The following is a 72089-nucleotide window of genomic DNA, read 5'->3' on the forward strand; positions in this document are numbered from 1 at the left end:
GGTCATATTTAGAGCTAAAATGACATTTCCGCTCCCAACTTTGAACTAAAGAACCTAAGGACTCATTTGATTCTTATTACATGACTAATATGCATAGTTTTAACTTTTTAAAACTCATTCGAATCTATTTATGCAAATTTAAGGCTCATTAGGTCGTTATAGGTCATGTTTAGAGCTAAAATGACATTTCCGCTCCCAACTTTGAACTAAAGAACCTAAGGATTCATTTGATTCTTATTACATGACTAATATGCATAGTTTTAACTTTCTAAAACTCATTCGAATCTATTTATGCACATTTAAGGCTCATTAGGTCGTTATAGGTCATGTTTAGAGCTAAAATGACATTTCCGCTCCCAACTTTGAACTAAAGAACCTAAGGATTCATTTGATTCTTATTACATGACTAATATGCATAGTTTTAACTTTCTAAAACTCATTCTAATCTACGTATGCACATTTAAGGCTCATTGGGTCGTTATAGGTCATGTTTAGAGCTAAAATGACATTTCCGCTCTCAACTTTGAACTAAAGAACCTAAGGACTCATTTGATTCTTATTACATGACTAATATTCATATTGTTAACTTTCTAAAACTCATTCTAATCTACGTATGCACATTTAAGGCTCATTGGGTCGTTATAGGTCATGTTCAGAGCTAAAATGACATTTCCGCTCCCAACTTTGAACTAAAGAACCTAAGGATTCATTTGATTCTAATTACATGACTAATATGCATAGTTTTAACTTTCTAAAACTCATTCGAATCTATTTATGCACATTTAAGGCTCATTGGGTCGTTATAGGTCATATTTAGAGCTAAAATGACATTTCCGCTCCCAACTTTGAACTAAAGAACCTAAGGATTCATTTGATTCTTATTACATGACTAATATGCATAGTTTAAACTTTCTAAAACTCATTCCAATCTACGTATGCACATTTAAGGCTCATTGGGTCGTTATAGGTCATGTTTAGAGCTAAAATGACATTTCCGCTCTCAACTTTGAACTAAAGAACCTAAGGACTCATTTGATTCTTATTACATGACTAATATGCATAGTTTTAACTTTCTAAAACTCATTCGAATCTATTTATGCACATTTAAGGCTCATTAGGTCGTTATAGGTCATGTTTAGAGCTAAAATGACATTTCCGCTCCCAACTTTGAACTAAAGAACCTAAGTATTCATTTGATTCTTATTACATGACTAATATGCATAGTTTTAACTTTCTAAAACTCATTCGAATCTATTTATGCACATTTAAGGCTCATTGGGTCGTTATAGGTCATGTTTAGAACTAAAGAACCTAAGGACTCATTTGATTCTTATTACATGATTAATATGCATTAGATCTGTCTAAATTAGAGTTGTTTCACCAACTAATCTTGGTTTGTCAGGCATCAATTTTCCCGGACACTTGAATGCTCACAGAGCAATTAGAAGTACACGTTTATTTGCATGGTTCTCAACAACGTACTTAATTATCTCTATAGTCTGCAACTATATCTTTTAATTTTATGCTTCAATGGAATGTAAAGACAATATCGTGAGTGTAAACTTTGGTACTCATATATATTTTCCTTCCATGCAACTTGCAGGCTAGGGATCGAGTCGATTGGAAGAAAGTCAACACGACCTTAATTAAGGTTTGTAATGCATGATCTAAAGGGACCTAAGTGGCTGGATTAGAGAAATTTGTTAGATTAGCTCTCTAGCCTTTTGTCTTTAGTTGTTAATATTAGTTGTAATTTGTTAGACTAGCTAGGTGTTTAAAAATTGTAAACGTACGTACTATATATACGCTTTGCTCTGTTGGGTTAATATAAATGAAGTTAATGTAATGATTTATTTATCAAAGATAAGCAGATTCATACCTTTGCTATTTTGGTGTTGATTGGGTACAGGTTTCAATACTCAATGGAGTATATATCTAGATGTGGTTATTGCCACCTATTTTATATTTTAAAAGAATTTGGAAAAAAAAAATTAATGTTGTTGAAGGGGGCTTTTAATGTACGCCTCAACAACATATGAATTTATGGCGCCAATGTACAGGTATTGGCGCAAAAATACAGGTCTGTTGAGGGGGGCATTTAAGAAGTGAGCCTCAACAGAGGAGGCTGTTGAGGCGGGCTTCTGTAAAGCCCCACACAACAGGTCCTTATTTATCGCTTTTCTATAGAGGTTGTTGAGGCGGGCTTTTGAAAGCCCCCCACAACAGATCACCTGTTGAGGCGAACAAAGCCCGCCTCAACAGATCACTGAGCTGTTGAAGCTACGTCTGTCGCAGCGGGCCTTGTTCGCCTCAATAAACCCAAAATGCCCCCCTCAACAGGTATTTTTTCCACTAGTGTAATGCCATTAAATACTTGATCCGTTTACGTACTATTTGGGTGACCCTACGGGTTCAGTCAAGAGTAAGTTGTGGATTAATATCATTAATTCCACTTGAACTGAAGCGGCCTCTAGCTAGGCATTCAGCTCACTTGATCTCACTGAATTATTAACTTGTTAATTAATACTGAACCGCATTTATTAGACTTAACATTGAATGCATACTTGGACCAAGGGCATTATTTCCTTCAGTCTCCCACTTGTCCTTAGGGACAAGTGTGCATTTCCTAATTCCTTTGTCGCTCGATGCTTGCTCTTGAACATAAGGTAAGAGTTGTCATCCTTATTATGTCCAGAGGTGTTTCTCGGTTTCAGAGTTCAACTGATCAAATAAACAGATAATCATAGCCTATGAATCATCCGAGCACGGCCATGCATTTTACAGTTTCTAGCTCTCCGAGTGGCCTTGTACAACTTTTAAGCATCTCATCCCGATTTATGGGAGGACAATCCCAATCTTGTGATCTTGATATTAGACTTCGTTTGATAGGTGATTACCTGAGCGTTGCCTTTATAGCCTCCTTTTACGGTGCGACGGTTGGTCAACGTCAAAGCAACCAGTTCTCAAACAAGTAATCTCAAATCACTCAGGTATTGAGGATTTAGTGTCTAATAATTTTAATGAAATTTACTTATGACGGATTTTCATCTCTTACAGTAAAGTTTCATAGGTCTGTCCGATACTAGTCTTCCCAAAGTAAGTATCTATGCAAATGATTATGACATTGCCATGTCCACATAGTTCAAGAAACAGAACTACTAGTCATCTTGCATTCTAGTCGTCTAACATTTTCTATGCGTCCATCTTTATAGAAAACTCCGACCAGGGACCATTTTCAACTTTTGACATTCAAGTTCACTTGATAGACATTTCTTAGTCACAAGACTGGTCCTGACAGTCTATCTTGAATATATCGTCAAATTGAAGGGACTCATCATTTAATACTAAACCAAGATTAAATGGAATATGAAAATTCATTTCATATATGATAAATGTTCAACCCCAATGTTTTACAACCATGGGCCTCAAACCCATCTTTAAAACAGTTCATGGAATTCAAAGCTATGCTTGATTTCCAGTGCCACAATGTGAGTGTTGTTTCTCACTTGTTGCATAGGTTTAGTTATCATGCTTTGCCAATCTTAATATCCTTTTCATCGAATGTTCTTCGAGATAGATGATAAGATCTTTTGAGTAGGTTTATTTTGTGATCTAGTCTTTCTTGCTACAATAGTGGTTCTACGCATTTTGCAATGAAGAACTATTAAGTCAACAGACATGTGATCTACCCAAGTTCAATGAAGAACTTTTTAACATAAACAACCTTGTTTTATTGCTTCTTAGGCAATAAGTACTTTTACTTCAACTTTATAGGTTGCTAGTGATGCTTTGTTTGGAATTACTTATCCAAGCAGTTCAAAGATATGTGGAATACTTTCCAGCTGTATCTTAGAACATAGAAATTAATATTTTAATATCCCACGCAACAACTCATGGTCTCCAATCCATGTTTCCATTTCAAAACACGATGCTCTATAGCTCGTCCTTATCAATGGTTAACTCCAAAGGGTCTTGCTTGATCCTTTGCCAGTGTTTATGCGTGTAGCATCAATATTTAGCATATCTTTATTTCCTTGAATCAAGAACTATTCCTATGTACCTTTTCAAGTACCATAAGTATTCTTGATCTCAATCTAGTTGATCTTCACTTAGATCAATAGAGATTGGTATATGTTCGTCATGCCTAAAGTCATACGATACGTTTTTGGCGATCCTCATATTATATCATACATGATAAATTCTTTTGCAGAATAATTCCCAATTGAATTCTATTCATGTAAGTTTAGCTCATCTAGTTTTAGTAGATACTAAATCCAGCTAAATTCTTTGACATATAATATAGGTTAAGAATCTTACTTAGATCCTTTGATGTTTAACTTAGTAAATGCTTATACATAGTTCAAACATTCTTTACTTAGATTTATTCACATGGGTCGAATATCTCCAGTGGAGTCTTTCGTGTTTGATTTAGTAAATGCCATTACTTAATCTAAAACATTAATATAAGATCTTTGTAAATAGATCTTAATACCCAGTATGTACTAAGTTTCGCCTTGGTCCATCATTGATGAATAATTTCAAATCTAAGTCATTAGCATTTGAATGTTATTTCACAATAGAGAGATATGTGTGTGATACACATAGGACCAATTAAGTTTTATGTACTCCCACTAAACTTCTTATATATCTATAAGAATCATGTACATTTTATGAAACTAAAATACTTATTAGCTTCACTAAAATATAGTTCTAATTCGCAATTGCTTGCTTAAATCTGTACTTAGATTTTATAAACTAGCTTTTCTTTTCAAGCATTTATTTGGATCCACAAATCCTATGACATACCATGTACATAGTTTCTTCCAACATTTGACTGAGGAAGATGTTTTGTCATCCAATTGCCATATGTACCAATATGCAATCATTGCTTGAATTATAGACTTAAGCATTACGATTTTGCATGAGGTTTCAACACAATCCACATCGTGAATTTGCTTGTAACCTTTAGCAACTAATCTAGCTTTGTGTGTGAACACAATTTCATGTTTGATGGTTTTTATCCTTAAAACAAACTTGCAACAAATAGGTGTGAAACTATTCTTGCAAATCAACAAAATTTTAATTTTGTCATCAAAACATTGAGTATGTTTTATGGCCTCTAGCCATTTAAAACATTTGAGTCTATATATGGCCTCTAACCATTTTAGGGAATCTGGGTTTCGTCATAGCTTTCTTACAGGTCACAAACTTATTAATCTACATGATAATAGTTTGACTGCAGGTTGTAGGTTTCTTCGCTATCTAATAGAAGAATCGCATAGCTTCAGTGACCGAACTCTATGCCTACTTGGGTATAGAACATCAAACAATAGAATATCAATAGCCACTTAAAAGTCCTTTGAATATTCTGTTCTCCTTGAAGCACTTGTAAAGTCTTCTGAGAGATGTCTATTCTTTAAAAGCCACTTCTAAAGTCCTTAAAGAATAAGTGTTCGGATTTTCTAAAGAACTTCGAAAAGCCTCCGGATTGTCCGTTTATGTTTGTTGTTCGCCTCGAAGACTTTCGAGGTCTATTTTCTCCCACTTGTCATTTTGGAAACGAATCTCCAAAAGGACATTATTTCGAGCAAACAAACATTATGTTCTTAAAAATTCGTGGTAGAAACAATACCATTGTGTCTCATTTGAATAAATCACAATGAAACATATATCTATACTTGGGCCTTAGTTTGTCGAATGACAAACTAAGCTCCCACTGAGTTTTGCAACTCTCTAGATATATTTTATGAAAAGTTATTCTGAAATTACTTTTCAATAGCTTTGACGAATTTGGTTTAGTTTGGTGGTAGTTGAGCATTTTGTTTTAGAAATTATAGGAAAAGTCTTTATGATTCATCATTGATCGAATCAAGTACTAATTGACTTTGATCATTCCAACGTAGATATGCCATATCTTATGGAGCTAGATTGTGAAATTACAACACACAATCACTGATGATCATATTTGGTCTCAAGTAATCATCAACATGATCTAACCTAGATCTTTATGATTTCTTGCCAAGTGGATTTTATACTTCTGAATCTTTGAACTAGCCAAACAGATTCAACATATATCACATTTGAGTAAATAAACCTATATTCACTCAAATCCATGTGAAATAATAAAGTCATAAAATCTTTCTTTAGCTTTGAACTCTATTGTCTAAGCGTTCTAACAATAGTTCATATCTTTTGTTACTTTCAACAAGTAAGACTAGTTGTCTTAAAATGATCTAGAAATCAATCAACTTTCAAAAGTCCATCAAAATAGAGCTTTTGAATGTTAACTTGTTGATATGGTCTAAGCAACAATGCCAAAGAATAGTGGAACTCAAATCAAGGGGTTGATTTGAACCTAGTAAAGTTCTTTAAAGAGTTGTTTGTTTTAATCAAGCATATTGACTCAACCCGTAAATGACCATTTTATTCAAATAAACAAACAAACAAGCATTGTTTTTGTTCTTCTGAATGTGAGTCTTTCTGTGTTTGAAGCAGAAATTTAGGTATGCTGATTATGGAACAAAATAGCCATTAAGTTCCAGCCTTGAAAGGACTTAAAACAAACTAGATGACCCTACAACTAATGTAGCATTTCCATGCTTCATTTCCCACTTGTAGGTCATTAGTGTAGCCTAGCTTCCATTGTTTGAGTTATTACCGAAGTAAGAACCTCAAGCGGTATATGATACCAAGAAAGTTTGATTGCTAGGTCACTTCTCTTTAACATAAACTTATAGGTAGAAACGGAATCGTAAATTCCTTTCATTTGTTCCTTGTTTTCCTATTTCTTGTACCCTTTCTTATAGTCTTAAGAATTGAATTCTATAGTGTTGACTTTTATACTTTGTTAGACATGACCGATGTCATTCCAACAGAGTTCTTACCATTTTATTTATGTTGAATATTCTGTTTCAACAAGATGATCTTACCAGAAGCTTCTAAAGTTCTCTAAGTATCAATCTATTCGAATGTCTAGGGACTAGACTCATTCGAGAATTAAATGGACAAAGATATTAGGTTGTTAACCATTGGTAAAGCTGAGTGTTTAAACTCAATGATTTATGATCTCAAAACTACATTGTATTTTGAATTCACAAGCACCAATCGGTTTTCCATTCGTCTTTGATACTCGAAAACAACCATAAAAGTCGCTAAAAGAAACGTACATTTTAAATCGCTCATTTTCTCTCATTTCCGTGAATCGTTCTTGGATTCACTACCAATCGAGGAAATTTATTGTTACCTTTCTAAAAGGATTTATTGCAGTGCAAGATATTTAATTATAAACAATAATTAAAACATACATTGAAGCATGCAAAGTCTAAACATTTATCATGAATAATAACTTGAAAATGAAAGCAATCATGCAATTTAAACAAGTCATTAGCATTTTATTCGAATTATGTGTTCCGACAGGTGTGAATAAAATGATTCCAAGACCCTAAAACCATTGAAGAATTAAGCACAGTTTGTCGACTCAATTCTAAAACATTTTAGTTAAGCAAAAGCCTTTTGCTAATAGTCTAGAAACTACTCTTGGTTGATAGGTACGTCTAAGAACTTATTAGGTAAACCTATCGATTTTGCCACGACATAAAAGGACTCCTTACTTATATCGTTGAGTTTCACCAAAACTAACATGTACTCACAATTATTTGTGTACCTTGCCCCTTTAGGACCAATAAGTAACACCTCGCTGAGCGAAAACTATTACTAGATTGATGTAAAGGATATCCAAGCAAGTGTATATTTTGGCATGACACCTTATAACTCAATTTTTAAGTTTGGAACTTAAGGCTCTTACTATGTTGGTTAGATTTTAAGTGAACTAAAATCCTTAATCATGCAACATAATCAAGCCACAATCTCATGCATAATTAAGACATATTTAAAGCAATAAATAACTTAAAGCATGCATAAGATAAATGTGATCTAGTATGGCCCGACTTCATCTTGAAGCTTCAACTTCAAAGTCCGTCTCGAAAATCTCCGTGGGAGGCACCATTTTCTTCAAATAGGATAAGCTATAATTAAACTAATTACAACTATTTGATGGTACGCAGACCATATTTGAATTGAAAAACAATTTTGGAACTTTAGACCAATTACATTCAAATTAATGGTACGCAGACCATATTTTCTATCCTATTTGGGCCATACTAGTCACTTCATAACCTGCAAAACAGTACATATACAATATATACCATTCACCCATTCATTATCATGAATGGCCCACATAGCTGGTTAGTAAAACACATTATGCATCACATAAACATTTGCAGCAATTAATCAAGGGCACCAATAATCTACCAATTATTCAGTCCTTATTAATTCTAATCAAGTTGTTTTAACCTTAAGGATTTGTAGACCTAATCAAGAGTTTATGACTAAAAAGGGCTCCCACTTAAACCAATAAATTCATATGCTTTACTAATTTTAAACATAAAAATGTATTTCTAGTCTAACCGGAAACATACAAATTTAATTAAAATTTAAAGCTCATATAAATTTATAATTGAATCCAAAATTTAATTTAATTTCAGTCGTATTTAAATTAATTCATGATTTTAATTTTAGTAAAATAATTAGAATAAATAAAATTTATTATAATTACAATATTCAAAATTAAAATCCAAGAAAATAATTTAAATTATTAATTTTAAAATTAATTAAAATTACGTAAACTGAAAATTTCAAATTAAAATTTCAAAACGATCTAATCGCAACGCAACAACCCCACGCAACGCACGCCCATGGGCCACACGCACACAACCATCGCTGGCCATGTGCGCGCAGCCCATGCGCTGCGTCGCATCGCTGCTGCTCACCATCGCAAGGCATCAATCGAACACGCGCGCCAGCGCTCGATGCACGCGAGCCATCACTCGCTGCGCGCCCCAGCGCTCGATTCATGCGAGCCATCGCTCGCTGCGCTCGCTTGCCAGCGCTCGATCCATGCGAGCCATCGCTCGCTGCGCGCCTGCCTTTCTCGCACGCGAGCTTGCGCTCATCGCACAAGGCAGCGGCATGCGAGCTGGCGCTCGCTGCGCGCGAGCGATCGACGCTGGGCGTAGCGCTCGTGGCACGCGAGCTTGCGCTCCCTGCGCGCGAGGCTCCGCACGCTTGCGCGAGGCAGTGCACGCTGTGGCGCAGCACGCTTGCTGCCCACACGCGACTGCTCGTGCCTTGCTCTCGCCCTTGCCCATGCGCCCATTGCTCACAGCCCACGACACAAGGCAGGGCTACTGCCTTGTGCTCGTGTACCATGCCCTTGCTTGCTGCATTCGTACCGCATGGGCGACGAGCTCCCTTGCTCGTCGTCGCATGCCCGCACTATACAACACCCTTTAAGGGCAATACGTAGCGTCCATTGCTTTGTGCGTGCAAGTTATATGAGAGAATCGCATAAAATTTAAAATTTATATTCAAAATTAATGACAAATTAATAAATAATATTAATTTCATAATTTTAGGGCGAAAAATCGAAAATTTATTATTTAATTGATTTCCGATTAACATGGATTCAAGTCTAGGTCATAAAAATTTAAAATTTAACATAAATTTACAATTTTCATGGTGGTTTTTAATCATAGGTATCTAATTAAATTATAACTAATTATGAAAATCAAATTAATTCTAAATTATTTCAATTTTCAACAAATTAATCATAATTACAAATTAGATTGCATAATTAACAAGGCTAGGCATTCAAACTTGTTAAACATATACAGTAGGTCAATCAAAAATTCAAGATTTATCAACAAGAATCGCAAATATTTAATTTAACATCTTAAATTTACGAAATTTTGCATTCGAAAAACTAAAACCTCCGAAAAGTCATAGTTAGGCTTCGAATTTGAGAATTCTGGGTTCGGCTGAAAAATACTATTTTTGTCAAAATTTTAGAATGCGCTGGGCCTGGTCGAGGCGTGCGTTGCTGCGTGCGGCTCGCTGGGCGATGGCCTGGCTTCGTGTTGGGCCTTCGTCTAGCGGGCCTCGTCCAATGCTAATTCGTACGATACGCTTCCGATTAAATTCCCGATTCCGGAATTCATTTCCGATACGAACAATATTCAATATTTCCGATTCCGGAATTAATTTCCGTTTCGAACAAATATTTAATATTTCCGTTTCCGAAATTATTTTCCGATTCCGATAATATTTCCGATTCTGACAATATTTCCGTTTCCGGCAATATTTCCGATTCCGGCAATATTTCCATTTCCGATAATATTTTCCTATACGTACCATGTTTCCGTTTCCGGCAACATCTACGACTTGGATAATATTTATATTTCCGATACGATCCATATTTCCGTTTCCGGCAATATCATCGTTTCCGGAGTATTCATTTCTTGCTTGTGACGATCTCAGCTCCCACTGAAACCAAGATCCGTCGATTCCGAATATCTATAGATAGAGTATTTAATGCCATTAAATACTTGATCCGTTTACGTACTATTTGTGTGACCCTACGGGTTCAGTCAAGAGTAAGCTGTGGATTAATATCATTAATTCCACTTGAACTGAAGCGGCCTCTAGCTAGGCATTCAGCTCACTTGATCTCACTGAATTATTAACTTGTTAATTAATACTGAACCGTATTTATTGGACTTAACATTGAATGCATACTTGGACCAAGGGCATTATTTCCTTCAAATCCGTCTCTAAACTAGGGACGGATTTAACATTCCGTCTCTAAATTAGGGACGGATATACAATTCTGTCTCTAATTTAGAGAAATTGCTAAAACACATTAGGGACGGATTTTAAAATTCCGTCTCTAATTTAGATCTAACTTTCTACGAAGAGTCTATGAGAAATTGCTAGTGGACTTTACGTTTTGAAATTGCTAAAACATATTATCTGTCCCTAACTTAGAGACGGATTTTGGAATCCGTCCCTAACTTAGAGACGGATTTTGGAATCCGTCCCTAACTTAGAGACGAATTTCAAAATCCGTCCCTAACTTAGAGACGGATTCGAAATCCGTCCCTAAATTAGAGACGGATTTATAAATCCCTCTATAAAAGTATCGACGGATTTCCAATATCCGTCTCTAAATAAATTTAGAGACAGATGTTGAATATTCCGTCTCTAAATTAGAAACGGATATAAATCCGTCGCTAAATATCCGTTGCTATACGAGATTTTTTTTGTAGTGGGACCACACCCAACGCGTGGATGGTGCAGGCGCGTGCACCTAGATCGAGGAAGGTGCACCTGCACCAAAACGCAAACAATTTAACACAAAATGCAAAAAAGGAAAATAAATGGAAAAACGAAAAAGAACCTCAAACGCTATAGCAAAAGAACATAATGAAAAAAAACCGAAAAGAACGTTAAACAGAACCTAAAAACAACACTAATATTAAAAACTTAAAAAAAGTACAAAGAAGAAAAGAGCATTTAAACAACAGTTCTTTAAAAAAGAACATGATTAATGCAACAAAAAAACAACAAAATAAATAAATACAGTATATATAATATAAATGAATAAAAAAAAATAGAAAAGGTAAATTGAACAAAAATAATTAAAAAAGAACAAAAACAAAAATTCTATATTGCTTGAAAAGAACATCAGTTTCTTTTTCCTTATAGATCAAAAGAACAATTGAAAGCGAAGAAAAGAACAACAAAAACATAATAAAAGGTAAAAAAACCGCAAAACAGAAGTTTTCAATATAAAGAAATGAACGTGGAAGTTATTTTCTCTCTCCCCAATATCTTTTAAAAAAAAATTACAGAAGTTATTTTATAAAATAAAGAACGTGGTGGTTAATTAAAAAATATAAAATATAAAAAGAAAGTACCGATTATAATATAAAAAATTAAAAATACAATTAAAGTAAAAAACAATATTAAAAATTAAAAATAATAACAACAACGTTTTCATAAACTAAATAAGAAAGAACATACACAAACGTGAAAAAGAACAATAATGTTTTAAATGGTAAACATAAGTTTTTACTTATCAATCAAAAGAACAAAAAAAAGGGACGAAAAGAACAAGAAAAACATAATAAAAAGGAGAACACAAGTTTTTTTATAATGAAAAAATTAAAACGTACTGTAGTAGTTATTTTCTCTCTCCTCAATGTGTTTTATATAAATAGTTAATTGAATGCGACATTCATTTTCACTCTCAACCTACATGCAATTGAAGTTCAAGTTCACCAGTAATCAAAACCTCTAAAAAACGTACCTTTCAAATTCCTACAAATCTGAAACAAAAGTTAGAAATTCTACTATTTCCACTCTCAAAACTTCGCCTGTTTTTTATTTGAATTAATAATCTGCTTTCAAAAAGTTGAACCCTAACAATTGAAATGGGTAAATCGAAAAACGCATAAGAAGTTGATGCGACATGTTCTAATCAGTAAGTATTCAACTTAACTTTCCAATTTTTAATGAATTTGTAGTGAATTTTTGATGAATTTTTAATGAATTTTAATTTGGATGAAATTTCATAAACAATTTGAGAATGTAAACAGGGAAGATGAAATTCCAATAAAGAATTTTCTGAAATCGAAACCAAAAAAGACGAAGTAGAGTCATCATACACCAACAATAGATGAAAATTTGCTGAAGAGCATTAACATGGAAACTGGAGAAACAGAAGAACGAGAAGAAGAAAACGAGTAAGTTAAATTTTCCGTATTTTTTAACATCAGATCTATGTTCTTTTATTAGTTCTACATGTTCTTTTTATGTTTTTTTACTGTTCTATTTAAAAAGACAAAAACGACTGATATTTGATGCACTTAAACCTTAATCTAAATTTGTATTCAAAATTTGCTGGAATGTGTTATTTGTTCTATTCAAACAATTTTCTGTTCTAATTAAAACGGCGATTGTTGGATCCAGTAAAAACTAGATCTATTTTGAAGAACAACATATTACGACTAAACGAACAAACGATGTAGATTGAAAATAACAAACTTATTAAAAAGAACAAACGCTGTAGATTTAAAAGAACAAACCTATTAAAAAGAACAAACGTTGTAGATTTAAAAGAACAAACCTATTAAAAAGAACAAACGATGTAGATTTAAAAGAACAAACGATGTAGATTTAAAAGAATAAACGATGTTGATGACACAGTAAAAGAAAATTTATTGAAAAGAACATTACAATTTGAAAAGAACATTGCTATTAGTATAAAATATTTATTTGAAATGTATTTTAATTAACTGTAACAAAAGAAAACTATAAAAATTAAAAAGAACAAACGATGTAGATGTAAAATAACAAACATATAACTGGTGATGACACAGTAAAAGAAAATGTAATAAAAAATGTCATAATTTGAAAAGAACATTAGAAGAGAGAATAGAGAAGCGTACCTTGATGAACACTTGATCAACATTTATCAATAGCATCAAATATTATTTAATAAATCTTCAGAAACTGATCACAATCCTCTCAAAATATCATGCTTTGCTGCGATGCTCTTTCTTCAAAAAATAGCAAAATTGTATCTCTTCATCTCCTAAGAACTAATATTTTCCTTAATTTATCGTTTTCAACAAACGAGAAAAATACTGAAGAAACTTAGAAAGAGAAGTAGTAGAAATTGAATTTCTTACGCTTTCACTTTGTATATAACTCTTTCTCTGACTAAAAATCTCTATTTTGTTGAGAGAATATAAAACCTCTCCTCTTTCACTCTCTAAAATGTTTTTTCTAAAAGTATAAAATGATTAATGATTGAAATTCAGAAGAACAAACATTATATATATAGACCTGAGAAATACGAAAGTCAAAATGAAATAAGAACAAAGTAATTAAAACAAAAATAACCAAAAAAAATTTGGCATAATGAGAACTGTGCACTTGTTTTTTTTCTTCTTTGTTTTTTGGTAACTTATGGTTCTTTTGTTATAACAGAATTGATAAGCAAAGGAAAGCACTAGAAGAGCAACATAAAATGGTGCAAGAACTTCAAAGGAAGTTAATAGAATAAGAGAAGATGTTGAATGAACATCACAAAAAGATAATAGGAAAAGGGCAACAAGTTGCTAAACTAGTGGAAGTTCTTGAACAAGAAAGCAACAAAACAAAAGAATATACTGAAGAGGTAAAAGTTTCTGAGGAGCAGGATGAACCTGAGAGGAAAAATGAAGTTTGAGAAACAAACACAGCAACAATTGCCGAGAAGGAAACAAAACAGAAGTTAATATTTACTATGAGGTATCATCTTTATTTATTAATTCTATTTCTTATTAACATTGAACTCATTCTTTTCGTTTCTTAAACATACTTTTGCGTTTCTGTTTTTACTAGAGGGAAGAATGATGGACAAGAAGCTGCTGAAAAACATAAAAAAAATAAATGGGATATCAAAGAAATCAATACCAAACAGGAAAAGTACAAGGTACCGTTTATAAAAATAAATGATGTTCTTTTTTTTTTCTTTTATGTTCTTTTTTTTTACTATTAATGTTATTTTGTTTTGGTCAATAGATCTCAAATGTTGAAGGAAGAATTTCATAAGCTTATCCAAAACGTGAAACAGGAATTGGATGATGCACACAGGAAGAAGACCCTTTTACCGGCTGACAAAGTTTAGGAAGAGGGAAACACAAAGAATGGATAAAAAAATCTACATTCAAATATGTCGATTGAGCCAAACACGAACAACACGTAGAAATCTACATAAAAATAAAACAAAAGAACATTCAAAAGAATCCAAAAAAAAAATACACTAACATAAAAGAACACATTAAAAACAAAAAAAATACCAATGGTGAAAAGAATCTACAATGGATGTATGTGTACTCCAAAATAATCATCTAGAACAAAAGCTTTCAACTGTGAATTTGAAGACGTTGGATGAACCAAAACACCACCAACAGGTAAGTTTATGATACACTGGAAAAAACATAATAAGGGAACAAAAGAATAATATAGGGAAGAAAAGGAGCATAACAAGTTGAATAGAACAAGATGAACTAAGTGAAAAAATAAAAAGAATATAATAAAGAATATAAAAGAACTAAGACGAATATAAAGAACAAAGAAGGGAAATGAAAAGAACAATTGAATTCTGAAATAGAACAGTTCACCTGATCAGTAGACTGAGTTTTCTCTCTCAAATTATCAACATGTCTTTCTTTTCTCTTGTTCCAACCTTCCAGTTTATTTCGTTTCTTCTCAACAATTTCTTTTGGCCTAACATTTCGCTCATTAGTTTTTTCGGTCCCTTTCTTATTCTTCTTTATTCTATTTGGTGGATTTTTAATCACAGTTGGAATGATTTTTTCAACAACCGGTTCCTCAACTTCCTGCAAAACCGGGTCTGTTGAAGGCTCAAAAGCATCAAGTAGAGTTTCATTACGCACAAAATTGTTTGATGAATCACCAGCTCCTTCAACTCCACCAATGTACTCTTTTACTTTAGTTGACATATCTAGCACACCCGAATCAATTATCTTCCTTGCAGCCGGAGAGTGTTAAGCTTCATTAATAACCTTAATGCAACTCCTTATGGTTTGCATCCTCCACACCGATGAAAAGGAGCGTAAAAAAGAACAGATAAAAAAAGCAAAAAATTGAACTGAATAGAACAGAGCATTAGGTGTTCTTTTGGTCATCGGAAGATGTTCTTTTTATATGGGGATTTAATGAAGACGCGCATTTTATGTGCAATTTTTTGCTTTTTGATCCCGGTGCACCTACATCTACGTGCACACGCCTGCACATCAAAATTGCGAGTCTCCCCTCCCTTCTTTCTCCTCTTTCTCTTGTTAAAAATAGAAGTGTTAGGATTTGCCCCCAAATAAATTGAAAAAAAAATGATACCTTGAAGTGGTAAATTGATGTGGTTCATAAATTTTATCTTCCCCGTCTACTGTAGAGGGGGGTGGAGTAGAGAAGATCTCCAAGAGTTGATATTGGTCGATGGTCAAGATCGAGATATGGGGTCCAACCAAACCCAAGTCGAGGCTAAAGCATTACTCGTCGTTTTGGCTAACTCTCTGGCATAACTCAAATAAGTGTTTTTCAAGACAAATTATGCGGTGGTGGTAAAGGCCATGATGGAGCACCTTCTGGGTTTTCTAATATAGGTTTTGTGAATTGTGATTTTGGTTTCTCAGGCGTGGTAATTAGAGAGAGTAGAGTTTTGTGCTTTGGTATAGGCAATAGGTAGTTTCTTCATCGTTTTGCTCCTAATTTTGAATTTTTTGTTCTTGATTTACAAATGTTATTTCATCATTTTTGTTGTGCTTTTGTGTTAAATTATCAATTATTCTATGCATTACTTAGAGCATTTTTTGATCAAATTATATGTTACTAATTTGTGAACTATAATGATGAAATCCATTTATGGAGGAAAGTGAAACCAAGGTGGTGCCTAGTTTGATGACAGAAGAAGGGGAAATTGAAGGGGATAGAAAATGGTCATAATAATAAATACTCCTTTACCTACTTTAGTAAAAAAAAATCTTTCTATTTCTTACCTCAAGGACCTTATTTACACTATACTAAACCCGGTCCATGCTATGGACCAGGAATAATATATGGTAGGAGTGTCACTTGCCTTTATTCAAGTATATAAACCATTAATTTTTTTTTTTCAGTTTTTGTGGTTTCATTTTCTGCAATGTCTCTCTCCTCTCTCAACTGCTCTCTCAACTTCTCTCTCCTATCTCCTCTCTCAACTTCTCTCTCCTCTCTCCTATGCTCTCTCAACTGCTCTCTTTTCAGTTTCAACAATAATTTTAAGGTTTTGCATCGAAATCAAGTCAACAAATTACTTGAAATTAACTGTGTAGTTCGAATTTGTGTTACAATTGTGAAAAAATGGTAATTATCAGTCATAAAAACGACGATGTTGCCGGTGCGACGATACATCCTACGAATTTGTGTTGTGCCTGCTTTTGGTATGTTTTAGAACTTATTTTATTGTTTATTTGTTGAGTGATTTGAAATGTTTGTTGTTTTGTTGAAATTAGGGTTAGTGTTTCACATAGTTAGTATATAAATGATATAGTTACCTTTAATTGCGAAATAGTGTTTTTAATATTCATTGGAATGTTCGTTGTGTTTATGTTAGTAGTAGTTTTACAGTAACTATATTTTTTAAAAAGTTACTATAACTTTAAAACAGTAACTATATGTTTAAAATAGTTACTATATTTTTTAGAAAGTTATTATGAGTTTAAAACAGTAACTATGTGTTTAAGATAGTTATTATGTTATTTACAGTTTATAGTGACTTTTTGATAAATAATAGTTACTATACAATTACATTATGTACTATGTTATTTAGAGTATGTTTTCGTCCGCTTCTTAGATAGTGAATATATGATTATAATGATTACTATATGTGTACAACAGTTACTATATTATAATAGTCACTATACATTTTATATAGTTACTATATATTTGAAATAGGTACTATGTTTATTTTATCATGATTTGTTATCATATGTTTAGTTTCTTCAATAGTTACTATATTATTTATATAGTTACTAGATGTTTGAAATAGGTATTATGTTTATTTTGTCATGATTTGTTACCATAAGTTTATTTTCTTTAATAGTTATTTATGTTTTATATAGTTACTATATGTTTGAAATAGATACTATGTTAGTTCATTATGTTATGTGAATGTTTTTATGTTATTCTATATTATTAATGATATAGTTACCATATTATGGATTGAGTTACTATATTATTATCACACCAACTATGTCTGCAACTCTGTAACTAATCAATAATATTTATAGGTATTATATCTTGCATTATAGTAACTATATGTTTGGTATAGTTTTTTATGCATATCATAATGTTATTTTAATGTTCTTTGTTGTCCTATATGTTATTAGTAATAAGAGTTACTATGTTATGATCACAATAACTATATGATAATAACAATAACTATATTTGCAACTCTACTCGTATATGACTATCATTAATATTAAGAGATACTATATCATGTATATTAGTAACTATATGTTTTTAATAGTTACTATGTTATCATTATGTTCTTTTTATGTTCTTTCTTTGTACTCTATGTTATTAGTAATAAAAGTGACTATATTATTATGACAGTAACTATATGACTATAACAATAACTATATATGTCTGCAATTCTGTGAGTATCTTACCATCGTTAAATCTAAGAGTTACTATATGATGCATAATAGAAACTATATGTCTTACATAGTTACTATTTTATTTTTTTCATATTTACATGTTAAATTATTAACTTAGTTTATATATTATTGATTCAGAAATACAAAGATGATGCATCCATAATTGAAGTCGTGCAAAGAACAACTTATGCAAGGAAAAAAATGTAGGAGAAGAAGAAGAAAATTCTGACAACAATGAAGGGAAGTGATGGTGAAAGGAGAGGACGCGAACATGTAAGGACATGACGTGTTGGTGGAAGGAAGGGACGTGGACGTGGCGATTAGTATTTTTTAGTTCAATAAACATTCGAGTTTAATGTGGTTTATCTAATAGATGTAAATAATTAGAATGTCGTAGCTAAAAACACATGTAGTTAATGTTTCTCTTAATTACTATTCAAGAGTTATAACTACTCTTACTTTTTATATAGTTACTCTTTTTTATTTCAGTGGTTATATGACATATAATAGTAACTATATAATAGAAAAAGTTACTCTATTACCTCTTAAGCATCTATATCATATTGTTTATTTTATTTATAATATAGTAATTGTTTACAGTTAAAATTACTTTTCTATATGATATAGTTACTCTTTGAATATAATAGTTACTGTAGGGATGTCAGTGGGGCGGGTTTCGCGGGAGACCCGCCCCGCATCCGCCCCAAGTAGGCGGGGATGGAGGTAGGTTTGGCGGGTGATGGGGCGGGGATGGGTATAAAAATCGTACCCGCCATGGGTGATGGGGCGGTTGTGGATTTTGTGTTGAACCCGCCCCATCCCCGCCCGCCCCGCCTCATCCCCACTCGCCCCGCTTCATACCCGCCATGGGTGATGGGGTGAGTTTGGATTTATTTGCATCTTTAGGTAATAATATAAGTTTAGGTGAGATTTTTATGTTTTTTGTTTGAATTTTTTTTATGACGAGTATTTTTTGATTATATAGGTTACTTTAGTCATTAGTATTTTATTTTTTTTTCTATAGTTAACTTTCACTAATCCGTATATATAGCAAATATTTGCTAAATAAGAAAAATTAGGCGGGTATTAGCGCGGGTATGAAGCGGGGATAAGACGGGGATGGATACCCAGTTGGATGGCGGGGCGGTGATGGATTTTAGCTTACACCCGTTGGGGCGGGGATGGGGATGAATTTTGTACCCGCCATGGGTGATGGGGCGGGGATGGAGATGAAAATTTTAGGTGGGGATGGGGATGGAGGGACCTACATCCGCATCCGCCCCGCCCCATTGACATCCCTAAGTTATTGTTATCGAAATGGCTATATTATTATTTTTTCCATAGTTACTATTCTGAAGATATAGTTACTTTAGGGAACATATAGTTACTCTTTGGATAAAATAGTTATTCTTATCGAAATGACTATATTATTATTTTTTTCATAGTTACTATTATGCAGATATAGTTACTTTACAGAACATATAGTTTCTAATTTTTTATATTACATTATTTATTTTATAATATATTTCATAGATATTGTTCTACAATTAAAATTACTTTTCTATATGATATAGTTACTCTTTGAATATAATAGTTATTGATTATCGAAATGGCTATATTATTATTATTTCTATAGTTACTATTCTGAAGATATAGTTACTTTACCGAACATATAGTTACTCTTTGGATAAAATAGTTATTTTTATCAAAATTACTATATTTTCTTTCATAGTTACTAGTATGAAGATATAGTTACTTTACACAACATATAGTTTCTAATTTTTTATACGAAGTATTATATTATTTATTTTATAATATACTTCGTAGTAATTGTTCTACAATTAAAATTACTTTTCTATATGATATAGTAACTCTTTGGAAAGAATAGTTATTCTTATCGAAATGATTATATTATTATTTATTCATAGTTACTATTATGAAGATATAGTTACTTTACCGAAAACATAGTTACACTTTGGATAAAATAGTTGTTTTTATCGAAATAACTATATTTTTTCATAGTTACTATTATGAAGATATAGTTACTTTACATAACATATAGTTTCTAAATTTTTATATTATATTATTTATTTTATAATATATTTCGTAGTAATTGTTCTACAATTAAAATTACTTTTCTAAATGATATAGTTATTATTTGGAAAGAATAGTTATTCTTACCGGAATGAATACATTATTATTTTTTTCATAGTTAATAACTTACTATTATGAATATATAGTTACTTTACCGAACATATAGTTACTCTTTGGATAAAATAGTTATTCTTTAAATGTTAGAATTACTCTCCAGATAATAGTTACTTTAGCGAACAAGAATTTATGTATATTTACTCTTTAAATGTTACAATTACCCTCCAGATAATATAATAACTCTTTTTAATTATATTACATATGTAAGAATGTGTATGAATGTTATGACTCTTTGAGCAACTATATTACGTATAAGTATAACTATATCAATATAAGAGTTACTATATGATCTATGCAAAAACTATATCACATATATTCATAATTATAAATTTAAAGTTGTTGTATGAATATTCCAGTAACTATATTACATATATGTATAACTATATGAACATCAAAGTTACTGTAAGATCTATGCAGAAACTATATCACATATAGTTACCCTTTGGATATAATAGTTATTTTTATCGAAATGACTATATTATAGTTACTATTATGAAGATATAGTTACTTTACAGTAGGCCTACTTTACAGAACATATAGTTTCTATAATTACTCTTATTTTGGATATAGTTACTCTTTCAAATAACATTAACTATATGATATACAATAATAACTATAGAATAGAAAGAGTTACTAAATGATATAAAAAGTAACTATTTGTATACGATAGAAATATCTTTATGTATATATAATTAAATCATTATTAATTCAATATGCATTCATCCATGTAAGTGAGATTGCTACTACAGTAATACTATCAAATTAAATTGTTTTTGTTGAGCTTTTTCCATCACTCACTAAGTTCTACCAACTCAAATGCCAAAATAAGAGTAATCATATAGTCTTTTTGTCCAATTTCCATCACTCCAGAATATCACCAACTTTGCTTCGCCATTTGTACTCGCCGACATTTCGCGAGACCTTCCAACTAAATCAACCGACCCCCTAATAAATCCCAAATTCCAAATTGAAATCCCAGAAAACTCAAATCTCTAATGTCTTTTTGAATCACAACAATCATCAGCAGCAACAATACCCAATGATTGTTATCAGTGATGTTATTATTGCTTCAGTTCATGGCGACTTGCTTAAACTCCGCAAATTCGTCGAAGTAGATGGCGCTTCTCTTTCTCTTCCCGTCGTCAGGAACACCACCATTGAGAGGCTCACTATCATCATCATCATCGTCGAAATCGTCGTAGTTGTAGATAGACTGGTCCTCTTCGAAAGCCACTGGGGAAAGGGAGGAGAGAGAAAATGGAAGGGGTAGTGTGGTGGGAAGGGAGATAAAGAAGGGGAAGGAGGTGGGTTAGGTCACGTGAAATCCTCCTCTATTACTGCTAATTTACAAAAATACCCTGGTCCACGCTAATTATAGCGTGGACCGGGTCCATGCAAGTGGAATTGCAAGGACCTACGGAGTATCTTTTATTTGATTGGCCACTATGGTTAACAGTTAACTTTGGTTGGAAAAGGGAGAGGAGGTCTCAATCGGTGATAAAAAAAAAAACTATGAGGTCATAAGCGGTGATTTTCTTGCAAAACTTGGACCCTAAATCAAGAGCTTAACTCAAATTTATACCAACCAATGAGATTATAAGTTTTTTATTTATTGATAAATCAATAGAATTAGGCTCCGTTCTGTTGGACTTATTTTGACTGAACTTATATTATCTGAACGTAACTGAACTTATCTGAACTTATCTGAACTTATATGAACTTATATGAACTTATTTTATCTGAACTTATTTTAATTTATCTGAAAAACACTTATTTAGTCTGAAATAAACTTATTTGTTTGAGAAAATGTCTGAACAAAACTTATTTTTATTGAACTTATATTATCTGAACTTATTTTATCTGAAATAAGTCAAAGTAAGTTGAACAGAACATACCAATTATAACCACACAAATTAGGAAGAGAAGATTAAAAAAAAGGAAAGAAAAGAAAAGAAATGAGAAGATCATTTTGAACACCTTAAAAAAAAGGGGAAAAACATTTAGAAGTGAAATCCTACGCACTTAACAACAAATTCCATGTCAGCTTAAGTTTATTTATCTTAATTATTATATACTTAATTAATTGATTAATAAAATTAGTTGGTGTAGAGAATCCTAAAAATGATGAGAGAATGACATTTGTGATCCTACCAACTTCTTCCCCGACTACTACTCCCAATTACTTTCCATTTCCTTAACTAATTACTCACTAATTATTAGTTATCTATAAATACCCAACCCTAATTTGCTACCACTAATCCCAACTTAATTAAACTTAGAAAATAATTAAACCTGGTTTTCCGGGTTTGCTTAGAGTCATTGCTTTCTAAGGCAAACAAAAATGAGTCCTCCTCCTTCATTCCAACAACAACAAGATGACCACCAGCACCACCACCACCCGCGCCATCATCCGATACAACACTTGGTGAAGCAAGAGGTTCCGGCCGTCACCACCACCACCACCACTGATAATAACAATAGTAGTGTCAATTATGCAAGGATGTCTCCATCCTCCTCGGTCAAGATCCAAAAGAACTCTCACATGATTAAGAAATCGATACCGGTATCGGGTTCTTCGATTAAGGTTCATAATAATCAACAACCACGAGGCCCGGTTATCATATATACACACTCTCCTAAGGTAATCCACACCAACCCTAGGGACTTTAAGGCCTTGGTTCAAAAGCTTACCGGTATGTCCAGCAACAAGGCGGCGGCGATATCGAAGGACCACCCTGAATCTGGTGTCAGGAATGGTGGTCCCGCCGCCGTGCCACAACACCATCCTGTTCCTGACAGCAAAATGAATAATAATAATAATAATAACAATAATAATAAGAGCAGCAGTTATACTAGTACAGATGATAATGAATCATCGTCAGTGATCACAGACGAGAATTCGAATTCGAATTCGAATTCAAATTCAAGCAGCAGTATTACCACCACGGCCACGGGTGACGTCGTTGGCCATGAGATTAATCCTTATATGTGTCCGCCGATGTTTGATCTGCTGCCAGCGCCGCCTAACCTGCCGATGTTCATGCCTAGTTCATCAGATATGTTATGCTCTACTGCTGACCCTCCCACCTATGATTATATGGATTTTAATTTCCCTTATGATCACATTACTTAAATTTTATGGATTTTAATTTCCCTTATGATCTTTTTTTTTTGGCAAAAACAGTTTTGGGACGACGATACATTGTTTTCGAACGAACATGCGTCAACAATTCAATTTTGGGTGTTGCATTTGAGTTTATATTGAACAACTTTTGTCATTCAATTTTGGTGTTGCATTTGAGTTTATATTCAACTTGCTCTAGTAGTGTTGTGGTTCCTTCATTAATTCATTTGATGGATTGTTGCAAAGAATTACAGATTTTTCTTAAATGTTATTCCAGGGTGCGTTCTAATCAGATCTAATAAATTCCTATCAGATTTGATCAGGTATAATCAATTCCAATAAATTCAAATAAGTTTAATTTTTATCTGGCGAAAAGAACATACTCTTAGTTTATTAAAACGAATTAATGAAGGTATTGGAGTTGATCAGCTCTTTGATATGAAGCTATGGCTCTGTTTGGTAACACTAGCTGAAATTGAGCTGAAACTGATAAGTTAGCTGAAACTGATAAGGTGCTGAAAGTGATAAGGTAGGTGTTTGCATCAACTGTTTGGTAAAACTAGTATTTTAAGCATCTGAAATTTAATAGGGAGTAGTAACTTTAATTAATATTCTATGTACTTCCACAACTAGATACGAAGTATTTCCTTTGTAAGAATAGTTGTAACATTTTTGACAAATAGTATCACAAATATGATACTCCATATACATGTGAGGAAAATGGATTATAACAATCCTACATTTACTTGTTCTTTCGATTAATTACGAACAATCCCTTGTTTTATAAATATCTTTCATAAACATTTTTTAACAAAAAATCACCTTTTCACCAAGTTTTTTTTTAACGCAAAGAGACGATTATATTAATTATAAATTAAGGGTTTGTTACAATAGCCACCTATTGAAGAGGTAAAACATGCGTGCAAGAACTAACAAACCCGGAGCCCAAAAGAAAGTTACTATATAAACCCCGACTATTAACAAGTACCTAAACCTACCCACAAGGCTAGATTCTAAACAACTGAGATGCAGCTTTACTGATCTTTATCCCTTTCGCTCCCAAAAACTTGTTCAAAAGGGATCCCATTTTGACCTGATCCTTTCCCAAAACCTACAAAATATGAAAACCCTAAATATAAACAGGAGAAACCGAAGTTTAGACGCCAACACAACAACAATTAGAACATGCGCCTCCCAAAAAAATCCTTCCCCCTCCTCCTTAATTGTTGGAAACTTCACCATCCTCTAACTCAACAATCTCTATGGGATTGGAAATTGTTGACCCACCAACAACAAACGGCTCAAACATTTTACCCTTTCCTTTGTCTTGTGAAACTTTGTCCTTCCCACTTTCAATATCTACTGCTTGTCTGATGTTTGAAACTATGGAGCCAAAAACAATTTGAGCAGGAGAAGCAGAAGTATCAACAGTAGAAGCAGTTTGATCAGTTACCATCTTCAAGGCATCCCTTCTCGCAGACTCCACCAAATCAGAGTTTGTCATTTCGAATTCTTTCATGTAATGCTCCTTTGCGCAAGGTGGGATAATGTAATGAAGCTTATGGCCAACTGCCATCACCAGAGAGTGAGCTGCCAGATCATGAGCAACTTTGTTGCAAAAACGAGGAATATGGTTAAAAGTGATAATCCAGTTTTGACCCAACATCTGAGCCACATCCCTCAATACTGGACTCAACTCATGATGAGTGTGTTCATCCATCTTTTCCAACATTAACTTGAGCTGAACTGCATCAGTCTCCACCTCCAACTTGTCCATCATAAGATCTTTTGCAATTATTAAACCCTCCCTTAAAGCGTATAATTCTGCGGCTAAAGGAGAGTTAACATTAAACTTGCAGGAAAACCCAACAAACCATGAACCATTAGGTCTTCTAAAAACTCCCCCTCCACCTGCTTCTGTCACTGATTTCCATGCCCCATCCACATTCAGCTTCATGAAATCAGTCTTTGGTGGTCTCCATTGAAAGTTGAAATTGCCAGCTTCCTGATTCTGTTTGACATCCTTACCCTGCAGTATAAAATTAGTACTCTTCCAATCCACAAAAAAAGAATTATAAAGGGAGAAGCAGTTCTTCATTTTTAATTCAAAGATAGTTGTATTCCTAGAGATCCAGATATGCCAGATGGCAACTGAAAAAATCACTTTCCAATTCATTGAACAAGATAGATTAAATCTAATCCAATCCTTCCATTGAAGACCATAAAAAGCTTTAAGATCAAAATTTGCAACTTGTCAAATCCTTTGAAAGATGAAAGACCATAAGATACTTGATTGAGCACAATCTCTAAAGAGATGCATATGGGTTTCCTGCTCTGAATGACATCTTGAGCAATTAGGGCTAATTTGATGGATAATTTTATTTAAATTCTGTGCCACTGGCAGAATTTCATGAGCACAATTCCAGAGGAACATTCTGTATTTATAGGGAATTTTAACTTTCCAGGTTGACTTCCAAAAGGTAGAATCCTTATTTGAAGGAGGAAAAGAGTTATGGAATTGGAGATAATAGGCAGATTTAATATTAAAAGTTCCTGTTTTAGAGTACTGCCATCTAATAAAGTCTTCCTCGTCATCATTAGTAGAAAGGGGGTAAGTTAAAATAAGGTTTTTAATGCTATCAGGAATCAAGTGTTGTATGTCATTTAAATACCATTTCCCTTGTCTAATAATCTTATTAACAAACCAATGAGCTTTGGAATCCAGGACATTAACCCCCTCTATAGTATATAAAGGAGCATCCCCAATCCAATGGTGAAACCATAAGGATGTGCTCTTCCCATTCCCAATATTAACAATCATTCCCTTTTTGAGAACGTCTCGTCCTTTAAGGATGTCTCTCCATAACGGCGAATGGTTACTATTCGGAATGCAATCCATGAAGTTTGATTTTTTAATATACTTTTCTTTAAAAACCCGAACCCAGAGTTTGTCAGGGCAAGTTAAAATAGTCCATCCTAATTTTTCCATGAAGGACAAGTTCCACTCCTTCAATCTACGGATACCTAAACCTCCATTATCAATAGAACTAGTGATCTTATCCCAAGAGATTCTTGATAAATACTTATTGCTATCTGTTTTATTCCACAAGAATTTTCGATTGCATTTCTCTAAATCATACACAGTAGAAGCTGGAAGAATATTAGTCTGCATGACATAGAGCGGATAAGAATTTAAAACCGATTTGATTAGAGTACAACGACCCGCCATATTTAGGAGCTTAGCTTGCATCCTCTCACCTTACTAGTAGACTTGTCAAGAAGTTCAAGATAATTACTAATCCTAAGTTTATTAGGTCTAATGTCAACTCCTAAATATTTACCAAAGCAAGTTGAAATTTTAAAACCATGGGATGCAGCAATATCATGTCTAACCGAATGATGTAAAGAAGGTGGGAAAATTAGAGAAGATTTCCTCATGCTAATCCTAAGACCTGACCTCTGTCCAAAATCCTCTAAAACACTCAATATGTTATTCAAGTTATTACTCGAGGCTTTGCTAAAAAGGAAGACATCGTCCGCATAGAAGACATGAGAAATCTTTATATTCTTAGTGATGTTGATTAGTTTCCATACTCCTAAATTAACCTGATCCTCAATCATCGTAGAAAGTCTATCTAAGAATAACACGAAAATATAAGAAGATAAGGGATCTCCTTGACGAATACCTCTAGTGGGATAGAATTTATCACAAATTTCCCCATTCCAAAGAACAAAAATTGAAGAAGAAGTAATACATGACATAATAAGGGAAATAATTTTATCAGGGAAATCAAAGTGAATTAAAGTGTCCCGAATGAAGTCCCATTCTAGACTATCGTATGCTTTTGAAATATCCAACTTTAAGGCCATCAACTTATTCCTTTTTTTTAGCCTTATGAAATAAATGAGCCATTTCTTTAACAAGAATCACATTGTCCTCTATTCCCCTACCCTTAATGAAACTAGATTGTAAAGGACTAATAATACGGTGCAAAACTAGCTTCAATCTAGAGGAAATTATTTTAGTGATTAATTTGTAGATGGTATTACACAGTCCAATAGGTCTAAATTCAGTGATAGAAGAGGGTCCTTGGATTTTTGGGATTAGGGCAATATAAGAGTAATTAATATCCGAAGGGACCTTACCACTTTCAAAACAGGTGAAGCAAAATTTGTAAATAGAATTCCCCAAGTCACTCCAAAATCTTTGAAAGAAAACAGGTTGAATACCATCAGGGCCCGGAGATTTGGTAGGATCCATACTAAAAAGATTTAGACGGACTTCTTCCAAGGACACTTTCGGCGAAATCAAAGACTTTTCAGTATCGATCAAGCTCATTCTACTCGAAAACATATTATTTAACGGACTATAAGAATGAGACGTACTAAAAAGAGAAGTAAAGTAATTTGTGGCCATAGTTTTTAAAATCATTTGGCCCGTGATCCAAATCCCTGAATCATTTTTTAAAGTTAAAATCTTTCCTTGAGACTTTTTAATTTTGGCTAAAGTATGAAAATACTTCGTATTATAATCTCCAAATTTTTGCCAATTTATTCCAGCCTTTTGAGCCCAAATAATTCTTTCCTTTTTATAAATGTCATTAAGTTCCTCAATAAGGGTAGCCTCCAAATTTACTAAAAATTGCGAGTAATTTTTACTTAGAGAAATCTGAATTCCGTTAATACGGGCCAAAATATTCTTCTTTTTATTTTGTAAATTCCCAAAGACATTATGATTCCAAAATTTAATAGAGTGAAGAAAATTTTGTCGTCCTTGTAAAAAATCCTCAGAAGGAGGACTCCAGTTATTAACAAAATAAGAAGCAAAATCAGGATGCATTAACCATACTTCCTTGCATCTAAAAGGATAATTTCCATTAACAATAGGATTAAGCAATGAAATTAAAATGGGAGAATAATCAGAATATGTGCGAGGCAAATGATGAACTTTAGTAAAAGGGAAAGAATCCAACCATACCGAATTCACCAGTGCACGATCAAGTCTCTCCTGAATTAGCGCAACACCTTGACGAGCATTTGTCCATGTATATGGACAGCCATTATAACCAATGTCCACCAGTCCAGCGTCGTCCATAAAGTTGACCAAGTCTGTACACTGAGAGGGTTTAAAAGCTCTCCCCCCTTTCTTCTCTGATTGAGACGTGACTTCATTCAGATCACCAAGAACTAACCAGGGTGAGTTAGGAGGTGGTAAATCCGATTGCATGTCCCTCCAAAATTTGTGTCTTGTTCCTGAAGAACTAGGAGCATGAATGCCAGAGACCAGAGCTTCTTTTCCCAGGTTTTTGAAGTGAAACAAAGAGTGGAAATGATTATTTTCTGCATCAAAATCAACCAAATCCACTGTTCTTTTCCAGAAAACCCAAATACCACCCCTCTTGTCCAAAGGTCTGACCATTCTATAATCATCATAATTGAGATAGTTCATCACTTCCCTTCCCCTAGCAGCATCAGATTTTGTTTCCAGAAAAATAAAAATTTCAGGATGTTGAGAAGTAACAATTTCTTTTGCATGAGGCATAAACAAACTTCTGCATGCCCCTCGAACATTCCACATGCAAATCTTCATTTTTAAATCAGGACGTTGAACGAACAAATTCTTTCGATAAGGATTAATTGGATCTGAAGGATTGTGAGTCCAATAGCCCTCCCAATCCTTCCAAAATTGGGGTTTGCCTATCATCGGAATGTCTTCCACTCGAATTGGTGTGAGGTAAGTGAAGATCTGCCTCTGACCCAACGCTGGATTCCAATACTTCGCCTGAATTTGAAGTCCTACCACCTCCTCCCTGGTTACATACATTGTTGTTCGGCGTTCTAGATTACCCATGTCTTGACCTTGTGTTTCGAAACGCAAGGGCACTATGGGAACTCCTCTTGGAAATGGTGGTAATGGTTGGCGGTTCAATACCGGAGTTCGCACTGGTGGCCCAAAAACCCAATTTCGTCTCCCTGAATTCTGTCTTGGCCCCACTGCAATCGGAGAATTTGGACTCCTCTCCAAATTGCGACCCTGGTTCCTCACTGGTACGGAGTATGGTGGACCTCGGTAGTTGAGAGTGTTTAGAGTTGTCAAGCTGCTTCGTAATTCCTCCAATGTCGCTGGCTGCCCTCTCCTCGTCGTGCATGTCAACATCGGCGATGAAGGGAATAAATTCATTGTTGGAGGTGGTCTTAGCTCCCACGGATCCTCCGGTAGCCTCTCCTGAATGTTGACTGGAATCCTGCCATAATCCTTCCTTTTCCTGAGCTCCGGGATTCTCCTCTGATATGTGGTTATCAATGGCATTGAAATCTCCATGCATGTTGATTTCCCTTGCTAATCGGACTCCATGGGTAGTTAATAGAGAAGAAAAAGAAGGGGTTTGTTGTTTTTTTTTTTCAAGAGAGAGAGTGAGAAGAAGAAGAAGGTTGGGTTTTTGAAGCTTTGGGTTCTTTGAACTATTTAAAGTGATTTTGGTGGGGGAAGGAGAAAGGTTTAAAGAGACATTGGCCAATACAGCATCGCCCAAATGCTTCGAGCCCTGAGCCACGTGTTGGAACTCGTTGTTTCCTTCATTGCTCTTGCTTGTTGTAGTGGAAAATAAATTTTCCTCGTTATTCAAGATCAGAAATTTGTTAGTGGCCAAATGCAAATGCTTCATTGATTGGGTAGAAGAGGGAGATGGATAGTCACCTGCATTTTTTGAGGAACTTCCAGTATTTATTGTAGAGTTAACATGCAAATTATTTGAATTCTTCCCATACTCATTTATTCTCGAGTTATTTAATTGATACCCACTGGATTTCCTTTTAATATTATCCATTCTTTGATTATTTGATCTCTGATTTGTAACCAAGGTCCAAGGGCCATATTCCTGACTAAAATTTAGTACTTGCTGTTCTACCCCTAGAGGACATTCTGGCTCGATGTTATTTCTACCGATATTAGTATGAACTCTATCATTATTGTTATGGTCGTTCGTATTTATATTAACCTCCCGATCCTCTTGACTCAAATGTTTTTTACTTAAACAATTTTTCTTAACGTGGCCAATTCTTCCACACTCAAAACACAAGGTATCTAGATTCTCATAAACTCTATTCTGCCAATCCCCTCCTATCCAAACCTTAGTAATTAAAGGCTTATCCAAATTTATCTCGATACACACCCGAGCAAACCTAGCGCGCGTTAATTTATCTGTAGCATAATCTACTCGAATTGGTCTTCCCGCTAATCTTGCAATACAAAACAAGTCTTCCTTATCGTAATATTCCACTGGTAGTTCACAAAATCTAGCCCAAACCATAATCTTATCAAATTCATTCAATGAAGGCCTGAAATTAGGTTTCCAAGTAGTTAACATAAGGTAGTGATCTAGAATAAACCAAGGTCCTCCAAATAAGGCTTTTTCATAATCCTCTTCCGTTGAGAATCGAAAATAAAAGACTCCTTTACCCACATCAATAATTTCTAAAGAACCCTTAATTCTCCATATAGCCCGAACTCGTGCATCCATATACGTTGATCTAACCGTTAGTCCTAAACACTTTCCCATTAAAGTGTATTTCCATGGATTTCTTAGTCTAGATAAAGTTTCTTTGTCAAATTGAACAACTAAATTACCTTCTGGTGCTATGTCCTCATGCTCTTCAGTCCATTCTTTTGATATGGCTACAATTTCCTTCGCCTCCTCAAACCATTGCGTGGATTTCCTAACTGCCTCCCTGAATGAAATTGGCGGTTTTGTTGTCCTCGCTACATCCTGATCTGAAGCGACTTTACTTGCAAAGTTATTTTCCTTCATGATTCCTTCTACCTGAGCCATCTCTTCGTCCTTATGTTCCCAATTATCTCCATGATTGATCTTGAGCTCCATGCAGATTATTTGGATTAGGAGACGGCGTCTCCTCCTCCATATGGATCTAGGTTTTGTTTAGAGTACAATTCAGACTTGATCTCTTTTCTCTCTAAGACTTTCTCTCTCTAAGAACTTTTTATTAAAAATTTATCTAAGAGTTATACCTTTTCACCAAGTTAAATGGGCCAAATATCCTACTTAAATTTACTAATAGATTATAAAATATAAACCAAGAATATTTTGTATGGGCCCTCCGCGATGTTCTCCTAACACCCTAAATTATTAAGAATCCAATATCAGTTCGTAAGTTCACCATCGATAATAAAGTTTCTATTGAATTTGACCCTAATGGTTTTTTGTGAAGGATCTTCTTACGAGGAGCATAATTACAAGATGCAATAGTTCAGGGGACATTTATCCTGTCACCACATCCACACCATCTACTTGTCTTGCTACTGCCTGATATGTTCATATTTTATAGTGTTTTTACCCCCGTCCCTTAGTACTTTTTGATCTCAAATGAGCTCTTCGGAGCGATATTTAGTACTAATGTGCTCCTTGTAATGTGTTTGTAGTTTCAGGTTCATCATTGTAGGAATTAGCATATTTTTGTGCATTTCCTACTCATTTGAATCAATACAAGAGATTATGTACTTTCTAGAGCACAAACATTGAGTTGGAAGAGTTTTCAAGCAAAGCGAATGATGGAAGAAGTAGAAAATCGACACTCGTCTACTCTTTTGATCATAACTTAAGTTCTACAAATCCAAATGAAGTGATTCTAATTGGGTTGGATTTTAGACTTCAAGAGCTTTCCAACGAGTGGTCACTCGCCTAATTCCGATGAATAACGAAGGAGATATGGCATTTTAAAGATAGAGGATTGTGCAGATTGTACGCGCGCCCGGCGGGCGAATGGCTGCCCGGCGGGCGAATGGCTGCCCGACGGGCGAACGTCTGCCCGACGGGCGGGAGCTGCCCGACCGGGCGCGTGCCGATGATTTCCAGAATGTCTCCCTCCGCCCGGCGGGCAGACTTGCGCCCGACGGGCGGATTTCGAGCTGGTCGCCCGACGGGCAGGCTGCCCGACCGGGCAACGACAACCCAGGACCCTTTTTCCGCGGTTTTCTTCCGGTTTTTCCTTATGTTTATGGGAAAACTATAAATACTAGGCTTAGTTATTTTAGTTGGACATCTTATTTTTCTAGTATTTGCCCCTTAGTTTATTTCTCTTAGCTTTGTTTTCTCTCTAAATTTATGCAAACACTTAGTTTTAAATTTCAATAAAAAATCAAGATTTCTATTTCCATTGTTCTTCAATTAAGGTATTGTTCACTATTTCAATTCTTTGTTTAGCTCTAATTATGTTTTCAATCATGCTAATTGCTTTGTTTATTGTTAATATGCTTGAGTAGTCTAATTTCTAGGGTTTGGGGTTCCATGAATAATATGAAGGGATATTGAATAATCATGATTGTTGGCATTGTAATTGATTCCTATTGATTGGTTTATTTCACTATACAATTAGATTTGCGCAGGTTTAATTGTGGTAGTTATGCAATATCAAATTAAGATTCGAGAGATGCAATTTGATGTTTAGGCTTGTGTCAATAGGTGGAATTAGAGTTAATACGTAGCGAGAGCCCGTTATTCTAAGTCTATGATTAGTATCGATTCGAGAGAGCATGCTAGTCTAGTTAATTACTTTGTTGATTATCGTGATTGTTCATTGTCCTGGATTGTTATTTGTTGGTGAACCTATGCCCTGGATTCCTTAATATGTTGATTCTTACTCGTTTATTTATCGTTCGTATTTTTTGCATACAAACACCAACCAATTCCTGTTCCCAATAGTCTAGATTAATTAATTGACAGTAGAAAGAACGCCTGTTTCCCTGTGGACTCGATCCTGACTTCCCTTGCTACCTAGCTAGTGGACTTAGGTTATTTTTGATTGGGTGATACGACTTAAGACTGTCACTGCCCTTATGGCATCATCAACACCCCACTGGCACAGTCATCTTGGACACCCGAGCTCACAAGTTTTAGACACTCTTAGATCAAATAAATCTATTGCTTGTAATAAAGAACATGGTTCTAGTTTTTGCAACTCTTGTCATTTAGGAAACATTCTCACTTACCGTTTTATAGTTCAATTTGTACTATTTTGTATGCTTTTGATATAATTCATGCTGATTTATGGACATCACCCATTCGTAGCACAAAGGGCCATAAATATTATTTAGTCCTCTTGGAGGATTTTACCCATTTTGTGTGGACAATACCCCTGCAATACAAGTCTCGGGCTTTTCAATCATTCTTAAACTTTAGACAATATGTTATCACTCACACTACTAAATTTTTAATCAAACGCAACGACCCAAAAAGGGCTAATGCAACGGTCCCATAGAAGTCGTTACAATAGGTATGCATAATGCTGCGATATAATAGTTGATGCAACGACAATTTAGTTTTCATTGCTATAAGTGGGGCTAATGCGACGACATACTAAAAGCCGTTGCGTTAGCCCACCTGTTGCAACGGCTATTCTTATCCATGATAATAAGTAATAAAAATTTAAAATTATAATAAATTTTAAATTTGGTAACACAAGCATACGCTTATTTCATTTTCCCCGTTATTCTTTTCTCGTCTTCATTCAACCTCTCTCGTTCTCTAACCTAAGGTTATGGAAGAGTTCATCGAAATTTGATTGACAATTCGTCACTTGAAGGGGTTGGGAGGTGCTGTGGGACATAGGGGAACACTAGTCGAGTCTATCAGCAACAAATTCCCCATAGAGATAGAAGCCCCTATGAAAAAACTACTCTGAAGGCTTCGACATACTTGAAGGTCGTCCATTGAAATTAAAGGTATGGTTATGTCATTCTTTACTCACAATTAGGTTTTTTACCAGTTCATTGAACCAATAGGCTTTTTTATGCGTTATAAACTTATAATCGACTTTATAACAAACCAATTGAAGTTGTTTCCCTTTATTCCGAATCTAGGGTTTCTATGATTCTGGTTCTTAATATGACTTTAATTGAAGATTATAGGCCCTCAAATTTTCGTTATAATTTCAATTTTACATGAATAGTATTGGTTAAAGTATTAGAATTACAATATAAATGAGTTAAAGTGTTGGAATTTTTTTAAATCACAATTACAATTTGATTAGGTTATTAACTTGCAATTATTCTGGCATGGTGCTTAGTTTATGTCTCCTACAGAAATTCATATGATCCTTATATGAATTTCCTACAACATCTTATCCACGAGCTTCGCTTGACATGTATCTAAAGGACTCACTAGGTCGAAAACCTGATTCATGCATAGCCTATATTGCTTGTTCTTTTGGTTATGTTATTGCACATTATGAGTGGTGTAGATGGTTCCATTATTTTCTTGTGACTGGCTGGTTGGGTGCAATAACATGTTGAATTATCTCAAATTGACCTCCATCATTCAGTTTTTCTTTTAGCAAAGCATTACAACCTGTCCTAGTTTTTGCAACTCTCCTCGGTTTTCTTTTATTAATTTTCACTAAAGAAGCAAACGGGTCGTTTGGATCGAATTCGGGTCGGGTCCATTCAGGTCGTGTCATTTCAAGTTATTTTTCCCGGGTCGGTTTCGGGAATGGGTGGGTCAATTTCGAGTTTCGGGTTACTTCGGTTTTTTAAAATCGGGTCGGGTCTGGTTTGGGTCAAAATTTCGGGTCAATATCGTATCAGGTCGTATCAGATCGGTTCATATCGGATAGGGTTTTTCAGGTTATATCGGTTTTTCGGGTTAGATCGAGTTTTTCGGGTTGGAACAAATTTTTCGGGTTTCGAGTTTTGATCAGGTTATTTCTCTTTAGTTTTGGTGGTCAAACATTATTATTATTATTATATATAATGTTATTATTATTACAAAAAAAATTAAGGGTTTAGACTTAAGCGTATACGGTTCGAAATTTAATGGTTTATGGTATGAGACTTATAGTAAACAATACTCCGAACACGAGACTAGTTCTACTATTAATTTATGGTCGAGAAAACGATACTTGAGACATGTACAAATATAATACTCCCTAATTACTCCAATATAACTTTTGGACGTACATAATATTTTGATATAACCTAGTTAGAATAGAACATTGCCTATGACTTTGGCCATTTGCTTAGTTACTTATCAATTTTTATCTGATAAGTTATATTCCATGTCAAAATGCAAGTCTTAAAATTTTGAAGATATGATTTTAAAATCTATTTTACCATGTGCTAATGTTGGTTTTATTTCCATTATTTTCTTATCATTTGTTGAATGATCTTATTTATATAAGTAAAAAAGAAGATAAGAATTACAGAACTAATTAGAATATCATTATTCTATGTTTTTTACATTGACACTATCATAATATTGAAACCTTTTTTCCCTATAACACAAAAGAGTATAAATTAATAAAAGGAAAACAATAATAATAATAATAATAATAATAATAATAATAAATTAAATAATTTTAGATTTTCGGTTCGGATCGGTTCGGGGTGATTTAAAATTTACAGATATTTTCGGTTCGGGTTAATTCGGTTTCGAGTGAAGATCGGTTTTGGTATTTCGGTTTGGGTCGTTCGGGTATCGGGTCATTTCAGGTCAAATCTCTTCCGGGTCGGTTTCGGTTTCGGGTCGGGTCTATTCGGTTTTCGGGTTATTTTCGGGTCGTTGCTTCGGATCAATTTCGGGTTACGGATCGGGTTAATCGGTTCGGTTTTTCGGGTCCGGGTCAGTTTTGCCAGGTCTATTTGTTAGTTGCCCTAGCCGTATTATCTGGGATTAGATCAATTATTGTGTAAATAAGTCATTGTTCTACCAACGTACAATACTATGTTATATTTAAAACTAACCTAATAACAATGTGAATATCATAGTCCCCTTTCAATAGTTCATAGTAACCATTAGTATATCCAAGTATCCATGTAAATACCATTGTCCACTTTCAATAGATATAGAAACCTTTTATGATATCATAGTCACCTTTATGCAAATAAAACGCAAATAAACTAGGTATAAAACTCACAAACTAGATATAGTGACACTTTATCACATTATAGTAGTGTTTAACTTCCATATATAAATTATGAACATATAATCGAGTTAATTATGAACAAATAACCGAGTTATTCGACACTAATAAAACTGGCGAAAAAACTCAACGAAGAAAATATACTCACAAATCGCAGAATTATATGTTTACACAAATAACAAATCACATTAATCAATTTCGATTTTGTATAGGTACCTTTGGTGATTGCAGAACTCAAAACTAGGTCATCTTCAACCTCTTTGTTCTCTTCAACTTCATGAACTGCAACATGAATTTTACAATATAATGTATGAAATTCAGTTAAAAAAATAGCATAGTGTGGATTAATTTGTTGTTGCATAATTGATTACCTTCATTCAAAATGTGTAAATTTGCACTTGACTCAGATTCATAAATCGATTTGTTAACATCAATTTGTGTGATTTCTGATGATTGATTCTCAATGACTTCCAAATTTTCCTGTAGCGAAAGGAGAGAGAATTTCATAGATCATAGATGTTACAGGAGAGAGATCACGAGTTGCTGCAGAATTAAGGAGAGGCAGAGTGCGAGATGTTGGAGAGTAGAAGTGAGGGGTTTTTCTTACGTGAAGGTGAAGATTGCGTGGAATCAGATATGTGCGTCAGCCTTTAATCGTTTTCCACGTGTGGGCCTTGGGTCCACATTAACTTTATAGTGGACCAGGTCCACACAAGATTTTTCCCAATTATTTATGTTTATCTACGAATTAGGTATTTTCATGCATCTTTCAGTTTTTTATATAAAATGTTACTTACCCAACGGATATTATTCACTTCATTCCCTATAGTTAATATTTTTTATGTTTGGTATCATTCTCTCAAATTTAGTCATAATATTAAAAAAAGGGGGCTTTGATTCCTTCTTTTTTTTCTAACTAAATACGAAGTTAATAAAAGTATGGTTTGCTTAATTATTAATTAAACTAGTGTGTGGGCCGGGCGATGCCCCGCTTGCTGCGTTGAATAGTTAAAATTTTAGATTTTTCTTGAGCTAAATATTTGACCAAAATACATGTATCCCATAAAGTGAAGAACATTCATTTAGTTCGAACTACACAATTATTTTTCAATTAGATCATCTTACAATTTGTATATTATTTTCTAGTGGAACTAAGTGCTTCAAGTTAATAAACACCAAATTAGATATATATGCAGCTAATGCTGGGTGTTACTATAGTTGATGCTTATGAGAATTAAGACATCATGTTTCTTCATGGAGTATTAATTAATTTTCCAAAATAGTCCACATAATTAAAATAAAAGTCACATAAAAATTTATTGTTTTAGACTTCATGTTAACATTTATTTACAAATCAATGTGCAGAGATAGACCAAAATGTGTATTGATATTTTGTTGTTTATGACATGAAATAACATTTGGTGAGTGGATGATGTGTCGTAAAGGGGAGAGTACTATATGACACATATACGTTTTTCACAACGCTTTTTAATATATTAGTATAGATTTTATTAATCTCGTGATTTTAGTGAGAATATATGATTAAATAGAGGTAGAATTTGAAGGTTGAAATATTACATAAATTAAATAGTAAATTAATATTGAGTGTTAAAGGGGAGATGGAGTGGAAGATGTTAAATGAATAAATTGGTAAATTGATGTTGTGCGGGGAATATGAAGTGGAAGCGGCAGTTGGAGTTATAAAATAAAGCAAACAACAAAAATAATTGAAAAAAAATGATGGAGGAAAGAAGAAAGGACACATGTCATCTAATCAAACGTGGTTTCGCTTTTTATAGACTAGGTATAGATGAGATGAGTAGAAATGTAGAACGAAGGAATGGGGAGTACCAAGGTGGATATAATTTTTGAGTAGTTAGTAAATTTCGGCACAATTTTTTTTTGAAATATTAAAAGAAAATATTCCAAAAGCAAAGAAAGAAAAGGAACATCCAAAACGAAATACATATAAAATAAAGAAGAATAGAGTGAGTAGAATTTTTTTTTAATTGAAACTTTCTATCTCTTTATATGAAATATTCCATATGTGATAAAAGAAAACGAAGTTAGTATTAAACTAAATATGAAATATTCCATGTGTGATAAAAGAAAACGAAGTTAGTATTAAACTAATATGTAAAATAAAGAAGTACATATAAAAGCACGACACGAAGTCGTCGAGTCAGGCTAGTGCCACATTTGTTAGAAAAATCACGACACGATACGATGAAACACGCTAATTTGAGTAAAATTAAGGTTAGGCACAAAAGCCCCACCCGAAACATAGACATGGCCATGCATGTGCCACATTTTTAAATTTTTGGCCCCACATGACACATTCAAGTGGGTATGGCGTGGAGCAGGCCGTTCAGCCACACGAGCCGCAACTCTCCCCAAAGCACGACCAAACTCGGCCCACATCCATCTTTAACGTATATAATGGGTCTCAGGCTCAAAACTTCCTCCTCCATCTATACTAATATATTGAAAGGCGTTGTGGAAAATGTATATGTGTCACGTAGTACTCTCCTCACGCCACATCATCCACTCACCAAGTATTATGTAATGGACAACCAAAAATCAATACAATCAGGTTCGAAAACCAGACCTCCAGTTTGGGTGATAATTCTCATTGCCATCTTAACCAACCACCAATTGTGGTTTATCTCTTCACATTAATTTATAAATAAATGTTCACATGAAATCTAAAACAAATAAATTTTTATGTGACTTTTTAATTTCTATGACTATTTTGAAAAGGAAAAAAATTAAAGTATTATGACAACCATGAAGAAACCTGATGTCATAAGTCTCTTAAGAATCAACTATAGGATTTCCTTATATAGCTGCATATATATCTAATTTGGTGTTTATTAATTTGACGCACTTAGTTCCACGAGAAAACGAATTATACAAATTGTAAGATGATATGATTGAAAACTTATTTTCCATGATAAATGACTTAGCGTGCCTGTGTAGTTGACGAACTTAACGGATATTTTTCATTCTATAGAATACAAGTATTTAGGTCAAATATTAAGCTCAAGAAAAATCTAAAACTTTTTGTTATTCAATGTAGCAACCGGGGCATCGCCCGGGCCACACACTAGTTTATAATTTATATTGCGCTTATGGCTTAGGAGTAATTGATTCTAATAATCAAACATTTGGTCGTTTATCTTTTATTTGCCGCACGGATGATATTTTTGTTTAATAATTCAACCCTTTGAACATATTGTCTTTTAATGGTCCCTTATGACCGTCCACCTGAATAACGAATTAACCTCTTTTTTTGTATAAAAAAATTTCTCTTTCACCCACAACCTCACTCACCAACAATTATTTAGGAAGGAAGAGAGAGCTCTGATGGAGTGAAGGAAAGAAAGAAGAAGGGAGGAAAAGTAAAATAAGGATTTTAAAAAATAAAATAATTAGACGTAGAAGAGAGCGACATGTATCAAGGTAACTTGCTATAGTGAGTTAGTTACCTGTTATGATTAATAAAAGTAAATAGGTTTAAAATATTGGATTATTAAAAGAAAACGTGTGAAAGGCCCAAAGCTATATATTAAAATAAATTTTTCTTATGACTTATTCGCATCCATAAAAATGGGCAAGGGATGTTCTTATATGATTATATCTACCGCGAGTATGCAACCAACAAAACAAATTGAAAGGTGTAGGTAACATTTTGTTATGTGTTCATTTTCAACCGCAACGTAATATGTTACGGAGTAACAATCAAGTTGCCCCCAAAAAAACGAGAAATTTCCGAATAATCTCCTTGATTGAGGAATTAACCATATCAATGGGCAGTTTAGTTGTTTTTCCAAAAAATAAGGGTAGGCTAATAATTAAGGGCTGATGGTCAAATTCTAATGTTAACGTTCCCGTTAACGTGAAGTTTGGGGGGAGAAGTTAATTTACTGTAGCAACAGTAAAAGAACAACATTAAAATTTTGTTTGGGGCGGTTAAACATAAGAGCATCAATACTAAGGCCAACTCTTATTTGCTCACTCTTAATCTCTCTCCTTATCCACCTCATCATCATCTCTTATTAAGAGTTATCTACCAACAAACCCAAGAAATAGGCTAACTCTTATATACTATCTCTTAAATACTTTTTTACATGTTTATCTTTTTTTTTTCCTAGAAAAATAGCTAAAATGTATGCATGAATATATACCTCACCCCCACTCTTATTTTTAAGAGTTACCTCTTATTTAGAGGATGTCTTATTCAACCTCTAAATAAGAGGGAGCTAAGAGTTAGCTCTTATTTATTAAGAGTTATCTCTTATATTTTCTCTCTCCTTAAGAGGGGGCTAAGAGTTCCCTATAATTGATGCTCTAAAGGCAGAGAATTTGAGAAGCTTCTTCCATCTTTCCCAATTCCAAAAAGAACTCCTCCTCTCCGCCATCAAAATTCCTCTGCAGTGAGCTTTGGAGGTCCGTCCAGGCAATCAGTGGTCTTAAAATTTCCGTGTGGCTTGTGCTCCCGCTCAGGCACCCTTGGTGCTTGGTTGTAGAATATACAATATGCCTTTATAGAATATACAATATGTTTGGGTGTTTAATATACAGTCTGCCTTTATAGAATATACAATATGGTTGGGCGTGGAATATACCATCTGCCTTTATAGAATATACAATATGCTGTTTTGGGTTCTTCACTAAGTAATTAGGGTTTGTCCACTTGACAGTATGAACGTGCAATTTCAGAATAATTGGGATTGGTGGAGGTATTTTCTATTCAAATTCAAAACTAACGACCCTAACAATCGTTAACCAGCCATTGTTTCCGTTAGTTCACTGCCGTTCCCCTTGCTTTTTCTTTAATTATTTTTTTTGCCCCATTTTTTGACATTACCCTGCTATTCTTCCCTTATTACCCCTTGATATGGTTATCTTGCCAATCAAGGGGATTGCCTGGACGGGGCTCCAAAAAAACAAGCAAAATCAAGTGATAAACACAATATCAATTTATAGTTTACATTTCACCCTACTTATCCATTTCATATCAACTTATAGTTTAGCCTATAGAAAAATAACGTTTATCATGTATATTCATATTAGATTTGTTTCAATATTATATTTATAGAATATCAACGCTTTATAATTTTTACGTGTAGATTAAGAGATATTTACGTTTAGCTATGTCATCTAATAGACCGTGAAAAGTCAAATGAGACAATCTTTTAAGGACAGAAGGAAGGAGTAATTGTAAGAGTCGGACCGTGACATTGTGTTTGTTTAGCGACTATGCTGCAGTGCAACTCCCAGTTCTGTTGCTTCCATGCTAAACAACACTGAGACATAAACAGAACCTGTGGTCTTGTGGAGGACTCTGATTACTGTTTCCTTTCACAACATCAACTTTATACACTTGCCCCATTCGATACATCTCGTGCACTAAAAAAACGATTTATTAACAAGCGGCTTTTCTATCAGCAGAATGATAAAAATGATATACTACTAATATACAACATCTGCTAAATGAGGAACCTATCTCCGTTTCTTATCTTCCTTTTCTCTCTCAAGTGCAACAGGTGCCGCAGGTATGCTAAACCACCACTCCCTCAACCGCCTCTCCCATTTCTCGGTGCTTGGTTTCCTTGGCGGTGAATACCTTGTGAATGCTTCTAGAAAGCACAATAGTATAATGTACTTTATTGGAACAAATGCCAGAACCACAGCCATGACTGATAGCACTATTGCACATTTCATGGTAGCCTACAATCAGCAGGATCAATATCAGCTCTGAAGTCACAACAGAACAAAACGCAAAAAACAGCAACAACTACTTTTTTCCAATGTACAAACTAAATGTACATTTATGTATATAGTCAATCCTCTATTTGATTGATTGCAATCTTCAGTGGTGGATGTTTTAATTTGTGCCTAATTATCAAAGGACAGTATATCCATATTCAATTAGGTGGGGGAGGGAGGAGATGGGGGGAGGACCGTAAGTATCAGGGACAACCAGATTTGGGTTAGGGCAGGAAACCGAAGAATAATCTAAAATGAACTGGAAAATGATAGACAGAGATCAACACCTGAGGAGAAATGGATAACAACAAGGCACGCAGCTTGAGAAGAATAATATTTCCAAATTGGATGAACTCTTCAGCTTGAGAAATTGCGTTCTGGACAGCTAAAAGCTGCTCCATAGCATTCTTTGCTGGTGGAGCTATTACCTTCACCTCTACAACAGGTCGACCTTGACTGAGCCATAGTGTCAGAAGCATAAACATGGCTATAAAGATTGGTGGTGAAGCAAAAATATACACCAGCCATCCCCTGCAAATGCATAGCCGGAATTTTATTATGAACTAACATCCAGGAAACCATAACCGACAAACATACAAGTGTCATAGGTTTTTTATGTAGCTATGAGGCTATGAGATTTGACAAACTTAATGAAGTCAACTAAATCCCAATCACCAGTGGAGCATTGTTATCGTGCCTGACACGTGCGTAGTAATCCACATTAAATTAGTTGCATGGTCCTCAAGTATTATTGCAACTGGGAGGTTCTTTCCTTGGGTTGACATACAAATACATGGGAAGTGGGACCATGCAAGAGTTGTTTGGCTGATGCAAACAAAATGCTACCTCTGGGGAAGTTCTATCTTCTGTTTTCTTGTGATCAACAAAAAAAAAATTTGACATCTCAACTTCAAGTTAAAATATCATGAGAAGTGAATTTCAAATCCTACAGTTATATATTTGAATAAAATATGGGCCACACATACTCAACGCAAAAGTTACTGCCCGTTACACAGCATAAATTTCCGCAAATGGTGTTCAGAAGAAATGAGTATGGTGCAGGATAAAGTAGCCACTAGGCTAATCCTCTTCTCAAAAGAATGCTAAAAAAAATTAAAAATAACCCTACAAGAATCCTCATCCCATGAACTGAATCCGACAATTTTGCAAAAGAACCCACATATGATGACATCAAGAACGAAATGCCAACCCTGTAACAAATTACCAACTCAGGCCCATCCCTGCTTACAACATAATTACACTTGTCAAATCAAATGCCACCTAAGAGATTTCATGAAAAGTCGGACACACTAGTCGACTACCAAATAAAAGTTAAGAAAGTCAAAAATGAATTAATCAGCTATCAGCAGCAAAAGGGTTGATTCCAAAATGACTTACCTGAAGATAGCAAAAGCAACAACCGCACAGAATACTGTAGACTTCATTGGCTCTTCCCAATAGGCCAGAGACAAAATACACCTAACAAGTTCTAAAACTGGAAAAAGCAGCTCCTGCAAACACATTGTCATGTAAGATATTAATACATATATTCTTTCCGGAAGAAAAAATATCTTATACCATGGAGCATGGTGCAAGAAATAATTCCACAGCGTGCATGCAGATGAATAATGCTTTTAGTCCTTGTTCCCTCTCTCCCCGTCCCCCTGGTTTTCACTCATATGCACACATGAATGCACACACGCTCACACCAATAAGAAACAAAAATCACATCTTCGAATAGCATAAATATGACTGTCCAAGAGTACAGAGCAACAATTGCTGAAGAACAGACATATAATAAGGTACTTCTGAAAATAAAATGCAATCAGTAAAATCATAGGTATAGAGTGCAGTCACCACTAGGCCATAATATTGTAGTCAGAATCGAATTATCCAGTTCAAATTCTCACCAAAAGCTGATAATAATACTGCAAACCTTCATTCACAACATCATAACTCCATTACACGTACTTTTGCCACCTATATGCTTTCCGGTGTTAATTAATGTACAACTGTATAGCTATTCATTTACAACTGAAAAAAACAAGTAGAAATTCCCCAAAATGGTTGGCTTCTTTTTAAAAAATGCGATTAGGTAGTAGCATGTCAATGCTTTCCATGGCTGAACAACCACAACAGCATGATCTTGGTTTTATCCAATAAATTCACTTGCTAGTAAAATATCTATTAGTGAATGGAAAGCCAATTATTAACGATAAGGAATATAAAAACTACCTTCATTACCGCCAAGTTGGTATCAATACCATCTACTTTTACTCCGTCTACTGTTTCCTGTGCTAGGACCACCTTCTCATAGCTACTTCTTGAATCATTAACAACCTTCTCCAAGGGAGTTGTATCTCCGACTGCTATCTCACCCACAAGGAGCATATGATTGCTGTGGCCATTGGAACCAAATCCAAAGCCTAAACTTGTGGCAACGGCTACAGCTGAACTGGAATGCAAGCCATATCGTCGAGGACTAATGGTCCTTTCTAATTCCCTTGAGGTGGACATGTTGGCTAGAGTTTCTAGAATCATATCACCTCCGGGAAGATGATCACAAAGATTGAAAAGAAGAAGAGCTTCACAACGAACAGGACCTACTGAATTCATATCCTGAATGGCTTGTAAGCGAAGAATCCCAAGTACAGCTTTCAAAAGTGCTTCTTCTCGCCCAATGCCAGATATCTTGTACTTGCGGATAAATTTATGAGCAAATAAAATCTCCTGTATAATAGCCAACCAATAGTCACGTCGACTATGCCCTTTAAGCTCAGGAAATTCCATTACTATAGGTTCTGATCTGAAGGATACATAATGAAGTTTATCAGCACAAGAATTGCAAGACAGACAAACTAGCTACAAGATCATAATATTCTGACACAACAACATGCCTAATCTATAACTATAACAGGCAATACTTATGTCATTTTGTACGTAGAAAATTTTCCCGCTCAAACTGAAATTTGACATCTTCTTTCGTACCCTGCTTTATTTCCTTCCATGTTTCTGAAAGTACTCCATTTCCCTAGAAGAGTAAATAACTCTGTTTCGCAAAAAAATTCTCTTCCCCACCCCAAAAAAAAGTTGCCTTCACAATTATGATAAACCAACGGAAACTACGAAACTTTTCTCTTTCAGCTGAGAATTTCCGAAAATCAGTTTATAAAACAGCGGAAACTACCAATGCAAACTACAGAGTGAAAAATAAAAGGAAACACTTGAGATACTTTTTCCCTTTTATCATCTTTTTTATGGACATTTTATCATTTTCATTTGATCAAATTTAGATTTTGTGGCTTTTATTACTACTTATTGCTTTGTACTTAATTAAAAAAGATTAGTATGTTATTTTTTAATTTTTTTGGGAGGAAGATTACTATGTTATTTTACTGACTCTGAATGTGAAATTCATAGAGAATTTATATATATTCCCTTTATATAGGGGAAAATATTTATTAATCTTTTTTGTTAAATTCGTGCATCGCACGGGAGCTAATAATGTAATACTCCGTATAAGAAACACATGAACATATACCAGAAATCATATAGACGTGTAAGAGATGATCTTACAGGGAAACAGATTTGTAAGCAACAGCCTTGTCAAAAAGTCTTGTACCCCATGGACCAGTCAATTCGGGTTTAACACTCTGCTTTAAATCATCTGCTAGGTCATAGCGTGTCGCTTTATCGTAAGATACAACTTTAAGGGGCTCAAAGTAAAGAGCATGATCACTAAGGATTAATCTGCCTGCATCAGATGGAAAAGGTGTAAGGAAGAGGTGAACGTGGTGTAAAGACATAAACAAACATTTTCAAACTTCAAAACGACTGTCCTTACAAAAAGGCCTAGAAAACAATAAGGAAAATTCCCTAAAAGTACTACATCTCACCAGGCCATGTAGAAATTCCTAAATGCTGTAGAACTGGTTGGGTTGTCACTGTGCCATCCACTTCCACTATCTTCTCCCTTCGATCGGATCGTAGCTCAGATAACAGTGATGAATCAGATTGATTCTTCAATTTCTTTATAGCCCTGCAAAAAAGAATGACATAATAATAAATAATGCATATCCATGACTTCTACGATATTAAACTACGATCGAGATCAAGTCGATAAATAAGGTAGTGAAAGCAGCAAGTGAGACGACACAATCTCTAATGTATAAAATACAGAAGTTTCACCAATAGCCACACCTAAGCAAGCAACAATAACACACTAACACATACTCCTGTTTTTTAGTGCAAAGTAATTGGTTTTTAGGCTTTTAGACTTTTGCACGATAATAAACATATAATGCATACATGACATCTAAGATATTAAAATATCATTGAAATCAAGGCAATAGCACGGATGGCCAAACAGATAACAGACTACTCCCTTTATTTTTTTATAACTCATGTTTTAGCCTTATGCACTAAGAGTTCATTTACTAAGGTTAGTTTCTCTCCTATTAACATTATTCTTGACCATATAAAGTAAATTTGACAAACTTCTATTTTATACTCACTTTTCATTGTTGGTAGGTTGGATCATAAATGCCTTCCGTAGGGACTCTAATTTAAAATGGAGCTAAACTCCCCCTTTCTTATTAAATGTTCAACGTCAAATATTAATTAACAAGTACAAAAGTATCAAACATCAACTCAAAAGAACTAAAGAAGTAATACAACTTAGAAACTGCAAAATAAGACATAAAGTATTATCTATTTATCTCTAAACCAAAGCCTCGCCTTGGAACACAAATATAGCTAACTTGACACTTCGTCTTTCGATTTGATGTATGTTCAAACTAGCAAAATCGAGCAAAGACAGGTGGGGGGGGGGGGGAGGGGGGGAGGAAAGGTGGAACTTTGAAAACTAAGAATTGCTTTTCAAAACAAATGACTCTATAATCTACTTTCACTTCAAATCGAAAGAGTTACAACTTATAAATTTCAGGTGATAGACACATAGCGTCCAAGTGAAGAAGAAAGGCGAGTATAACCTATGAAGCACGGGGACGGCTGTCCACTGCCGTTTCCCATACCGGGGACGGGTACGGGTCGGGTACGGGACGGGTACGCCATGGATACGTCCCCAAAACGAATCCTGAATCTGGGTACGTGGGCTGAATATGGGTACGGGTGGGTACGGGGTGGGTACGCGGGTGGGTACGTATTTGGACAAAAACCAAGTACCCAACAGCCATTAATACCCAAATTCGAAATTTAGGGTTTATTTCAACTTTCTCTCTCACCTGTTACTCTGTTAGAGTCTTCGACTCTTCTTCGATTCGACTCGCCGCCGGTGTTCTTCCTCTCCACCAGCCCAGGCGGCGCCGGCCACTTCTGGTGCGAAGCCGGAAGCTCGAACTCCAAGTCTTCTACTCTTCTTCTTGCGAACTTGTGAACACGTGAGCGATTTCGGCTAGCCTTGTGAACACTGAACACGACGACGGCGAGGGAGGAAGCCGATCCACCGCCGCCGCCGTGACCGCCGTCTCTCCTTGTCTCTCTCGACTCTCGCCGCCAGGTGAGACCCTTCTCTTTTTCTTTTATTTTTTTCTTTTTTTTATTTCTCTGTTTGTTTGTGACTTTGTGTTTGAATGGGAATTGAGAATACTGATTTATATTTTTGTTCTTTATTTAGTTTGTTTATTTTTATTCTTTAATTCATTTTTTTTGGACGTTTTTTTTTGTGTAATTATTATTTTCGTTTTTAAAATAATTATATGTCATTTGATTTTGTGATAAATTGATAATGTGATTTAAGTAACTTAATGTTTAAAATCTCTATTATTTTGAACTATTTATTGTGTTTTTGGTATTTTGAACTATTTATGTATGGATGTTTAATTTAGTTAAATTCTTGTTTTTTTTTTTTTTTTGCCGAATCCATGCCGTACCCGTTTTTTGCATTTTTGATTTTGCCGTTTTCCGTCCCCGTACCCGTCCCCGTCCCCGTATCCGTCCCCGTACCCGTATCGGTGCAACCTAGAGTATAACTAAAGATGCTGTTGATGCAATAATTGCAAGGTTCCTATGAAGAATGAGAGGGAAGAGGTTCAACAACAAAGAATAAGGGTTTTCAAGCTCTACTCCGCCAACACCGCTAAAGTTGGATAACTTCATATTGAGATTAACCAACTATGGTGGTCCCATATACAAACAGAAGTTCTGTATACGCAATTCTTCCATTAGTCATTGTTTAGTAATTTTAACTATTGCAGTGTGGTTTCATAAACAGCTACTAAGAACCGAGGGGATTTGCCACTCAAAGACAATGACTGGTATTTCATTGGCCGAAAATATGACAGGCTGCAAGATCCAAGGGGGTGTTTGATTGGACCAATTGGGATGGATATAAAGATATCTGATATTGGTGTTTGGTTGAGCTATCATGGGTGTGGAACCTCATACCCTGTGGATTCTTATCCTCCCCCCCCCCCCCCCACCCTCAACCCCCTGAATCTCATACTCTACCCTCCCCAAAACTTTCCCGGAAGATTGAGAATCCATTCCAGCCCCCTCCTCCTTCTCTCTCTTCCCTATGCTTACCCTTTTCTAACTCCAACTCGTTCTTCTCTCGTCTCCTCAACGTGACAACCCAACACACGTCAAGGAAGTTTTACATCCTCTCTTCTATTCATCTTCCCATCATTGCATCAAAAACATCATGTTTCAATATCATTGATGTTGGACCTTAATACCAATGTTACGTCTGTTTCAAATTTCTTGATTTGAATATAAATATAAAAAGTACATAAAAACAGTTATTGGTTACATAAACTATTAAAATGGTGGCCGGCCGGAGCACAGACGCGACTTTGTCAAATTGAAGTTCTTCCACACAGTTCATCCTTCACTTTCAGTTTCTTGATTTTTTTATTAAAAAATTTAATTAAAGGGTTTCTTGATTTCAATAGAAGAAAAAAAGAGAGAAATTAAAGAAAGGGATTACAATATATGTTCTTTGATAAAGTATTGTTTTGTGTTTTTTAAAATATTTTGGGAGGGTATTGACTAGTAAGAAGATGAATCACAACCAACACAGAATCACATAATAGGTTTTGAATCCACAGTTCAGTTGATAAAAGTTGCAACCAAACAAGTGAAATCAAGTAATGGAGTTTCAATCCATACCTAAGGGAGTTCTCATTCTTATACCACTTCATTCCAATTTTTTTGAACCATATGTCCCCTAAGTGTCGGTTTGACCAATTAAAGGTCGTGGGTGGTGTTATGTTCATAGAGAAAGAACTATAAGCTTATGCGTGAGCCCAAGACAAAGGAGAAGTCCAAATCCCAAACAAGTGTTGAATGATTTACTTAACGCACAACACTTAAGCTGCTTCGTGTCCAAGAAAGCTTCCTAAATCACTCTTGGTATAAATGCAAGAATACCAATTCATAGAGGATTCAAAAGCATCTTTTGGTGGCTTGTCTCAATATAATCTGGGAAAACATTCATCTATCATTAGTAGACCTAATTCCATACATAAAGTTAAAGTCAATTGTGAAAAGTATAATTGGGATATAACTTTAAGATTTTGTTTAATAGGTAAGCAACAAATTTCTTTACTAAGAACTAAATTTACTGAAACCACTTTCAAGAGATTCCAGAGAAGTATATTAATATGTTCCTAGCAGGGTTAAATTATTACAAGCTTCGGCTTTCAACTCCGCATTCAGAAAGGTCTAGGGTGGACAGGGGAAGTACTTTTTACTTAAGGCCACAAGACATATCCTATAATCCGAGAAACAATTTGAGGGAACAAAATGGAAACCAGTTCTAGCTTAGTGGAAACAGGGATGAGAAAAGTGAATTTCAGAACCCAGTTAAAAACAGTGACAATAGAGAAATAGATTCCCCACACACAAATTAGATGTCTTACACCTACCAAATGTCAATCTAAGAAATTGCGCATAACTTCCATCTTCTAGCACCAAAAGGCAAAGATATTAAACCTGTAATTATAACTTGTGAAGTCACCAAATGCTACCTTTCTAAGCCAATAAGGTACTTCTCATAGACAGAATATTGAAGGCGGCCACCAGTTGATGCAGTAAGCACCTGAAATAAATTTTTGCTGATGACAACATTTGCAATTATTGGCACAGCAGGTGCTATTCGAGAAAAGGCTTCCAATCCAACGGTAGCATCTTCATCCACCTGCCGCCACATGGTTAATCAACCAAAATGCATGAGCATAAAAGAAGTTCAGAAGCATCAGTCATATAACTACCCCTCCCACCTCTGTAATGCTCTATACAGGTCTCTTTTTAACTTGGACGATATCAAACATGAATTGCAGAACTGCAGAAACTACTTCTTTACAACTAAACTTGTTCATTTTTTCTAAAAATTAAGAACAAAACAGTATAATACTCACAGTAAGCAAAGGTTGACTGGAAGCAGCAGGACACTCCCAAGCAAGCATCATATCAAATGTTAAGCGGCGGAGTTTTTTATCAGCCAAATAACCAGTCACTTGCATAGAGAGAGCAAGCGCTCTAAAGCAACAGTACTCCAGTAAGTTTCTAGCATAATGTAAGGGCTCTCTAACAATTTCTGAAGCCACCGAATCAAAATCTTCTCTAAGATCACTTGTTGGAATGCCAAGGATCCTGTATAGTAATGTAGAACAACACCAGCTCAAAAAGTAAACTACTTTCTTAATTAAGCAGACATATCCTTGTAAACTTTTAATTGCTAAGATCACAGTGGGTGATACCATGCCATACAAGTCTAATAATCTTAGACACGCAATAGTTCTAAAAATATTTGGCTCATCAACACAATAATTGGACTGGAATCATGGGAAAACAAAGACAAAACAAAAGAGAAACATCTTGAAATAAATTAAAACAAAGTAATAGCAGTATGGCACTAAAACGTGACGCATTATAAAATCCCTTCAGAGTGAGCTCCGACCCATGAAGCATTAAGAAAAGAGAGCATAGTCTAGAACTCCCAAGCAGCACAGAAGCAGATATTTTTAAAACTAGGAAATGGGGAAACATATATTAAAAATACTTCATATGACATATTACTGAAACATTTTTTTTTTTCCACAATCTATGATTCTAACTTTTTACCATTAATATCTGTAATTATAGGTAGTAAAAAATCACAAGAAGTTGATATTTCAAAATTACACATTGAAACAAATCAAACAAGACCCCATGTCATAGAAAAAAACCGCGGATGCGGTCGGGATCGCAGTAAAGGTAACAGTCGCGTTAGTGCGGGAACGGCGGATGAGTGGAACAAAATAATATGTTTAAGAATTGTTTATACTTTTTAAGTTTAAAAGGCATTATTTCATTACAATATAACCTACCCTACCATTATATGAATGGGTAACATGTTTTGTAAACAAATAATCACTCAAAATATTCGGTTTCATAGACCACAGAACTAACTAATCAAATATTTTTGGCAAATGTGTACAAAAGAACGGTGTAATTGGGAATATATATGCTCCCCGTTATGTAATGGACAAACGGGGAAAAAGACATGATTTTGTCGCAATGTTATGCAACAGGATTTTGCGGAATAGCAAACCCAAAACCCGTTACAGAACGACCGTTAGTAATGGAACGGCCGAGTTTTAATTCCATGCCCCATGCGATAATATATGTTTTACTAATAAGCAAAAGAAATACATTCTAAAAGCTCCGAAAGCATGACCTTCAATAACATATGTTGAATAAGAAAAGAACGGGAGTATGTTTTTTTAATGTTCTTTATTAACAAATTTGGATATTGGTATTTTAAATTTATTATTACTTCAGTAAGAAAACAAATATTGCAATCATTTACACAAATGAGCAACGAACCTAAATAGAGTAACCTTCTTTCATAGAGTACTCCACACGCCCACCCTCTTTGACCCTGAATTCCGTTCCTTAATTCTTTTGAAAGTTCTCCTTCCCCATAAAATACAAACCTTCTTTTTGGCTTTGACTTTCTTGAAACCACAACAACATCTTGGTTTTTCCAAAACCTTTTTATTTTCTCTCGCAAACGACCACTACCAAGACTTCTTCCCTCTTTTGAACTTCTATAAATTCACTTGAACAAGATGCTAAAAAATCCCCCTTAAAACTTCTATAAAATCACATGAACAAGATGCAAAAAAAAACGGCCAACACTTTTGGGTTTGAGAAGACTAGAATAGCAGTGTGTGGACAAAACGACATTTCACCATTTCACCACGTGACACAATGCATAAGCTAAAACTTTTCAATTCCTCCCAACACTTTTACATATGGTTCAATGATGCTTTTAATCACTTCCCATTTCCTAGACCCAAGTATAAAAAGGTTTTGTGTTGAGGCACAAGGCAACATGTGTCATGCGCCTTCTATGGTCTAGACAAGGCGCGCAACATTTTTTTCAGCATCCTTTTTACTAGGTACCCCTCACTTCAATGAAGCGCACCAGGGCATACTAAGTCACGCGACTCACGCCTAAGGCGCAAGGGCAAACTCTATTGCTTTAGCCTTTTATACATTGTTCATTCATTATCATTACCCCATTGCCTCAAAGAGGCTCCCACAAGAAGCGGGGTAGGGGGGGTCGGGTGTACGCAACCTTACCCCTGCAATTGCAGAGAGGTTGTTCCAATTAACCCAAAAGCGATAACGGGACGACCATCTTCTATTTCATGGAAAGGAAGCGAAAAGGTTTTAAGAGCCATTTTGATTTAGTCCATTACATCCCACGGCCAAAAGAACAAATGAATCTTTGGCTCCATCGGAAATGTATATTGTCCTAGATGAAAACACTTTGGGAGTCAGTTGTTTTGTGCTCCCTAATACAACATCTGAATGTTATGGAGAGAGTTAATTGGTTGGTAAAAAACTACCCCTTCTACCAAAAGGAAAAGGTTTACCTTCTAAGCTGGAATGGGTATGTCTACCTAGCACATAGAGTTTAGAGAGTTCATGTAAGATCATTTTCTGCAGCCTTCTTTTGCAGCTCAACATTATAAAATAAACAACCCAAAAAGCCAAGTTTCGTCAAATCACTAGTATGTTCTCTACATCAATGTTGTGGTGCATGGTTCAATTTGGAGCATCTACTGTATGTTATATTTCAATTGTTACTCTGTTAGTGACCTTTATGCAAATTACGGTAGATGTGTGTGAACTGAGAAGTAAAGTTCACTTAAGTAAGTGGCTTCATCTAATTAAGGTAAATTAATTAATAGCTTTCCAATTACTCTACTAGCGACCTGCCTAGTTGCTCTGGACTTTACCATTTGAGAGTTCTTGTTGCCGAATTTGCAAATGGATACTAAAACTCAATCATTGATGATAAAAGTGCATTCCTTGCATGTATTATAAGATTTCCTTACACCTATTACAAAATTCCCTACACCTACTAAAAACATGGGGAAAAAAAGAAGATATGGGAATCAAAATGTGGCAACTTGCTACATTATGGAAATAGAAGGAAGGAACCCACCCCATCCTCCATCTCCAGGGTTGTACAGATTACTACACAGTAACCCTACTTGAATTTTTCTTTTTTTTGGGCAAATGTATTAGTAATTTCAACTGATACTTTATAAGAATCTTGTTGGTAGTTGTTTAGGCTTTTCCTTTCCTTAATCTAGCAGAAAATGTTCTGCCACGCATAGGAGCTTTTACTTGATGTCGAAATCATATTTTTATATTATAATTGTAAGTTGTAATCCTTTTCTGAAATACTCTCTTCCAAAAATTAACACTTTTCCTCTAGTCTAGGGAAGTAGAATGGTGATTGTACATAAAGCCTTTCGTTCAATCATGGTAGATTGCCTTTGTCTTTGCGATTTCATAACAAGGTCAAATATTAGCCTTCTACTCAAGAAAGTGTTATGCTTACCAACTCCAACTTGCTTTTCACTCGAGCTTCGTCCATTCAACTAGGACAACCTTTCACGCTAGAAGCTAACATGCTTACTATCTAAAATATTCCGCAGGAGGTGCAACATAATGCCTACTACTACTGGAATCTGTTGAACGCGTTAAATCATACTATTATTAGTCAATTCTCCCCCAAAGTGCATCACAACAGTAACAATATTCAACCCTAATGTTCACATGATGCCGCGGATTTGGCATGAAATAGAAATCATTGACAATCCTATCGACCATGAATTCAAGAGGGATCATAATAAGTAATAGAGCATATTAATAGTATAAGACAGTAATTAGCATAACTATTGATTGCTAAAACTATGTAAATTAACAATAAGAAGTGTTACCTAGAGCATCTCCTGGCAACAACATTAGCAATAGGAGAAAGGTCAGCTATCCAATTACTATCTCCAGAAGATGACTTCCCCAATTCCTCAATTTCCTCTTTGAATGAATCTCGAGTTCCTACCAACCATTTCAATGACCCTTCTCTCATAAAATCCTCCCACATATTCCTAGTTTTGTTCACCATTGCCATAAAATGACTAATTCAACAACTCCCAAGGATTTCAACTAAAATTTAGCGGTGTTTTCTTGTGTTCGAGTCAATAAGTGGCGCAAATGAGCCCGACAAAGCGGCCGCATTAATCAAATTAGTCGGTGATACCTGAGATCAAAATCAAGGATCCGCCACTGATTATCACATCATCAATATCATCATACTAAACAACAATAACCCAATTAACACTGATCACCCACACCCAGAAAACCAATTCCCCAGTAACAGCAGAAAACCAGTGGAAATTTTCAACAACACCCAGTAAAATGATCGTCAGTTGAAACTTTCCTACAAACCCCTGAATCCCAATAAGTATTGATTGAAAAATGCAAGATATTTGCAATGGGTATTCAGGAATTTATTCGATGAGTGGAATTTTTTAATGCGAGACGGTAGAAGTTTGAAGCGGTAGATTGGAATCGAAGCAAGCGCGGAATGAAATGCAACAAGTTTGGCAGTGTTGATTTGGATAAAGAACAATGTTCGCCTTTTTCACGGAAGATTTAATCGGTGATTTTTGGTGTTATTGTTTAAGGCTTTAAGTTGCTCGTTGGGCGTGATGGTACTTAATTACTCATTACCGGATCCAAATGGATATGAAGGTAATTGACGACTGAGCATTGCAAAATTCAAGGGCTGGTATGCTGGCTGTCGACATCGACTAGTTTATTAGTTGGTTAAAATTTAAGAGCTGGTATGTGCGCACAACACTCACAAGTGGTGCCGACGATGCAAGTGTATCTTGATGAATTAAAAGTGATACCGCAAGTGCACATCGTTTGTTGTTAGCAGATATTTAGTAAATATGAGACGATCTCATAGGGAGACAAGTTCTATTAGTTTTTGCCCAATTATTATAAACTATTTCAATAAATGAAGTGTAAATTTTGGTTTATAAACTAATGAAACTAAAACAATAATATAAATGTATATTTATCAATTAAATAAAGGTCTAGGCAATACGTTGGGTCCACCATGCTTATACCAATCCAAGAATGCAAATCAATCCGATAATGAATAAACTAGACCGAGTAATTAAAGTATATGTTAATCCTATGGTCGGGTCTTAACACTTTCAATTCAACATATGCAGTACGGTCGCTAACATAATCAGAATTGCCAATTGCACCAAGCCTGTAAGAATATGATCTTTCAATTTTAATTCCTATTAGCTAGATAATCAATCCAAGATATTGGCCAATTACATTAATCAACAATTAAGAACAAATCAGTTGGAATTACTCAAGCATAATATATGAATTTACAAACTTTAATAAATAACAATCATGGTATAAACATGGCTTCCCTTACTTAGCCCTAGAAAACGATTACTCACTCATAATTGAATTAACAAGCATGAAAGAAATAATAAATATGAATTTCATAATTAAAGGAAGAATTAATCTAAGGAACAAAATTAATAACGAAGAATTAAAGCAAGAGAACTTATAAAAATACCTCTAGATTAATTCAACAATGGAAAAGAGAAAATAAAACTAAGCGTAATTTTGAATTCTAAGAAAACAAAGCATAAGGGAAATAAATTGATTACCTTAGAAGTATTTATAGTTTCTATTTTCCAAGCTAAAAAAAATAAGAAAATAAAAATATAAGTTGTCAACAATTGGTCGATGGACGATGACGTGGCAATGAAACCCGAGCACAACCAAGTTACCCAAACGACGCACAAGGGCGCGCTGTAGGCGAAGGCACTCGCAGACTGAAGGATCCCTCGTTGGGGTCAAGTGAGCGCTCATTGATTGTTGTGCGAAGCATCTCTCGTTAGGGCGACGAAGAGCTGGTGCACGCTAACTTGCAAGGGGTTAGCACAGAGGGCATCGCTCGCTAGATGACGAGTCATCTCTCGCTGGCAAGCGAATCATCCATCGCTGGGTAGTTGTGCGCGACGAAGAGCTGGTGCGCGGAAAATCCAGCGCCCACGCTGGATTGCCAACAGGCACGGAAGATGCTACAACAATTATGGTCGACGAACCAATGGGCCCGCTAGGAGGGCACTGGTTTTTGCGCACAAGTAGAAGAGCTGGGCCTACTCCCAAGGGAAAGGGGGATGGGTCAGCGTATCCGCTTACTGATCGTTGGCTTTCGCGCGTGGTAGGAGAGCTTTGCTTGATTGACGATGCTTGCAACGATGAGCTTGTCGATGCTTGCAACGATGAGCTAGACGATGAGCTTGACGATGCTTCCAATATTGCAACTGTAACACCCCGACAATTCTTTCTTTTCTAAAATAACCTTTTAATATAAAACGTAGAGAATTATCAAGGCATTATCGCCCGTGTGAAAACGTAACGGCTTATTCAGAATTTTGCAGCGGAAAACATAAAACTGACTTTAGGTTTATAAATAATCGATTACAGGTTTAGTCCCAAAAATCAACCAACGAAAATAAGGAAATATAAATAGTACGACAAGTTTAAAGTCCAATTAAACAAACCCAAGTCAACTTAGCAAATCAAAACTAAATACAAGCTCTCTATTCCCGATCCCAATGATGCAACATCTTCAAACCTGCAGATGGACAATGCTTATTGATCCTTAGAGACTGCTCACCAAAGATTGGGTCATCACAGGATCAATAAGGCATAGCCATGATCAACATGCACAAGCAAAAGCACGTAATCAGCAAAGCTGAGTACTACATACTAAATCAATAATAATCCTAACATGATTCTATTAAACGAACAACCCTAACATGATACTAATGAACACAAATAAAGGCAGACAAAACATGATAGTTTGACGACCATACTTGACCAGACTAGACTAGGCTAGACTTTTAGCAATAATATTATTTTAGTTGAAATAGACAATGGACCGAGTTGACCGTCCGACAGCCTTCACTAAGGAAGACGAGGTACGGGCGCGACTCCGTAACCTCAGAGACCTGCGATATCGAGGAACATTTGAATAAAAATAGGACACGGTGATCAATCCGGTCCGAGTTAAAGGCCATGGGCTACCACCATGAACCCCAACTCCTGTTTGTCCGTCACTTTAGACGTGCACAGTCTAAAGCTATTGCTACTCAGTTTCACTTTACATGATTTACAAATTGAGACTCTGTTATGACTCAACAATCACATAAGGCATATAATCCACATTCGTTCACAACTGTTTTTATCTTAGAATTAAGTACGTGATCATAAAGGCATCAATCAAGACTCATTCCAATTTACCCAACCTTTCCTTTAACCATGATCAACCCTGTATATGGGTATAAAGTTTCAACTTACTAAACAAGGTCCTCGGCCCTCATAAAGTAGTGAAAAGCTAAAAAGGGAACAACAATCAACTGATCTGAATCAACATATACAAAGTAATCTAGTGTTCCCAATCAAACATGTTTGCATCAATCATCCATACTAACATGTTATAATTCTCTTAATGCAATATAGGTTCAATACGTCCATCCAACAGTATTAAACATGCAATTTCAACCTGACTAGGTTCGTCGATAATATCAACATCACCAAGTTCAACAATAATATCAACATAGCCAAGTTCAACAACAAATTCAACATGGTTTCAACAATTAGCACACATTCCAAGCACACAGGTATGTACGTACCTTGTGTAAACAAACTTCAAGACCACTTTAATAATTCAAAAGTCGCCTACAGAGAATTCTCCGCCTAAAAACAACCAACAAGGATTCCAAATCAACTTCTAATCGTTCACAGCTATAATAACACATTCTAACTACATCCTAAACATATTTAGAACTTTTCTCCAATAACAAAACTTGAATATTTGCTTTCCTAGCATAACAATTATTGAATTAGAGATTGAAATTTGTTGAAAACTCTTTGCAAACATCGTACTTTCAATTTCAGCAATGTAAACTTATTTAAAAACTTCACCAAGGCCAATCTACGTTCTTAGAACATCGAAACAATAAATTTAATAATCCACAATCATCCTACCATGATTTAAAACTTAAAATTCATGCTTTAAATAATTAAAAATCATTATTTCAATGCATTTATATAATCTGAAAATTAAATATATTATTTAAACATAATATAAAATTCTGAAAAATTCTAATTAAATCATAAATTCATAAATTCAATTTAATTAAATTATAACTTATATTAATAAAATTTAAATTAAAATACTTAATTCAATTGCTTAGAGTTCAAGAAATAACCAAGAAAGAGGGAGAGAAAAGGGTTGGCCGGCGGACAGATCACGGCGGCGGCAAGGCGGCAGCTTGCGGAGGTTGGTTGCGCGGCTCGACGGCTGTGGAGAACGACATGTTTAATAAGGGTCGAAGAATCAAGAACGAAGAGCAAGAAAATTAAAAACGAAAAAGAAGGAAATAAAGAGGACTACCGTGCGGCGGTGGTCGAGGTTCGTGGGTGACTGCGCTAGGTGGTGGACGGCGGCACGAAGCTCGTGGTGCTGCTGTGCAAAGTCGAACACAAGGAGGGGGTTAATGGTGAGAACAAACGAAAGGAAAAGGGAACGCAAGCAAATTAGAAGGACGAAGAACGGAGAAGTAGGAGATCGAAGAAGAAGAAAGGGGTTACCGGCGTTAGGGTCGCCGGTGGCTGTGGCGGCTGGCAGAAGCGGCGGACGTGAAGGGAGGAGAGAAAACTGCAGTGTGATGGATGAGGGTTTGAGTTACGTGAAACAGAAAAGGGAGAGGAGGGCTTGAGTTGTTTTACGTGAAACAGTTTGGGTGAGGTTATGAGGTTTGGGTTTTCATGTTGGGCTTTCCCAAGTGGGCTAGAATTAGGATTTAGCTTTTCTGATTCGAATCCAAAACTGAATAGGATCGTTTTCTAAATTCAATCAATTTTCGTAATTCAAATTCTTTTCAACTTAAAATTCTAAAATTATTTTCGATTTCGTAAATCGTTGAAAATATTAAAATGTAATAAATAAATATACGTTAATTATATATTTATTTTCAAAATTCATAAATTCTTATTTAAATATATTAAATATACGTTAAAATATATAAATAAAACATAATAAAATTACGGGGGATTACAATCTACCCCTCTTAAAAGAAGTTTCGTCCAGAAACTTGACACGAAAATTCACATATCTTTCCAAACTTTTCAACTTATTCTTATTGTAGAAGTACTTTGTGCCACTCTTGTGCACTCTTTTGCCGACTAAGAGTTACTTGTTATATTCACGTACACATTTTCTTATGCGGAGAATCTATTTACTTGCATCACATGTATAAGTTGCTAAGAATAAGCATAAAATGCAAAAAAATTGTTATACAAATAGGTAAAAAGCGTGAATTTCTATTGCATTCTACCCCTCTTAAAGAAAACGAGTTACGCCCTCGTAACTCATCTCAGGGAATACTTTGGATATTTCTATTTCAACGAATCATGTCCCAAACGCTACATTTCCACTAAAATCGTAGCAAGTGGGATTTCTACACTTTTTTCCACACAATTCCTCAATAGGTGCCATTTTAAAGCTCACATAGTAACTATTGTTGCAAGAAATTCAATCGAATCTAGATGGTTCTCAACTACCCTTAAAGTCAATATCACAGGCTCTGAATATATATTCCATATTTGGTTAGTCCTCTCAGCCTGACCATCAATTGCAGGGTGGAAGGTATTACTCTTTTTTTTCAATGTTGTCCCAAATTCAACTGGACCTTATTGCCAAAATTTCAGACTTTTATGGTAAGGATCTCAAATGTTGCCCCATAAAGATAATGTTTCCAAATCATTCAAAGTGAACATAATAACAACTAACTCTAGATCATGGGTAGGGTAATTGATTTCATAAGGTTTCAATTGTCGCGACGACAGGTGCGGAGGTCAAACATTCCTTTAAAATCTGGAAAGCTTCTTCACATTTCTCACTCCCCTTGAATTTCGATTCCTTTTTCAACAAGTTGGTCATTGGTTTTTCTTTGTTCAAAAGGTCTTCACAAACTCCCTATAATAGTCAGCTAGGCCTAGGAAACTTCAGATATCATACACGTTCCTTTGGAGTAGGTCAATCACTCACAACTTGATTCTTAGTAGGATCTACATAAACTCCTTCTACTCAGCTTTCTCTTTCTAGTGATCCTCATTACGCCTTTTATGGATGTATAACTCTTGGGCTTAACTCTTAGCACTTTCACCAATTCATACATTACCATCTTTTCAAGACAACAAATGATTTCTAACGATCCTGGACCACTCAAATCTTCTCTTAAATTTATTCCCTTACGTAACATAGCTCTCAATCAATTTAGTCCTTCACTTTTCTGTCGGTGTCACTTATACACATATGACTTCAAGATTTGTATACTTCATTTAATAAAACTAGATTTTTTTTTAAGCGTCTCCAAGTAATTCTCAAGTGTTTGTCATGCTCTTTCTCATTCCTTGAACAAATCGGGATATCATCAATTCGGAATTCGTAGAAAATCTTATACATCAAATCCATAGTTAATGCAGGTGCAATGGGTAACCCAAAAGACGTTACTCTAAACCCTTAATGACAATACGAATCCTAATGAGGTCTTAAGTATATTTTTATCAGCTACTCTCAATCGGTGGTACTTTAAACCCAAATCAGTCTTCGAGAACACACTCGCCCAATTCAATTGGTCTAATATGTCATCTATCCTAGGCAAGGGATACTTGTTCTTGATGGTGTTTAGCTCCCTAAAATCGATGCATAATTCCGTACTCTTATCTTTCTCCTTAACAAACAACACAGGAGCTCCCCACGGTGATGCACTAGGCCTAATATATTCCTTGACCAAACAACTCTTGTAATTTTGTCTTAATTAGCTCATTTCAGGAGGTGTCATTCTATATGGTGCTCTAGATATATGCGTCATTCTAGGAACTAAGTCTATAGGGGATTCAACGGCTCTTAGCAAGTGGCATACCTGCAATCTCACTAGGAAACACATCCATGAATTCATTCACAATTGGAACATCCTCGATCTTCATTCCGACTTCTTAACTCACATCTAGCTCACACAACCGAAAAATAGTTCACAAGGCAAGTTCTGAAACAATTTGGTACACCTTATGGTTACAACAGTAGGAATACTAACGGGTAAATCCATCACCTCAAAATCTACTAACTTCGGACTCTTAATAAGAGATGACGAAACAAAAGAATAAGCTTTCCTTGAATCAAATAACTTTCTAACTAGCACGGAGTTAATAGAAAAGTAACAGAAACTAAGTCAACAGGTCGTTCAACTTCATTTCGACTTATCACAGACAGTTTACCCGGGGCCTTGTTATGGTTGTTATTCTAATTAGCAGACTTATGGAGGTTTCCTTGGCTGTTTTGCGACCCTATAGGCTTCGAACTCTAATTTCTTGACTGGTTAAATCCCGACTTCACCTGGTTACCACTCTCATTACCATTTTGTTCCTTTTTCTGCTTATTAAAGCACTCATACTTCCTATGCCCTTTTTTTTCTGACAATAGTTACAGTTCATTAATTCTCCCTTACAATTCCTACCAGGATGGTTGTTATTGCACATCTTACAGTGATACACTCTTTCAGATTGGTTCCTATTGTTGTGCCCCTGTTTGTTCCTTCCTTGAAAGTTTCCATATCCATTCCCATTCCCATTTTCATTCATATTCCTCTTGAAATTCCCTTGGTTTTCCTCAGCATTAAACTCTTTTCTTTTCTCCCCAAGAACAATATTTTTTCTTGTCCCTGCTAGACTGCAAACCATAAATATGAGTAGCTTTCCCATACACAATATCCAAAGATGTAAAGGTTTCCCCACCTAATCCTAATTGGATCTCCTCACTCAAACCTTGCTTAAACCTCAGAGCCTTTAGCTCCTCTGTGGCTACAACCTCAGGTGCAAACCACGACAGTGCTATAAATTTGCTATAGTAATCGGCAATGGTCATGCTCCCCATACTAAGGTTTATGAATTCCTAAACTTTTTGCTTTCCCATAAAAGGTAGGGTAAAACTTTCCTTTAAGGCAGTAACAATTGAATCCTAATTGAATCTCTCAGCAGTGCTAAGCCTAACTCTATTCTCTCTCCACTATAAACCAGCTTCATCTTTCAAATACATGACAACTTGACACACTCTCATATTCTAAGGACAGTTCAACGCCTCAAACAATTTCTCAAACTCTCTAACCTATTTCTCTAAAAAGTAAAATCAGTTTCCCCCTTGAAGTATGGTGACTTAACTTTGACTAACCTTTCAAACATGTCCCTAGCAGAATCAGGACACTCAGTTCTTTCCTGTGTCAGTTTTTGCGAAAAGCAGCAGCTAACTCACTGTGGTTGTTTTCCATTCTAGTACGCGACCTGAAATTTATGACTCTACCTTAGGTTCGGTACATGACTTATAGTTCATTCCCTACGGAGGAAATATTTGATTTGATCATAGAGATCACCTCAACAAACACTTATTCAAGAAAGTACAACAATATTAGATTAATCCTTGTCACTCATTCATGAAAAAAATTATCTCCATCAAAGACACACAATTTGAAAATCAATGAATGGAAATTCAATCACCACAAATAAGTAATAATATTTCCATTCGCGTGCCCAAAATAAACTCTGGATCATTTGGATTATCAATAATCTAACTTTTACTCCTCGAAAGAAAAAATGTTGATAACACTTCCTAAACCATAACACTATATTTGTCCCAAAATAAAATAAAGGTTCTATGACATAAACATAAACTATTGTTGGGCGAATTATGGAATTCTCATATTGGAAACGAATACTTTAACTTTATTGCTAATTCTATAAAGGTTTAATACATCCTTGAAAAGAATAAAGAATAACTCAAACTCCTATTGCTTTAACTTTAAACTGTTGTAGCTTTGCTACTTATTCTCCAAAACATTTAAGAACAAACTAACTATTAAAACTTCAAATGTTTAAGGCATCTTGTCTATCTGTTCTTTCCTTGGAAATTTGTGAAGTGAAATCTAGATCCTCAGTATTCGTCGATCTTCTCAAAGGATCCTATGTTGGTGTACTTGGAAAGAAGTGTTTTATTCATGAAACAAACAACTTAAGATCTTACTAACGATTTCCCAACCAAAGCATAATCAGAATTCAATAAAACAATAAGTTTGGTGGAATCAAACAATTTCTATGCACATTTACATGCAACAGTTAAACATTTAACACATGCACATAGCAATTAACTTCTTATGCTAGCAATTAACTACTAATGCACATATAATTCCATCCTATATGCCCTTTCCTATATTACCCATCTCTCATAATAAATCATAATTTGTCAAACATTGAAGAATTTAAAGAATAAAACAAGAACGATTAAAAAAAAAATTATTAAACGAATAAATAATAAACGAATATTTTTTTATTTATTTTTTTAAACGAATAAATAATAAGAAATTTTTATTAAACGAATAAATAATAAACGAATAAATATTTATTAAACGAATAAATATTAAACGAATAAATATACTTAAGGAATAAGATTTTTATTTTATTTTTTTCGAATATATTTAATTTAATTTCGAAAATAATGAAAAACGTACTTAATTCACATAAACGAAAAGTTTCGAATAAATAAGTTAATTCCGAACTTAAATAAGAAATGTTAATATACTTTCAAACAAAATAAAATGAAGTTGGTCCCCCAAAAAAAAGTACGCATTTTTTAATGATATAATAAGTAGAAGCTCCATTCTAGGAAATTAGTTTTAGGAAACTAGCTAGTTTAGGCGCCTAAAAATTTAAAAAGTAGACACGAAAAATCAATAAAACCTATAGCTCTAAAATACCACTTTGTAACACCCCGACAATTCTTTCTTTTCTAAAATAACCTTTTAATATAAAACGTAGAGAATTATCAAGGCATTATCGCCCGTGTGAAAACGTAACGGCTTATTCAGAATTTTGCAGCGGAAAACATAAAACTGACTTTAGGTTTATAAATAATCGATTACAGGTTTAGTCCCAAAAATCAACCAACGAAAATAAGGAAATATAAATAGTACGACAAGTTTAAAGTCCAATTAAACAAACCCAAGTCAACTTAGCAAATCAAAACTAAATACAAGCTCTCTATTCCCGATCCCAATGATGCAACATCTTCAAACCTGCAGATGGACAATGCTTATTGATCCTTAGAGACTGCTCACCAAAGATTGGGTCATCACAGGATCAATAAGGCATATCCATAATCAACATGCACAAGCAAAAGCACGTAATCAGCAAAGCTGAGTACTACATACTAAATCAATAATAATCCTAACATGATTCTATTAAACGAACAACCCTAACATGATACTAATGAACACAAATAAAGGCAGACAAAACATGATAGTTTGACGACCATACTTGACCAGACTAGACTAGGCTAGACTTTTAGCAATAATATTATTTTAGTTGAAATAGACAATGGACCGAGTTGATCGTCCGACAGCCTTCACTAAGGAAGACGGGGTACGGGCGCGACTCCGTAACCTCAGAGACCTGCGATATCGAGGAACATTTGAATAAAAATAGGACACGGTGATCAATCCGGTCCGAGATAAAGGCCATGGGCTACCACCATGAACCCCAACTCCTGTTTGTCCGTCACTTTAGACGTGCACAGTCTAAAGCTATTGCTACTCAGTTTCACTTTACATGATTTACAAATTGAGACTCTGTTATGACTCAACAATCACATAAGGCATATAATCCACATTCGTTCACAACTGTTTTTATCTTAGAATTAAGTACGTGATCATAAAGGCATCAATCAAGACTCATTCCAATTTACCCAACCTTTCCTTTAACCATGATCAACCCTGTATATGGGTATAAAGTTCCAACTTACTAAACAAGGTCCTCGGCCCTCATAAAGTAGTGAAAAGATAAAAAGGGAACAACAATCAACTGATCTGAATCAACATATACAAAGTAATCTAGTGTTCCCAATCAAACATGTTTGCATCAATCATCCATACTAACATGTTATAATTCTCTTAATGCAATATAGGTTCAATACGTCCATCCAACAGTATTAAACATGCAATTTCAACCTGACTAGGTTCGTCGATAATATCAACATCACCAAGTTCAACAATAATATCAACATAGCCAAGTTCAACAACAAATTCAACATGGTTTCAACAATTAGCACACATTCCAAGCACACAGGTATGTACGTACCTTGTGTAAACAAACTTCAAGACCACTTTAATAATTCAAAAGTCGCCTACAGAGAATTCTCCGCCTAAAAACAACCAACAAGGATTCCAAATCAACTTCTAATCGTTCACAGCTATAATAACACATTCTAACTACATCCTAAACATATTTAGAACTTTTCTCCAATAACAAAACTTGAATATTTGCTTTCCTAGCATAACAATTATTGAATTAGAGATTGAAATTTGTTGAAAACTCTTTGCAAACATCGTACTTTCAATTTCAGCAATGTAAACTTATTTAAAAACTTCACCAAGGCCAATCTACGTTCTTAGAACATCGAAACAATAAATTTAATAATCCACAATCATCCTACCATGATTTAAAACTTAAAATTCATGCTTTAAATAATTAAAAATCATTATTTCAATGCATTTATATAATCTGAAAATTAAATATATTATTTAAACATAATATAAAATTCTGAAAAATTCTAATTAAATCATAAATTCATAAATTCAATTTAATTAAATTATAACTTATATTAATAAAATTTAAATTAAAATACTTAATTCAATTGCTTAGAGTTCAAGAAATAACCAAGAAAGAGGGAGAGAGAAGGGTTGGTCGGCGGACAGATCACGGCGGCGGCAAGGCGGCAGCTTGCGGAGGTTGGTTGCGCGGCTCGACGGCTGTGGAGAACGACATGTTTAATAAGGGTCGAAGAATCAAGAACGAAGAGCAAGAAAATTAAAAACGAAAAAGAAGGAAATAAAGAGGACTACCGTGCGGCGGTGGTCGAGGTTCGTGGGTGACTGCGCTAGGTGGTGGACGGCGGCACGAAGCTCGTGGTGCTGCTGTGCAAAGTCGAACACAAGGAGGGGGTTAATGGTGAGAACAAACGAAAGGAAAAGGGAACGCAAGCAAATCAGAAGGACGAAGAACGGAGAAGTAGGAGATCGAAGAAGAAGAAAGGGGTTACCGGCGTTAGGGTCGCCGGTGGCTGTGGCGGCTGGCAGAAGCGGCGGACGTGAAGGGAGGAGAGAAAACTGCAGTGTGATGGATGAGGGTTTGAGTTACGTGAAACAGAAAAGGGAGAGGAGGGCTTGAGTTGTTTTACGTGAAACAGTTTGGGTGAGGTTATGAGGTTTGGGTTTTCATGTTGGGCTTTCCCAAGTGGGCTAGAATTAGGATTTAGCTTTTCTGATTCGAATCCAAAACTGAATAGGATCGTTTTCTAAATTCAATCAATTTTCGTAATTCAAATTCTTTTCAACTTAAAATTCTAAAATTATTTTCGATTTCGTAAATCGTTGAAAATATTAAAATGTAATAAATAAATATACGTTAATTATATATTTATTTTCAAAATTCATAAATTCTTATTTAAATATATTTAATATACGTTAAAATATATAAATAAAACATAATAAAATTACGGGGGATTACAACAACACACGATGACCCAACTTCGACTTGATCACTACTATAGATAATCAACGGCAACTCATTTTTTTTCCGACCAAGGTCTTTGTTTTCAACACGAACAATTTGATAGTTGACGTATAAACTCTAGATACTCCGGAAGCATTCAAATGACTACGAAATCACCTAAAATTTTAAGAAAAGCACAAACGGAGCGTAATAGAGTACAATAACGACGACTTATATAAATAAAACCTTAAATGCAAATAAAATGATATAAATGCCTAATAATGCAACCTAAATGCGCCTAAAATACCCTATACAAATATGATTCATCAAATTTCCCCAAGCTAGACTGTTTCTTGTCCCCAAGCAATACTAAACCAAAGACAGAGAAAAGTTACGCACATGAATTTTATTTAACCATGGTAAGACCAACCCAACACTCAAGAAAACAATCGAACAGAGTTATTGAGACAGAAATCTAGCTTGGATACAAATAGAACCACAAAGCATCATGATATACAACTGAAACAACCAAGGTTAGCACAAAAGGTGTTTCTGTTACAACACGGCGAAACTAAATGGAGTTGTCTCGCGCCCCTAGGTATTCTCTACCTACCTACCTGTGTCGGTTTCTATTCTCAATCAAGCTAGTCGTTGCCGCGTACGTTGTAGAATATAAATATATGATGCAACTGGGGTAAGATGACAATAGCAAGAAACAATTTTCACTCAATCACAAAACAAACATGTCGATCAAGAGGTTTTTAATAAGCTTGTAATGTTGCTAGGTACAAAGAAAGGGTAGGATATAATTTGGAAAAAAGTGAGAGTAAGGTCCAACTTGGGGAGCAAAGGTGAACTATATGTGTCGGCATGATAATGCCGAAAATCCAACTCCATCGAACTATGAACTCGAACAATCAACCAAGTTATAACCAAGGGGAAGAACATGATATAATGTCAATGATCTTTCTTCAATCCCATTTCCTTGCCTTCAAACTATATTAAAAATGAATAACATACTTTTTTTTTCTTTTTCTATACTCCCTCCGTTCCAAATTAGTTGTTACACTTACCTTTGCACAAAGTTTTAGGTGATAAGTGGTTGCTTGGTTATCAATTGTTAAATGCAATTCCAACCCCTAGTAAAGAGGATAACTAGCAGAATTGACAACTAGTCTTCAAAACTGTTGTCATATACAGGTAGGCTCCATCAGTCATATTTTGTATACAAACCTATTGGTGCCAAATTTTTCATCCTAATTCCAAAAAAAAGTACTGAAACTTATACAGGATGTTTGTCGTACCTTTTTGTGGACTGGACAATCTGGTTTGTCAAATAGGGTCTCGTTGCTTGGGATCGTATGTGCTTACCTAAATTCTGTGGTGGCTAGAATATCATTTGCTTAAAAACCTGGAACAAAGCGGCTATTTGTAAACTTTTGTGGAACCTTGCAAAGAAAAAAGATAAGGTTTGGGTTCGTTGGATTCATGAGTTCTATATCAAAGGAAGAGATATCACTCAAATGGAAGCCCCTTCTCAAGCTTCTTGGGTGGTGCATAAAATTTATATGCTTTGCACACTCTTTCTAACTGTTCTGTTGGGTTGAATGTTTTGTTGTGATTCTTTTTCCATCCGCAGATTGTACAGTGATCTTAGAGGTGTTTCAAAGAAGGTTGGGTGGAAAATATTGATTTGCAGTAATCCTGCTCCTCCTAAATGCATTTCCATCACTTGGTTGACTATATTTTAGCAGATTAACAACCTGTGATAATTTGCTAAAGATATGGTTTGTTTGTGATCAAATATGTATTCTTTGAGGAAAAGAGAATGAATCTCATGATCATCTCTTTTTCTCCAGTGATTTTTTGAATGCAATATGGGGCGGTATTCTGAATTGGTTAAATATTAGAAGAAAGCTTGAACCCTGAACTAATGAAGTGATGTATTGTCAGCACCATCAGAATATAAATTATGTTGTGCATCAGTTTTATAGAATGACCCATAGTATTACAGTGTATGGAATTTGGAAGGCTTGGCATCAGATTCTGCAGACGATTCAAATCACGGCTCATATCAGAAAATTACAGAAGAAAAATCTGCAGCATTTTTTGTCTTAGTTTTTGTTTCTTGTTGTTCTGTGTTTTTTAGTTCCAGCCTTGTTGCTTGTTTGGGTTTTTTTTGGATTAGGCATGTGTTTGTACTCTATCTCTTTTGGTTAATATAATCTTTCTATTTACCAAAAAATAATATACTAACCCGGACCTGATTACTAGATCTATTACCTGATTTTGACGCGAAATGACGATTCCAACTCAACCCGAAACCCAAATTGATCCGACCCAAAATTGACTTGACCCGAAATGACGTGATACCCAAACTAACCTGAACCGAAGTAACCAAACCGATCTTCACAAGAAATGAAAATAACCCGAATGAAAACACGAGCAAAAATAAATCAACCCGAATCCAATTTGAATGGAAGACATCCAATCTTAACCAAAACCAACTCAAATTTACTAATAATTTATACTTATACTAAATAACACAAGATTTTATTACTTTTTAATATATAGTATTATTTATGTTTAGTAATGGAAATACCATAAACCAAAAAATCCCATAACTTATACTCCATCTGTTCGTTTTTTATCTTCCTGTTTACATAAATAACGTTCCTATTTGATCTTCCTGTTTCTATTTTTGGACATGATTTTTTATCCAAATATCCTTCTTTATCTTTCTAATTACCAAAAATACCTAAGAATATTTACATATTCTACCATAAATTTCCCACCATCCCTTATTTAATTCATTCATATTTCCCCATTCACTCACTCAACCCCACTTTTATGATTTTTTATTACTTTAATAAAAATATCTTCTCTCTCCTTCAGTTCTTTATGGAGAAGACTACAACGACCCACTGGGTCGTCCACCCAGCTGAGGTGGATTGCTAAATCATCAACATAGAGCAAATACGTATTAATTATACCACCATTTGTGCCTAGGATGCCAAGTTGCCAAGAATTGCAATTAATACTGAATTATACTAGACAAAATATTAATTAGCTCCTTTGCTACAAATTACTAAGCAAATTACGGTTTACTTTGCACCTCGTATTCATAAATTTGGTTTAGCCCATACGGATTAATTTCTAATTCGATTATTTTAGCTTCTTACGGAGTAGTAGATTTTGATCAGTGATAATTGATATTTAGTTTATTTAAGCTTTCTTAATAGATTTTGATCAATGGTACTGGATATTGTACGAATTAGAGTTTATTTTAGTATACCCAATTCGTGGTAAAGTGATAAACTTAACGTTGTAAGTCGTAACTTACGAAAATTATTTGTGCCGTAATTATTTTTATTTTAAATCACATAATAATATATTATTAGGCTCTGTTTTGTTCCATCTATTTTGATTTACTTCAAACAAAATAAGTTCACATAAGTTCGGTTAAGCTCATATAAGTTCAGATAAGTTCCAATAAGGTCTTATAATTAAGTTCCAATAAAGTCGTATAAGTTCCAATAAAGTCGTATAAGTTTCTATAAGTTCTTAAATAAAAAATGTAATATTACGATTATTTGCGTTGTTATATTAAATACATCATATTTATGTTATTATATTGAAATTCTTTGTGATCACTATTTGAAATTAATAATGATCAATTATTTGTATGTATTAATTAATATGTTATTATTAATTATTATCAATATAGTTTTAAGGAAAAACTTACTTTTAAATATTATGTGTACATCACAAATCATAATTATAATAATAATTTTTGAGGGAATTAAAATAAATTTTTTTAGGCCATTATAATAATTTTAAAATTAGTCAAAAAAAAGTGCTTGGTTGCATTATTAACATTGTGATCGAGATCATACGGCTATATGTAGACCTAATCCATATGGGTCGGGTTAGGGTCGCTCGATGGGTTAAGGAACAAAAGGCGTCACCGCACCGTATTTGAACCCTAACTCGGCATGAAATTCCCTCAAAAAAAAAAAAACTCGACATGAATACTTATACGTTCAACTCGTATTTACCCAACTAGATATACGCCTGACCTATTTTTTAAGTGGAACTTGTATTTACCCGACTCGAACCTAGCCCATCTAACCGGCTGACAGGTCTAATTTATATGCAAGTTGTCATAACTTCTATTCTACTTTAAACCGATAGGGCGGTCTAAAATCAGAGGGTAGAGACGTGAGGTTCTATGTATAAACTTACTACAAATCTAGAAATACCATTTTAAAATGTATATAATTATAATAAATCATGTTTGAAGCTAAAGTACTACTACCTCCGTTTCTAAATATAGAATTACAGAAATATCATTTTTTTAATGATCATAAGGTTTATGATCATATACAAAGTTGTCAAATTTTCTTTTACTAATTTAAACCCTAAACTAGAATGATCATAAGGTAAAAACTATACATATAAACACTAAACCCTTACCCTGAACCCTAACCTTAAACCCCTAAACTAGAATGATCATAAGGTAAAAACTATACATATAAACACTAAACCCTTACCCTGAACCCTAACCTTAAACCCCTAAAGCCCAACCTTAAACCCTAAGCCCTAAAACCTAAGCTAATCAAAACCGATGTAAAAGATGCGAGTCCGGATTCTCTAGAGTTCTAATAATACTCTACAAGGTAGAGTTGTATTTAAACCATACATTTTATAATCAATGGCTCATATTAGTTAGAAATTAATGAGAAAAAATAAGGGGGATTTTGGAAAGATAATATATGAGCCATTGATTTTTCGACCAATAGTCGATATTGCTCAACTCTACCTTATAGAGTTATTTTAGAACTCTATAATAACTCTAGAGGATCCAAAACCAAAAGATGCTTAAGTTATTGAATACTAAAGAATAGTTGTCCCATATTGGTTCGCAATAACGGGAA

At 34.8% G+C, this 72089-nt stretch overlaps 2 protein-coding genes across 2 annotated transcripts; one reads left to right on the forward strand and one right to left on the reverse strand.

Annotated features, from left to right (window-relative positions):
• The first annotated feature begins 22593 nt into the window (after window positions 1–22593).
• LOC110777258 (VQ motif-containing protein 20) lies at window positions 22594–23742 on the forward strand. Its single transcript, XM_021981862.2, has one exon. The coding sequence runs from the start codon at window positions 22657–22659 to the stop codon at window positions 23446–23448; it is 792 nt and encodes a 263-aa protein (XP_021837554.1). The 5' UTR covers window positions 22594–22656; the 3' UTR covers window positions 23449–23742.
• Window positions 23743–41686: 17944 nt separating this feature from the next.
• On the reverse strand, window positions 41687–55228 carry LOC110777256 (uncharacterized). The gene is made up of 9 exons (XM_021981861.2): window positions 54387–55228; window positions 50520–50754; window positions 50130–50299; window positions 46038–46180; window positions 45718–45895; window positions 44377–44947; window positions 43540–43652; window positions 42429–42672; window positions 41687–42102 (listed from the first exon to the last, which is right to left on the reverse strand). The coding sequence occupies exons 1-9, from the start codon at window positions 54575–54577 to the stop codon at window positions 41875–41877; spliced, it is 2073 nt and encodes a 690-aa protein (XP_021837553.1). The 5' UTR covers window positions 54578–55228; the 3' UTR covers window positions 41687–41874.
• Window positions 55229–72089: the final 16861 nt, after the last annotated feature.

The sequence above is a fragment of the Spinacia oleracea genome, chromosome 5, assembly GCF_020520425.1.
Source record: "Spinacia oleracea cultivar Varoflay chromosome 5, BTI_SOV_V1, whole genome shotgun sequence".
Classification (NCBI taxonomy): domain Eukaryota; kingdom Viridiplantae; phylum Streptophyta; class Magnoliopsida; order Caryophyllales; family Amaranthaceae; genus Spinacia; species Spinacia oleracea.

Excerpts from the sequence above, each read along its gene's own strand:
- LOC110777258 (XM_021981862.2), top strand. The coding sequence starts at position 22,657 with ATGAGTCCTCCTCCTTCATTCCAACAACAACAAGATGACCACCAGCAC.
- LOC110777256 (XM_021981861.2), bottom strand. The coding sequence starts at position 54,577 with ATGGCAATGGTGAACAAAACTAGGAATATGTGGGAGGATTTTATGAGA. Across the intron at positions 50,755-54,386 it reads GTTGCCAGGAGATGCTCTAG|GATCCTTGGCATTCCAACAA; the intron begins GTAACACTTCTT and ends ATTACTATACAG. Across the intron at positions 43,653-44,376 it reads CCAACTTGGCGGTAATGAAG|GAGCTGCTTTTTCCAGTTTT; the intron begins GTAGTTTTTATA and ends ATGTGTTTGCAG.